Genomic DNA, 71,428 nt, shown 5'->3' with positions numbered 1-71,428 from the left:
AATTTTTTGATACACTATTTGTATTTTTAACATTCTGAATTGAATTAGTTTTATTTTTCTGATTTTTTTGATATATTATTTGTATTTTCAACATTTTGAATTGAATTAGTTTTACTTTTCTTAATTTTTTGATATACTATTTGTATTTTTAACATTTTGAATTGAATTAATTTTATTTTTCTGATTTTTTTGATATATTATTTGTATTTTAAACATTTTGAATTGAATTAGTTTTACTTTTCTTAATTTTTTGATATACTATTTGTACTTTTAACATTTTGAATTGAATTAGTTTTATTTTTCTGATTTTTTTGATATATTATTTGTATTTTAAACATTTTGAGTTGAATTAGTTTTACTTTTCTTAATTTTTTGATATACTATTTGTATTTTTAAGATTTTGAATTGAATTAGTTTTATTTTTCTGAATTTTTTGATATATTATTTGTATTTTAAGATTTTGAATTGAATTAGTTTTATTTTTCTAAATTTTTTGATATATTATATGTACTTTTCACATTTTGAAAAAGAAAAGAAATGCGAAAAATACCTTTAGTCGCGGTTGCCCTCGCCAACCGCGACTAAAGGGTATTTTCCGCGGGAAACTTAAACCCGGCGAAAAATACCCTTTAGTCGCGGTTGGGGAGGCCAACCGCGACTAAAATACTCCCTTTAGTCGCGGTTGGGGTCCCCAACCGCGACCAAAGGTCGCTTAGTATAAATTTGCGCGCCCGAACCGCCGCTGCCCCATTCTCTTCTTCTCCGCGCGCGAAGGAACCGTCAGGCTGCTCCATCGCCGACCGCCGCCCTCGCCGCCCTCGCCGAGTGTGCCGCCGCGCGCACCGCCCCTCGCCGCCGCGCTTCGCCGCGCCCGAACCACCGTACGCTCCCCCGCCGTGTTGCTCGACTTTTCGCCCCGTACCGCGTCGTCCTTCCCCGCGGCGCCGGTGCCGCCGGGCGCGCGCCACACAGACAGGGGGAGAGGGAGGCCGCCGGCAGTTACTGGCCCGCCTCGAGGCCGGCCGGCCCCGGAGAGACGTGCGCGTGGGAGAGGCCGGCCGCCGGAGAGAGAGAGAGAGAGAGAGAGAGAGAGAGAGAGAGAGAGAGAGAGAGAGAGAGGAGAAGGAGAGAGGGAGAGGGCCGGCCGGATTTTTTTTTTATTTTTTTGTGTTTTTTTGTTCTTTGTAATTTTAACTAGTTAATTAGTTTAACAAAAATCGTAAAATAACTTAAAACTTGATAATTAACAAAAAAACCGTAAAACTTGATAATTAACGCAAAACTTTGTCACTTGATAATTAACTTAAAACTTTGTCACTTGATAATTAACTTTGTCACTTGATAATTAACTTAAAACTTGTGTTTTTTGTGTTTTTTTATTCTTTGATAATTAACAAAAAAAACCGTAAAACTTGATAATTAACGAAAAACTTTGTCACTTGATAATTAACTTAAAACTTTGTCACTTGATAATTAACTTAAAACTTGTGTTTTTGTGTTTTTTTGTTCTTTGTAATTTTAACTAGTTAATTAGTTTAACAAAAACGTAAAATAACTTAAAACTTGATAATTAACAGAAAAACCGTAAAACTTGATAATTAACGCAAAACTTTGTCACTTTTAAAAGAACTCAAAATTTGACTTAAAAATTTGTCACTTTTAAAATAACTTAACAAAAGTTTGTCACTTTTAAAATAACAAAAATAACTTAACCACCACGCGCGTATACGGAGGGGGGAGCGAGCCCCTCGTCGCCCCCTCCGTATACGCGCGGTGTTTTTTTTGGGATCGAGAGGGGGCGGCGAGGGTTATGTGTGTTGTCCTCGCCTCCCTCTCCGTGACGCCGTCGTCTACCGCCCGTCTCGCGCTCTTCCGCGACACCCTCTCCCACCCCTTCCAGCTCGCCGGCCCCCTCATTTTGCCACCGCCCTTTCGCCACCGCCACCGCCCCCCTTCTTCACTTAATTAATTTGTTTTTACTACATGTTTTCAGGACTGACATATGGCGGACGATAGAGCTGACCCGATTATGGCCAGCTATGATCCGGACGCTGAAGACCATATGTTCGGCATCATAAACGGCGATATTCTATATGTGCCGACCGGACAAGAAGAAGATGATATCTCTTCTTATCTGAACCTTGACGGTCAAGATGAAGGCCGTCAGCAAGATGATGCCGAAGAAACGTCGATAAACGACGATCTTCAATTGGAAGTAGCAACCACCTCCGGCGCCGAGGTATATATATACATTAAGCCTCTGGTGATACAAACTAACTGATTTGAATAAATATATGTGTACTAACGCGCGCGACTCTCTTTCTTATTTTAGCCCTCGGCCGGATCGTCGAAACAATCGAGTACGTCGTCAAAGCGTGGCGCAACCAAGACGATGAAACAAGGAGAAACATGTACCATCGAGGTTGTCGACAGTGCAACCGGCAGGCCGCTGGAGCCCCGCAAGAACGCCACCAAGTTTATCAGCCAATGCGGAGCCGTTGTTAGAGACAACGTCTCGATCACCGTCCAGGAGTGGAATGAGCCAAAGAAGGCACGTCTTGGTTTCACTTTTGTCGATAAGAGAACAAAAAAAGATTGCTTCAAGAAGCTTATGGAACATTTCGTTCTACCTCCGGAATACAACAAATTTGATGAGGAGGGTAACAAGATTGAGGAAAACAAGGAGAGGAGGAGGCTAGTCAAACAGTTCGCTCTTCATAAGATGTCCGACGCATTCCGGAAATTCAAGCAAAATCTAGCCCATGACTTTGTCAAGCAGAACAAGACTCCGGATTTCAAAGGACAATATGAGAAACTGAAACATGATTGGCCAGAATTTGTGAAGCAAAAGAAATCGGAGCAGTTCATTCAAATATCGAAAAAATAAGGAAAATGCGGCTAAGAAGGAGTACAATCATATTATGGGGCCAGGAGGGTATCGCCTTTGGGAGCCTAGGTGGGAGAAGATGGAGAACGAGCTGAGGGCGCGAGGAATCCGTCCAGGTACGGAGGGATGGGACCCAAGGGCCAAAAGCTGGTGGTACGGGCATGGGGGAACGCTGAACCCGGAGACAGGGGAGTGTGTTTACCGGGGCAAAATAATTAAACCCACCCAAGCCCTTATTGACGCAATGAGGGATGCTCAAGAGGGGAAGATCAAGTTCAACAGAGAGAACGACGCGCTGACAAAAGCCCTCGGGAATCCTGAACACGGAGGACGTGTACGAGGCATGGGGCACATTCCGTGGAAAATAGGGTTCCCAGACGATGACCCGTACGGTTACAGAAGCCGTAAGAGAAAGATGGATCGGGAAGCAGATGTTGTGGCGCGGTTGGCATCGGAAATGGATGTGATGAAGAAAACCGTGAGTGTACTAGTAGCCGAAAGAGATGCAGCTCGGGCGCAGCATGAAGATCATCCAGCGGATCTCGGAAGCCAGCAACGGAGAAGCAGCGTGGCTTCCACGGAGGCCCCACCGGCTGGTGCACCGACGATCGAAATTACTGCACCGGAGCCTCTGGTGGTCGAAATTACTGCACCGGAGCCTCCTCGCTACCCCGTGGACGATATAAAGGAGATGAAAGAATGTCATCTGTATTATCCTATCGGGAACATGTCCATGAAGGTAGCCATCGGCAGTGCTTTACCATGTTTACCTGGAGCACTCCACCACAACAACCCCATTCCAGATGACTATGCTCGTGTCACGGTGGAGGACATAGTCCAAGGGTTTGAGGACCTGGACATTGACATTGCTACACCTGAAGGGGAGAGAAGACTTGGAGATGTCAAGCGCCATTTCATTCTATGGCAAAAGAAGTTTATCAAGTTTCCGTGCGAGGCGCCAAGGACAACAAGTCCACCCCTACGGTGGTGGTGGTGGCGGTGGCGGTGGTGGTGGTGGTGGTGCTTCACCTACACCTCCTTCACGTCGCCCGACGCCGCCCCCAATTCACCTCCGGCGGGTAGCAGCCGCCGCCCTAGTCCGCCCGGGCGGGTGCGCACGCCGCCCCCAATCCACCTCCGGCGAAGAAGCGAAGTCCCGGAGTATTAACCCGGACCCTTATGTACCTAAGATAACAAAGGTACCGGAGCCATCACCGAAGCCTCTCCCCACGAGGCCTTGGGAACGCATCGCCGAGGAAGTCGACGCGGCCGCGACTGCTGATTATGAGAAATGGAAGGCGGACTGCAAGAAGAAAAGAGAGCCCGAGCCCAAGCCAGTATTTTCTGATGAGCAAAAGAAGTGGGCTAAGTCATTTTTGAACGCACCGTCCCAAGCCGCGGAGAATCTGCCTGGCGACTATGCACGTGAACTTCGTAAGCAGGCACTCATGTTGAAGGAGAAGAGAGAGCGGGAGGAGGCCGAGAAAACGGAATTAGAAAGTAAAAAAAGCGGGAAACGAGTTGCCCAGCTCGGGGAATAAAGTAAACAATCGATTGCCCCGCTTATAGTGAAAGCCGCCGGTCCGGATGCCCCCGATATCATAGAAGCTGCGGCAGCACGGGGATTGACTGTAACGAGTGCCAGAGAACAAGCGGCCAACTTAGGTATTACTCTTCGTGAACTGTTAGGCCTTGATGAGGCGCCAGTGAAGGAGGTAGTAATTACATATGTGAAGAATGGGCCTCTCGTCGAGCCTGCGCAGGAAGAGGATCTACCTCCACAAATAAAAGGTCTGCTGAAATGGTACAAGGGTTACATAAAAAATAAAAACGCCAAAGAATATATTTATGCGGAAGTTAGATATGAGCATCACTTCAAACATTACTATGTACAAATTCATCTGAGTGAATTGTTCCAGCTTTTCAATCTGCGCGAGCTCGGCAAATCTACCATCAGTTGCTACGTTCTGTAAGTGATTTATTTCTACCCCATCTCGTTCATATTGCTTGCACTATATATATGTCCTAACTATATTGTTGTGTCCGCTATTATACATGCAGAATGAAGATCTCGGAATGCAGAGTAAGGAACATCCATGATGTTGGGTGATACGTCTCCGACGTATGTTCCATGCCACATTATTGATGTTATCTACATGTTTTATGCACACTTTATGTCATATTCGTGCATTTTCTGGAACTAACCTATTAACAAGATGCCGAAGTGCCGCTTGTCAAGTTTTCGCTGTTTTTGGTTTCAGAAATCCTAGTAACGAAATATTCTCGGAATTGGACGAAATCAACGCCCAGGGTCCTATTTTGCCACGAAGCTTCCAGAAGACCGAAGAGGAGACGAAGTGGGGCCACGAGGCGCCCAAACCCTAGGGCGGCGCGGCCTGCCCCTTGGCCGCGCCGACCTGTAGTGTGGGGCCCTCGTGTGGCCCCCTGACCTGCCCTTCCGCCTACTTAAAGCCTCCGTCGCGAAACCCCCAGTACCGAGAGCCACGATACGGAAAACCTTACTGAGACGCCGCCGCCGCCAATCCCATCTCGGGGGATTCAGGAGATCGCCTCCGGCACCCTGCCGGAGAGGGGAATCATCTCCCGGAGGACTCTACGCCGCCATGGTCGCCTCCGGAGTGATGTGTGAGTAGTCTACCCCTGGACTATGGGTCCACAGCAGTAGCTAGATGGTTGTCTTCTCCCCATTGTGCTTCATTGTCGGATCTTGTGAGCTGCCTAACATGATCAAGATCATCTATCTGTAATTCTATATGTTGCGTTTGTTGGGATCCGATGAATAGAGAATACTTGTTATGTTGAATATCAAAGTTATGTCTATGTGTTGTTTATGATCTTGCATGCTCTCCGTTACTAGTAGATGCTCTGGCCAAGTAGATGCTTGTAACTCCAAGAGGGAGTATTTATGCTCGATAGTGGGTTCATGTCTCCGTGAATCTGGGGAAGTGACAGAAATCTCTAAGATTATGGTTGTGTTGTTGCCACTAGGGATAAAACATTAGTGCTATGTTCGAGGACGTAGTTACTGATTACATTATGCGCAATACTTAATGCAATTGTCTGTTGTTAGCAACTTAATACTGGAGGGGGTTCGGATGATAACCTGAAGGTGGACTTTTTAGGCATAGATGCATGCTGGATAGCGGTCTATGTACTTTGTCGTAATGCCCAATTAAATCTCACAATACTCATCATAATATGTATGTGCATGGTCATGCCCTCTTTATTTGTCAATTGCCCAACTGTAATTTGTTCACCCAACATGCTGTTTATCTTATGGGAGAGACACCTCTAGTGAACTGTGGACCCCGGTCCAATTCTCTATACTGAAATACAATCTACTGCAATACTGTTCTACGTTTTTTCGCAAACAATCATCATCCACACTATACATCTAATCCTTTGTTACAGCAAGCCGGTGAGATTGACAACCTCGCTGTTTCGTTGGGGCAAAGTACTTTGGTTGTGTTGTGCAGGTTCCACGTTGGCGCCGGAATCTCTGGTGTTGCGCCGCACTACATCCCGCCGCCATCAACCTTCAACGTGCTTCTTGGCTCCTACTGGTTCGATAAACCTTGGTTTCATACTGAGGGAAAACTTGCCGCTGTACGCATCACACCTTCCTCTTGGGGTTCCCAACGGACGCGTGCTGTACGCGTATCAAGCTCTTTTTCTGGCGCCGTTGCCGGGGAACTGAAGAAAAGCTATACCACAGAGAATTGCCTCTCACGGCAACAACTCTTTTTCTGGCGCCGTTGCCGGGGAGATCAAGACACGCTGCAAGGGGAGTCTCCACTTCCCAATCTCTTTACTTTGTTTTTGTCTTGCTTAGTTTTATTTACTACTCTGTTTGCTGCACTAAATCAAAATACAAAAAAATTAGTTGCTAGTTTTACTTTATTTGCTATCTTGTTTGCTATATCAAAAACACAAAAAAAAAATTAGTTACTTGCATTTGCTTTATCTAGTTTGCTTTATTTATTACTGCTAAAATGAGTAATCCTGAAGTTGAAGTTCGTACGTTTAAGCAACGAGGGGGAGAATGTTTAAGAGATGCTTGGTATAGAATTAGTGATGCCCATAATAGGTGCACTAAGAAACACTCCACCACTATCTTACTCAGGAATTTTTATGTTGGTATCTCTAGCTGGAATAGGTATGTTCTTGCATTAGAAGCTAGCTGCATTATTGAGAGTCTATTTGGAATACCCCCTGTTGATGAAGTTAAAACTGAAATCTCTCTTGAAGATGTTATGAAAAAATTGGAAACCTTAGAGAAAAATTTTCCAAGTATTGAAGCTAAATTGGAAATGTTACTTGATAAAACTGATGAACTTGATAAATCCTTAGGAGGAATTGATGAAAGAATTAGTGTCCTAGGAACTTGTGTTGTCCATGACGATCAAAGCAATAGGATTGACGAACTTGAAAAAGCTATGGGAACCTTAGGTTCAACATTTTCTTCTCTTAAATATAAGGAGAAAGCTTATGTGGGTAAGGAGCAAAAGTTTATGTATGTCTCTAAAGTGCCTAAACCAAAGAAGTATTATTATAGGCCTAAAATTGACAAAGCCCTTAGTGCCACTACGGATGGGGGAGCTCATAATAACGATGCACCACCCTTTGATAATACTTGATACACACTTTCTGCGCCTAGCTGAAAGGCGTTAAAAGAAAAGCGCTTATGGGAGACAACCCATGGTTTTTACTACAGTACTTTGTTTTTATTTTGTGTCTTGGAAGTTGTTTACTACTGTAGAAACCTCTCCTTATCTTAGTTTAGTGTTTTGTTGTGCCAAGTAAAGTCGTTGACAGTAAAGTTCATACTAGATTTGGATTACTGCGCAGAAACAGATTTCTTTGCTGTCACGAATCTGGGCTGTTTTCTCTGTAGGTAACTCAGAAAATTATGTCAATTTACGTGGGTGATCCTCAGATATGTACGCAACTTTCATTCAATTTGAGAATTTTCATTTGAGCAAGTCTGGTGCCTCGATAAAATTCATCAATACGAACTGTTCTGTTTTGACAAATTCTGCCTTTTATTTCGCATTGCCTCTTTTGCTATGTTGGATGAATTTCTTTGATCCATTAATGTCCAGTAGCTTTATGCAATGTCCAGAAGTGTTAAGAATGATTATGTCACCTCTGAACATGTTAATTTTTATTGTCCACTAACCCTCTAATGAGTTGTTCTAAGTTTGGTGTGGAGGAAGTTTTCAAGGATCAAGAGAGGAGTATGATGCAATATGATCAAGGAGAGTGAAAGCTCTAAGCTTGGGGATGCCCCGGTGGTTCACCCTGCATATTCTAAGAAGACTCAAGCGTCTAAGCTTGGGGATGCCCAAGGCATCCCCTTCTTCATCGACAACATTATCAGGTTCCTCCCCTGAAACTATATTTTTATTCCATCACATCTTATGTGCTTTGCTTGGAGCGTCGGTTTGTTTTTGTTTTTGTTTTGTTTGAATAAAATGGATCCTAGCATTCATTGTATGGGAGAGAGACACGCTCCGCTGTAGCATATGGACAAGTATGTCCTTAGGCTCTACTCATAGTATTCATGGCGAAGTTTCTTCTTCGTTAAATTGTTATATGGTTGGAATTGGAAAATGATACATGTAGTAAATTGCTATAATGTCTTGGATAATGTGATACTTGGCAATTGTTGTGCTCATGTTTAAGCTCTTGCATCATATGCTTTGCACCCATTAATGAAGAAATACATAGAGCATGCTAAAATTTGGTTTGCATATTTGGTCTCTCTAAGGTCTAGATAATTTCTAGTATTGAGTTTGAACAACAAGGAAGACGGTGTAGAGTCTTATAATGTTTACAATATGTCTTTTATGTGAGTTTTGCTGCACCGGTTCATCCTTGTGTTTGTTTCAAATAGCCTTGCTAGCCTAAACCTTGTATCGAGAGGGAATACTTCTCATGCATCCAAAATCCTTGAGCCAACCACTATGCCATTTGTGTCCACCATACCTACCTACTACATGGTATTTCTCCGCCATTCCAAAGTAAATTGCTTGAGTGCTACCTTTAAAATTCCATCATTCACCTTTGCAATATATAGCTCATGGGACAAATAGCTTAAAAACTATTGTGGTATTGAATATGTACTTATGCACTTTATCTCTTATTAAGTTGCTTGTTGTGCGATAACCATGTTTCTGGGGACGCCATCAACTACTCTTTGTTGAATTTCATGTGAGTTACTATGCATGTTCGTCTTGTCTGAAGTAAGAGAGATCTACCACCTTATGGTTAAGCATGCATATTGTTAGAGAAGAACATTGGGCCGCTAACTAAAGCCATGATCCATGGTGGAAGTTTCAGTTTTGGACATATATCCTCAATCTCATATGAGAAAATTATTAATTGTTGCCACATGCTTATGCATAAAAGAGGAGTCCATTATCTGTTGTCTATGTTGTCCCGGTATGGATGTCTAAGTTGACAATAATCAATAGCGAGAAATCCAATGCGAGCTTTCTCCTTAGACCTTTGTACAGGCGGCATAGAGGTACCCCTTTGTGACACTTGGTTAAAATATGTGCATTGCGATGACCCGGTAGTCCAAGCTAATTAGGACAAGGTGCGGGCACTATTAGTATACTATGCATGAGGCTTGCAACTTGTAAGATATAATTTACATGATACATATGCTTTATTACTACCGTTGACAAAATTGTTTCATGTTTTCAAAATCAAAGCTCTAGCACAAATATAGCAATCGATGCTTTTCCTCTATGGAGGATCATTCTTTTACTCTTTTTGTTGAGTCAGTTCACCTATTTCTCTCCACCTCAAGAAGCAAACACTTGTGTGAACTGTGCATTGATTCCTACATACTTGCATACTGCACTTATTATATTACTCTATGATGACAATTATCCATGAGATATACATGTTACAAGTTGAAAGCAACCGCTGAAACTTAATCTTCCTTTGTGTTGCTTCAATGCCTTTACTTTGAATTATTGCTTTATGAGTTAACTCTTATGCAAGACTTATTGATGCTTGTCTTGAAGTACTATTCATGAAAAGTCTTTGCTATATGATTCACTTGTTTACTCATGTCATATACATTGTTTTGATCGCTGCATTCACTACATATGCTTTACAAATAGTATGATCAAGGTTATGATGGCATGTCACTCCAGAAATTATCTTTGTTATCGTTTTACCTGCTCGGGACGAGCAGAACTAAGCTTGGGGATGCTGATACGTCTCCGACGTATCGATAATTTCTTATGTTCCATGCCACATTATTGATGTTATCTACATGTTTTATGCACACTTTATGTCATATTCGTGCATTTTCTGGAACTAACCTATTAACAAGATGCCGAAGTGCCGATTCTTTGTTTTCTGTTGTTTTTGGTTTCAGAAATCCTAGTAACGAAATATTCTCGGAATTGGACGAAATCAACGCCCAGTGTCCTATTTTGCCACGAAGCTTCCAGAAGACCGAAGAGGAGACGAAGTGGGGCCACGAGGCGCCCAAACCCTAGGGCGGCGCGGCCTGCCCCTTGGCCGCGCCGACCTGTAGTGTGGGGCCCTCGTGTGGCCCCCTGACCTGCCCTTCCGCCTACTTAAAGCCTCCGTCGCGAAACCCCCAGTACCGAGAGCCATGATACGGAAAACCTTACTGAGACGCCGCCGCCGCCAATCCCATCTCGGGGGATTCAGGAGATCGCCTCCGGCACCCTGCCGGAGAGGGGAATCATCTCCCGGAGGACTCTACGCCGCCATGGTCGCCTCCGGAGTGATGTGTGAGTAGTCTACCCCTGGACTATGGGTCCATAGCAGTAGCTAGATGGTTGTCTTCTCCCCATTGTGCTTCATTGTCGGATCTTGTGAGCTGCCTAACATGATCAAGATCATCTATCTGTAATTCTATATGTTGCGTTTGTTGGGATCCGATGAATAGAGAATGCTTGTTATGTTGATTATCAAAGTTATGTCTATGTGTTGTTTATGATCTTGCATGCTCTCCGTTACTAGTAGATGCTCTGGCCAAGTAGATGCTTGTAACTCCAAGAGGGAGTATTTATGCTCGATAGTGGGTTCATGTCTCCATGAATCTGGGGAAGTGACAGAAATCTCTAAGATTATGGATGTGTTGTTGCCACTAGGGATAAAACATTAGTGCTATGTTCGAGGACGTAGTTACTGATTACATTATGCGCAATACTTAATGCAATTGTCTGTTGTTAGCAACTTAATACTGGAGGGGGTTCGGATGATAGCGGTCTATGTACTTTGTCGTAATGCCCAATTAAATCTCACAATACTCATCATAATATGTATGTGCATGGTCATGCCCTCTTTATTTGTCAATTGCCCAACTGTAATTTGTTCACCCAACATGCTGTTTATCTTATGGGAGAGACACCTCTAGTGAACTGTGGACCCCGGTCCAATTCTCTATACTGAAATACAATCTACTGCAATCTTGTTCTCAATTTTTCTGCAAACAATCATCATCCACACTATACATCTAATCCTTTGTTACAGCAAGCCGGTGAGATTGACAACCTCGCTGTTTCGTTGGGGCAAAGTATTTTGGTTGTGTTGTGCAGGTTCCACGTTGGTGCCGGAATCTCTGGTGTTGCGCCGCACTACATCCCGCCGCCATCAACCTTCAACGTGCTTCTTGGCTCCTACTGGTTCGATAAACCTTGGTTTCATACTGAGGGAAAACTTGCCGCTGTACGCATCACACCTTCCTCTTGGGGTTCCCAACGGACGCGTGCTGTACGCGTATCATTGGGTTCATTGACCCACACATCGTTAATGGATATGTGTTAGAGCATCACCCCGCCGACGTGGAGGCAGACCTGTGGCAGTTTCTTACAAAGCAGGAACTCAAAAGTGATATTCTATTTCCTTACCATTTTGGGTGAGTGTTTCTGTCTTGAGCACATTCTCTTTTGTTTACTCCATGCATGGTATGTGGCTGGCTAATCGATGAGTTATGCATGACGTACTATGCATGTATCGTGTCCGCAGGTTCCACTGGATTCTGCTAGTAATTAAAGTTGACTCCTCAGAATGTCTTGTCCACGACTCTCTGACTCTGGATTCAAATCTTTGGGGCGGCATGAGAAGAATGCTGCAGAAGTAATTATTTTCATTCATTTGCGCTCTATATCGATCGGCCTATTTCGTTCATTTCCTAAGCTTCAAGTAACTAATAACTCTCTTGTTCATTTAATTTTCTTTGCCTTGTAGGGTTTGGAGACGGTTCTCAGATCAAAAGGTCGGTGATTTCAAAAAAGAGCTAGAATTCAAAAGGTCAAAGGCTAAGAATGGTGGCGATATTCAGCCAGCGGGGACCAATCTATGTGGATACTATGTCTGTGAGATGATTCGGAGATACACCTCTGAGCGGGTTCCGAGTGATACCAATGCTCAGAGGAATAACCTCCGGATGATGCTTAGTCCAGAAGCTCGCTTCCGACCACTTCAAGAGGAACTAGCTGGATGGTTCAAGAGGGAAGTCCTCCATCCTAAAGGAGAACACCATTACGATGACGTAGAACTTCGTATGCATTAAATATGTATGGAAACTTGTTCAAAATTGTATATGGTCATCCGATGATATTGAATATATATTGTATATTCCTCTTGAATTCTTTTTGGTTCTAATTTCAAATTTGTTTGAAATTGTACATTCATATGCATGTATGTAGTACCGTAGAATATGTGAAACTCCTTCAAAATTAAAATAAAGCACAAAATAAATAAAACAATACAAATTAAACAGAAAACAGGTTTAGGGGGGGCTAAAACCCTAAACCTGCGGCGGCCTAAAGGTCCTCCACCCCGACGGCCGCCTGGCGCCCATGTGGACGGGCCTTTAGTCGCGGTTCTTAAGCAACCGCGACTAAAGGGGGGCCTTTAGTCGCGCTCATTTGGTCGCGGTTGCGCAACCGTGACTAATGGCAGTTGCGAACCGCGACCAAAGGCCCTTTTTCCACCAGTGTTAGCTGCTGCACGGTGTCAGGCTCTATGTCACGTCGCCTTTGGCGTTGTTGCTTGCATGCGGAGGATGATGCTGACCAAAGCGCTGATGCATTAAGAAAGTACTATTGCTAGTGTTACACACATAAGCTACACATAAAAACGAAGATATCTAAGCTTGTAGTGATGGCCCAAAAAGTAAATAAATAAATCAATCAAAATCAAAGGTAACTCTGCAATAAAAAAATCTTTAACCAGTTTATTTCTACAAATTGATTTACAATAAAAACAAAGAGTAGTTTTAACAAAAAGTTTAAATAATTACAACAAAAATCATATGTTTTCCACAATAAAAAGTAGTTAAAACAATTTAATTGATACAAATTTAATTACCACAAAAATTATGATCTATATGAACAAAAAATTACAATTGATTACAACAAGAAAAATCATGTATTCCACCATTTGAAAAAGAATGTAAACATCATCAAAAAATCTAAGAAAAACACACCTTGTAGCAAGCGCACCTAAGACATTGCAACATCTTGCTTCCTTTTTTACCACAAAATTCATACAACTTTGTTACATTTTGAAATCACTAATGCAATATCGAAAAACCGAGGAAAATAAAACTTGTAAGAAATAACATTACAACATCTTGTGTGTACTTTCACAACATAACGCATATGAGTTTGTTACAATCTTAACACAATTCAACACCAAAAAAAATTAAAACAAATTAAATGTAGACTTTACAACATCTGGCGGCTGCTTTTTTAACAAAATTCATACAAGTTGGTTACATTATTAAATAACTTATGCAACATCGAAAAACTTGAGGAATCAAATTTCTGTGACAAACACTTATATGAACATTGCACCATCTTCCTATACATTTTGCACAAAACTCGTGCGCCTATATTACAAAAATTGCTAATTAAAAGTAAGTATTTGTGGACATAGCACAAGGCTACACTAGTGCTACATGCATGCTAGCTAGGAGTATATTGGTTCTAGCCTAGTGCTACATGCAACATGCATGCTAGCGGCGGCAAAAAAAACTCAGCCAAAGACCTATCGGGTCCACCACGATGAAACGGGCAGTATTGCATGCGGGATCCCTCCAGCAAAAACGTAATTAGCAGCAGAGGTACATGGGGTCCACCACGTAAACAAGCAAATGGAAGGAAGCGGCTCTCCACGACCGATCTTTTTCGGCCGATCGGTCGACGGATGACAAGCATTTTCCTTTGGTTTCATCCCGCATGAATCATACTATTGGTACTACCATTGCTCCTGGCGTCTCCTATTCCTGCGTGTTCTTATATATTTCATGTTCAGCTTTCACCCTCACATTGATTTGTTTATGTGGCCACGAGATTTTTGTACAACATAAGCTACCAGCACATGGAAATGGAGTGCGAGAATGAAGCTATTATGTTCAAGATGAAGTGGTGTATATAACAAGAGTGCATGTTCATTTAAGTAAACATCCGCATGGTATAGATATGGAAGCATTATGTATACAAGTGGAGGTTGGTGGTTTAGTACTTTCTATAGTAATTCACTGACTTTTGCAACACACAACATATCAGCAAAAGTAGCCATCGAACAAAAAAAATTAATGAATGATACAAGGTTGACATAAATAGCAGCCTCAAAATCACACCTCCCTCATGATATTTGCTCCCGTTTGGTCACTAATTGGGTTGTGCAGGAGCTAGAGGGAGAAAAGAGTGATGTATGTTTTGAGTTTATTTTGTAAATCAAGAAAAAATAGGATATGGACCGCCGACCGCTTGGAGAAGAGGGGATGGCGAAATTGCGGCTTATGTACGTTTTGCAAGCAATGCACGGAGTCCGTGGATCACCTATTCATTCATTGTCGGTTCACTTTGAGGATTTGGGACAATGCAAAGGAATGGCTTCGCACCCCCGAGCTTCACTCTACCCCCATGGGTGGGCGGGGGGGGGGGGGGGCAATCTTTCCCGGAACGGTGGAAGTTCATGTCTTTTGGGTGAAACCGCAAAGGTGTGACATCCCTTGCCATGCTACTTCTTTGGAAAGTGTGGAAGGAGCGGAACAATAGGGTGTTCAACAACAAACGTGCGTCTTTGCAAGTCGTCTTCGATAGGGCTGAGACCGAGGCTAGACTATGGGTGTTAGCGGGTGCAAAGAATTTGGGCGATTTGATGCCGGGAGACTGATGGTGTAATAAGTCTAAGATCGTTTATTTTCTTGTAAAACTTCTCCTTAATTAATAGAATGGGTAAACCTTTTGCCCGCGTTTCAAAAAAAAAAATACAAAACTTACGGCGTATTTGGATATGTCCTAGCTTACTTAAATCCGTCGATTGAGCTTTCTAGTTCCAGTTGCAGACCATGTAACGTTGGGCTGAGCTCCACACTTCAGTTGGACTGGAAGCCCATGTTTCACTGAGCCAGCCTGCTGGGAGGGGCGATCTAGCCTTGAAGCCCCCACTTCGGGCCAGCCTTTGGATGCTCGAATTGGTGTGAATTGCAGGCCAGATGGACTAAATCCAGGATCTCGCCGGCGGCCACAAATTCCATAAATTGGACATATGCCAGCTCTACATGTGCTTTGTCCACGGGCGCGAGATTTTGCGTCAACTCCAGCTGCGCTAGCTCGCGGTATCTCCGATGGTGTATGTAGCATTCGAGGGATCGCCATGAGCCCATGATGGAGTCGTAGTGGCGGCGGTGATGGAGGCAGAGTAGAGACGGTGCTAGTGAATGGTGTCAGCTCGAGAGGAGTGCCAACTACCAAGAAGTAATAGGATAATGGCTAGGTGATGTATGGTTGGCGGCGCCGAACCATACTTTCAGTTCTACACGCGATTCAAAAAATATTTTTAAATGAATTTTAAGAGAAAACTTTGATCTTCTAGCCGAAACGAAAACCAAATTCACTAAAATTCAATGATTTAAAGTGGCTGAAATATTTCCAAACCAAAATTTAAAACCATGGGCATGCGGTCAAATTACACAACAATTGGACTTTAACAAATAGATAAATAGTTGAAATTTTAGCCAAGGTGTTCCTCCTGGCCAATAACAACGTGTCTTCTATCAAGCTTCTTACACTAACCAACGCAACAAAAAGTCTAAACTAAAGAAAAGGGCTAGACAATTCACTTATACATATCAGCACCACTCCTCACGTGTGACCGGGAGAAGAAAAGAGAAGGTCAACACGTGCAAATAAGAATAGCACACGTATGAACGATCGTATATGCAGCGGACATAGGGGTGGACAAATATTGCGGGACTTGAACTTGAGACCCTGGGTTCTGATATATGTCAAGCTTCTTGCAGTAACCAACGCAACCAAAAGCCGAAACTAATGGAAAGGGCTAGGCAATCCACTTATATATATCAACATCATCATCGCCTTGCACTGGTTCACGGATCCAATAAACCGGAACGGAAAGAGTATAATTTATGCTTAATACTGGTGTTTGCAATAAATGTAAATAATGTCCCAAAATATGTTATGTACTACCTCTGTCAATAATAGACGTAGGTTTGTTTAAATATCACACACACATTTGAATGTATCACTACTATAAAAAAGACTATAGGTGGAGGCAAGTGGTGCCGGCGCACCACCTTGAACATGCGCCGGTGGAAAGTGGTGCCGGCGCACCACTTTGTCGCCGCGCCAGCGATGCAGGCCTACTGCCGGCGCACCACAGGAATAGACGCGCCGGGGATAAATCCTGGCATGGGCTCGCCCGATTCGGGCCAGGTCCAAGAATCATTGCCGGCGCACCAGCCCAAGGGCGCGTCGGCGGAAATTTACTATTGCCGGCGCGCCCCTCGGCTGGTGCGCCGGTAATGATTCTTGGGCCTGGCCCGGAGCAGATATAGCCGAATGGGGTATGTGCTGCCGGCGCACCCATGCCCTGGTGCGCCGGCAGTAACCTGGCACTTATTTCTTCCACCAACCAGCACTCACACACCCAACACTACTCCACTCCTCCACACACACCCGAGCCTTCTCCCAACCCAGCTCATTTTTGCCCATTTCTACCACCAATTTAGCCAATTTGACCAAACAAAATCATATTTTTTGAGCAAATCTTCCCTTCCTACATGCATCTCCCACATCCCCCTATGTAGATCTAGATCTACTATCCCGCATTGACCGCTCAATCTAGTTCTAGATCTAGAAAGTCGGCTTCCATACGTCATTGTCGCGGCGCGTCGTCTCGATCTCATCGACGAATATATCAAACAAATAGGTGATTAATGAACAAATTGAGAAATGAAATCGACGTATGTTGGACATTTGAAGCAAAGCTCTCGTGTGTGGCATATATATATGTTGTGTTTGTGCTTGTGTGTGTTGGCGTTGAAAATGAGTTGCCAACGTTGCGCCGAAATGTTGATTTTTTAAGTTTCCGTTTCGGCACATTTCTGGCGCTCCTATGTCCTACCGTGTAGGAAGGTCATGCCGAAATTTTCCGTGAAAACTACCGACGGATGGATGGTTCTAATCAATTATATAATCTTACTGTGCAGGCGATAATGGTTATCGAGATGAGTGAAAACGTCGTGATGAGATATCTGAAACACGCGATCATCGACATGTATGAAAATAACCGCACGGAGGTATTGTGTCCGTGCCAAAGATGCAAACGAGTGAAATGGTTTGACCCCTATTCAGGCAAATTGCAGGGGCACCTGCTCACTAATGGTTTCATGCATGGACACACTCAATGGATGAGTGATGATGGCGCGGAGGTCAATGGGGCGACGACAGCAGGTGGTAATGGCCGGCAAGAAGGAGGGCATCATGATATTGATAACGATGAAGAGTTTTTCGCACAGGACGATAACCTTGACGACGACAGTAACCTTGACGATGACAGTAACCTTGACGACGACGAAGAGGTGCCGCTAGCTTCAGTCGTGCGGGACCCTCATCTTCAAGATCTGCTTCTCGAAAAGACGAAAGGCGCCAAGCGGAAATCAAAGCTTGAGCAACTGGAGATAGACTCGAATACTCCGTTGTACGACTCAGGTCGCGGGTTGGGGGAGTCCCGCTTGAGAGTAGCGCTCGATGTGCTGCAGATGAAGGCGAAAACGGATGGATGGACACAAGCGTCGACGACATTCTGGAATACGTGAAAGATCTCCTTCCTACCCGGAACACGTGTCCTGGTAGTCTAGCTGAGGCCAAGAGAATCGTGTGCCCTCTCGACTTACCCTATGAAAAGTATCACGCCTGCATCAACGACTGTATCATGTATCGCAAGGAGCACATGGACATCCTACCTAGCCTCACTGACTCCATCCCTGGATGTTAATATTTGTTTTGACCGACAAAGTATGAGGCACGCTATTTAATTCGTACTACTTGTTTTTTATTTGAGTTCGCACTTCTTAATTGCATTGGCCGATGATTAAAATGTTTGATCACTTGTACACTCCGGGGTGGGGCCAGTGAGGCTTGGTGTGATGGCCACAAATCTCAATCTATTGTGCATCCTACCTAGCCTCGCTGACCCCATCCCTGTATGTTATTATTTATTTCAACCAACAAAGTATGAGGCACATGCTATTTAGTTCATGCTACTTGTCTCTTATTTGAGTTGGCACTTGTTCATTGCATTGGTACTAACGTTTTACTTGTCTTGTGAATGGAGATGCCGATGACATATGTCGTGTACAAGGGGAGGGTTCCTGGAGTCTACGACGACTGGGAGGACTATCGGAGACAGGTGCACCGTTTCAGCGGCAACAGCTACAAGGATACCCCACTAGGGTGGAGGCGGAAGGAAGATACGCCCGTTATCTAGCGGGAGAGATGAGGGACATGAGGAGGAACCGGATGAAGACCATGGCCTTCGTGATGATGGTCATCATGACCATGTTGGTCATGTTCTATGTGATTGTAGTTTAGGTTAGGACCTACATTGTGAGGTGTATGGCGATACTTGTGACGACTATGTACCGAGACTTCTAACTTTGTGAAACTTCGTCGTTCGGTGTTGCATATGCACATGTGTTGTATGAATCAACATTCCAAAACGAGACTTGTGTATTTGTGTATTGATACCGATATGAAACTTGCTCTCTATGCGCTTCTCATATTGCATGTACTGCTGTATAAATATGAACTGCTATATAAATTTGCAAATATGTGTTGTAATACGCTGGAAAAAGGCTATAAAATTGTATTTTCGATTACTACTGCCGGCGCACCTACATGACCTACTACCGGCGCACAGAGCACGCGCCAGTGCTGGCATCTCTACTGTCGGCGCAGCTACACGTGCGCCAGTGGAATATGGTAGTTGCCGGCGAATCAGGGCCGGTGCGCCGGTAGTAGCTACCTTACCACCGGCGAACAGACAGGCGCGCCGGCAATGAGCAGTTATCACCGACCCGTCCGCACCGGCGGGCTTCGGTGCGCCGGCAATAAGCCAATTAGGTGCGCCGGCAGTAGGCCTTTCCCTTGTAGTGTATCTAGACACTAAATAGCATCAAGATACATCTAGATTTAGGCAAACCTCATACGGTTATTTATAGATGGAGGGAGTATATGTTTGGTCAAAGTTAAAATTTATAAAGTTTGACTATATAGAAAATTCTATTTTTATCTATCATATAAAATATGTATTATGATATAAAATTATATTTCACCATGACTCTAATAATATTAATGTAATAACATAAAAGTTGGTATTTTTTATATAATCGGTTAAACTTTACAAAGTTTGACTTTCACGCAAAATTATGCGTAACATAACTTGTGATGGAGAGAGTACAAGAATGAATGGATGTTCAATAATATTTTTTATATAAAATAGAAAAACTTGCCATAAGGGCACCAAAGGACATCATTCGTAGGAAAAGGGAGGAATTTCAGTTTCGTTGGCTATCTTTCTTAATGACATGATATGATCTTGAAGAAGAAGAAAAAAGCTCGCCCCTAACACTCGACGTCGCGCGATCTAGCTACCTCAGATTTGTTATTCTAGTTATGGGGTTAGCATGCTAGTATTAGTTAGGAAACCGCTTACCATATTTTTTGCCACCAAAAGAACTTATCATGTTGCCTCCTTAGTTTGGTTGTTGTCCACTACTAGCTTAGTGCCCGATTAGGCTAGGTTGACCAAATCGGCGTTCCACGTCATCTTCTAAACCTGGTCGCCGCCTCTGCCTCAACTTCTTCTATAAGTTGGTTCTCCATATTTCTCAAACAAAAAAAAGTTGGTTCTCCATCCTATGGCTGGACACACCATGGTCAGGAGGGATGGGAAACCTGATCTTTGAGTTGAGTTTTTAATAAAAGTATTCGTATTTTCAAGAGATTATGTTAGGGTTTGGTAGCCATATTCTTTGTCAACTCCGAGTCAATAGAGATGTTATCGTCTAAAGTAAGCGATCTTCGGTCCTTTGTTCTACAACAAGATCTTATTTCTGATGTCAATGGTGGTGTTGAAAGATTAAAGTTTATAGGTATGTTCTTTTAAATCTTGCTTTGCCAGATCTATTTTTAGAGTTTATATCAAGATTTTCAAGAAAAGGATGATGCTCATAATCTGTGGTCATGGTTGTTACTTTTTTTTACAATAAAGTGGTTTGTATATTCATCTTACCAACGACATTCATAAGGCAGTCTGGTTACCTGAAATATTTGTGTTGGTACTCCTGCCGATCCTTGTTAATCGCTTTAATGGATGCGTCGAGTGTGTTGTCTTTGCATTGCGGCTGATTTTTTTATTCAAGATCCCTCATTGGTATTCATGGGTCTAGTGGTCTCCATGTTGTTTTCCTAAATTCGTTAATCGAATCATGCACCCTCGAACATCGAATGAAAGTGGTCTTTCTACAACCCTATTTATATGATAGGCTCAGCCCCTTAATATTTCTCTTGCTTCATACAATTCCCAAGACTGTAAAAAGTGGGTTAATGTTTGGTCTATAGCTAACGCTAACTTCAGAAGAATACAATATTGTATTTGTGAAGAAAAAGAGTTTGAAACATTAATGTTTTGCTTGTTTCTATTAGAATTCATTTTATAATCGTTGGAGCCAGCTTTCGTATCTCTAATTCTCTATCATGTAATGCACATTACTTATATAATATTAAGTGGCGTTGATTATATTGTAGAAAAAATGTACCCCACCGCACGAGCACACCCTGATTCTCAACACCTCCACCACAATCCCCCATAAACACACTCCTAACACCCCAACTAATTTAATCACCCTATGGAGTAGCTGTCCATGTTTTCTCCACTCACACACATCCATTCTTACAGATAGAGATTGGCCAGTGGAAAGAATGTACAGTAGAGCATGGACGGAGATCACTCCCTTTGCAAGCCTTTGTGTTGTGTTGTCTCGTCCTGCCCGCTCCCGCGAGCGGCAGGGCGGAACCCTAAACTCCACTTCGTCCCCACCCCTCCCTCCGCCTCCTTCCTCCCTCGCCGTCGCCGGAGGGCTTCTCCGGGCAAAGCCCCGGGGCGCCGGCGGCGGCGGGCCCCCCCCCCTCTCCCCCTCGTCTGGCGGTGGCGGCGCTGGCCGGCGCGGTCGGCAGGGGCGGCGTCTCTGCGCTGGAGGCGTCGGCGCCCACCAGGTGTGAGGTCTGCGTGGCTCCGGCGGGATGGTGGCGCGGCTGGCTGCTGGCTGGCGCGTCCCGACGCCGGCGCGGCCGTGGCCAGGGGTGGCGGCGGCGGGCCTAGATCTGGGCCGGCGGGCCTAGGTCTGGGCCGGGCGTGGTCTGGCTCGGGCTGGAGTGTCCCGATGGGTCCCATCCAGGGGCAGCCGGGTGTTGCCCTGTGCCCCCGATGGCAGAGGAGGGTGCGGGTCGTGGCCGTCGCTGGGGTTTGGCCGGGCTGGCAGTGCTCATGCGTCCTCTGTTTTTCGATCTTGGTAGGGACCAAGATGTCATTTCTGGTTTGCTCCGGCCGGAGAATGGCGGGGTTTGGTGGTTGGGAGGGGGTGCTCCAATGGTGCGGTGGCGGTCGCCGTCACCGCCTTCCCGTTTCCCTCCGGCCACCCTTGACCACCGGGGGACGGTGTGTCTCGGTTTTGTTCCTGTAGGTCTGGTGTGGCACCATTGGACGCCTTGTCCTACAGGGACGCTTGCGAGCTCGAAGGGGTGTTTGCGAAAGCAATGCAAGGCGTTTGCCATTGCCGGCGACGACGACGTCCTTGGACGCCGTTAACCTTCTTGGAGGCGTGGCCATGACACTCATCTTGTCGCCGGTTGCCTGCCCCTGGGTTCTGTCTGCTACCCTAGTTACTAGCGATCCTCCGAGCTCCTCCACGAAGCCCCTTTCGTTGAGGCCATGCGTCAGGCAGTACCCAGCTTCATATAGACGGTGTGTCTCCCCTTTGCGCGACCATTCCCGAGCCTAGGGTGGCTGTCTGTGGGTGCGTCGTGGCAGGAGGCATCCCGGTGTTCCTCATCAGCTGGTGGTTTGTCGTGATGGCATGCGCTGAGACTTAGGAGTTTTCTTGGGGTGGGTGCCGAAGCTCCCGCGAAAGCACTGCACATCTGGTCTATGCCGACAACGATGACGCTCGCGAGCGCCATTTTCCTTCCTGGAGGCGCTGTCATGAAGTTTCCCCCTTCGAGCTCTGGAGGTTCGCCGGCTTCACTAGCGTAGTTAGCCAACTCTCGGGGAGCTGGTGGTCCTCTGTTTCGACATGTTGCTCAGTGTGCTAGTCCTGCATGGTTTCAGATCCACGGAGTGGCGTCTCGGGGAGCCGCCGGTGTTTTGCTGAAGTCTTGGGCGTTCTCGGCGAACCTGTAGTTTAGGGCCTGGCCCTGGTCTGCTTGTTCCTTTGTTGTAGGCTTTAGCTTTTCACCACCTGAGCTTGTATCTCTAGCTGGTGTCCCTAGTTTTTTCTTTTTTCTTCTTTTTCTTTGCTGCGTACTATCTTGTACTCCTGGCCGGTTGATGGCTTTGTTAATTCAAAGCTGGGCTCGTCGAGCCTTCCGTTTAAAAAACTCCCTTTGCAAGAGCACAATGCCACACCTTTTTCCAGCTCTCTTTGCTTACCACTTTGCACTCGTTTGCACTACTCATGGTCAGCACACCACACTAGGCTAAGATAGCTGATCATCACACACTTCACGGAGATGCAATACTGTGATTTACTATATTTGTATGTAAAATCCAGCAATTCAAAAATTTAAACTTGCAAACTGTAATCAACATCAGGAAAAGGGCCAGTGGTCAATTTCAATGAATGGATCAATATATTTCAGGCTTTTGTACAATCAATTTTACACCACCAATTTCCGATCATTACTTAGTACAAAAACAAAGAAAAGGAGAAGAGAAAAAAGAGTATGCACGAGTATTTGTATCTATGTATGTGTATTAAAATAATGAAAAACAGAGAAGCTAATTACCGATCCGTTGCTTGATTGCTAGTAATGGCAGTCCAGCAACGCCGGCGCCGGCGCCGGGAACAGAATCGTCCGCGACGTCGCCTCGGGGATCGTGCGTGGCCTCGTCGCAGGGCGCAGGCATGTTGAGATCCAGCAGCTCCAGGAGGCTTCTCTCGTTCCTGCTGATCACCGGCGCCGCCCCCATGTCGCTGTCCAACGAGGCTGGCACGAGCGGGCGGTGCCGGCGCATGTGCCCGCCGAGCGCCTGCCCGGACGCGAACTCCGCGCCGCAGACGCTGCACTCGTGCACCCTCCACTGCTGCTGCTGCCTCGACGCGCCGCTCATGGCCCTGATCGCCGGGATCGCCAGCACTGTCGGGTCGGCGTGTGCATGCGGTGACCGCGGTGACAGCAACGGGGATGGCGCCTTCTCCTCCCGCAGGGCCGGCGGCCGCCGCTTCTGATTGGAGGACGAGAGCGGCGTGGAGGCGGGTGTCAGAGGTCGAGTGGGAGGGAGGAGGAGGCGGGGCTTCTTGTGGCTGGTGCGGTGGCCGCCGAGCGCCTGGAAGGACGGGAAGCTTCTGCCGCACGTCCTGCACTCGAACACGAACTCCCCGGCGCAGTCGTCAGCCGGACGCCGGCTCCGGAACTTGCCTTCTTTCACCGTCGACTCAGCGGCGACCACCACCGGCGACGATGACGGCCCGGACTTGCCGCCGCGGGCGAGGAGCATGAGGCAGAGCGCCATGTCCTCATCCTCCTGCTGATCAGCGCCCGACCGCCGCCACGCTTTGACAGAGCTCGACGACTCGGCCTCGGCGATAACCGGAGGCACGGCGTGCACGCGCTGCCGCTTGCTGCGCTTGCCCTTGCGGACGACGACCGGCGGCCGCGCTTCGCCGTGGTCACCGGCATCGTCCTCCCCCATCGATCTCAGCACGATCGATTGGCTGACAGAGTGTGTAGGACTGTAGGTACGCGTGAGAAAAAAGAGGATGGAGGAGAACACGAGACGATGATACAAGGTTGGTGATGGATGCTGAGTTTGCTTGTAAGAGAGAGGAATGATGTGGTGTGATGTGTGTGTTGAGTGGTGGTGATGATAAATTAAGCGGCAAAATTGGGGAGATGTCAACGAGGCCAGGCTAGGTTTGATTGTGGCTAAGTATAAACTACTCCGGGCGTTGAGCAATCTGGCTTGGTCTGTTATTCTTCTGTGACATGTATGAATTTGATGTACATCGCATGGCTAAGAAAACTATGTAGTGTGTGCGCCAAGGTCGATCCCTTTGGAAGTCTTGTTCAAGTAGTGAAAATGAAGTGATTTTAAGATTCAAAAGATATCCTTCTTTTCGAACATGGGACCCCTGTTTCTACTCATTTTTTATGCTAACTCCTTGCTTAATTTTCAGTATCAAGTTAAAGAGCTGGAAATAGAAAATATTCAAAAATAAATAATTATTGGCCTTTACTTCATTTTTTACTTTCTCTGTTGCTTCACTTTGTGGTTTTCCTTTCCAGAGTTTTGCACCGTCAAAACACCAAGTGCACTTAGCTTTGGCAGCCGCTAAACAAACCTTGTCGATATATATAGCGATAGCAACTGATCTTACTCCAATCTATAATAGCTGTGGTATTTTACTTACTCCAATCTATAATAGCTGTGGTATTTTACTTACTCCAATCTATAATAGCTGTGGTATTGTTATATTGTGATCCAAATTCATATACTAAAGGGAGGCTAACTTCTGACGAGCGGAGCGAGGTACGGATCGTTGCCACCGTCTATATATATTCCCTGTAAGCCGCCGCTAGGGTTTTGTCGCATCATTGTACACCCACGACGTTTGTAAACACCACCGAAATAGTGAAGTTTTGCTGGCTGGCGCCCGTGGTTTTTCCCTTGTGTGTTGCAAGGGTTTTCCACGTTAAAATCTCGTGTCCCCTGCAGTGTTTTACTTTTCGTTCTTCGTTTATTGTGCATCTAGATTATAACAAGTATTTTACTTTATTCTATGCTAGGTTTGAATTAAAACCCCGATAGATTCTCATCATATGGTTTTGGGAGTTTTCTTGGTTACTTTAGTAGCTGGAGTGGCCTATGTATGCATGTATGTTGTAGACATGGCTCCCACATTCCATGTCATGTACAGCTTGGCAGCAGCATGATTTGTGCCCAAACAAATAGGACGAAAAGCAAGGAGCGAGCCAGGAGCTGCTTCCACGTAAAGCACATCTTTTTTAGTTCATCAGTGTCAAATACAATTCCAATGCCCAACTCGATCATTTGCTCTTGTTCTTGATTATTCATCTCGTCGCTTGTCTTTGCTTGCCATTCACTCCCAATTCCATCATCATGGTAATGGACAGTCCATAAAAATTAATGCAACAGTCTCTCTCATATTAGTACTGTTTATCATCAATCTGTCTAAATGCCAAATCGATGTACTATATATGTGGTTGTATATGTTTGAACTATACATAAATTATTTAATTTTTAAAGTTCAGAAACTTACTCGGCAAGGATGAAGCCATGTTGAGCCCCGTAGTACAACATGCATTAGTCGATCATGCTAAAAAAATAAATAGTTGATTTGAAACATTGACTCCATCAACTAAACTTGTATATCTTGCTGGAGCAGCAGTAGATGTGGGAGACATTATTAAAGAAAAACAAGAGAAAGTGATCAATTACCATTGGTTGACCCTAGCTATGCAGGGATTAGTACAAAGCATAATCAACTTGACAGGCAAGAACTTGTCTTAACGAAATCAAGACTTGCCGCAGTTGAGTCGTTAGGGCTGTACGTATTGACTTTGCAATCTGCCGTGCATTGGTTCACCTCTATGATTGGATCACAAACTTACAACGCGTGTCAGGTATCACAGGGCAGTTAGAGTTGGCAGAGCCAAAGATAGCCTAACGGCTCATTTGGAAATATATTTTTGGTTATGACATCTCATGCAAAATTGTAAACTTTGGCCAGTTTTTCTTTAAATCTATTCTTTAATTAAAATACATTAGATAACATGTTGAGCACACTTATTACAACCTATAGAACAACAGTGAACGGACAGGGAACTCCACTCAACACATTCCTCTGTAAAAATAATAATTAACCGGAATTATCAACTCAACATGGTCATTCTGATTACTTAAAAATGGAAGTCTTTGTATTGACATTTGGCAAGCAAGATATCCTAGTCCTAGACGACTCTAGCTATGACAACTGTTCTCGCCTATTGTAGATTGGACTGCCTCTTGTATTCAAACAGTTCAAAGGTATTAAAGCAAATGATATTTGAAATCACGACAACTTAAAATGACAATGTCCTCAACATATATTCAACACGACGACAACTCTCAAAATGACTTTCCAATGATGCCAAATGATAAACTAGCAAAAGACAGCGACTTGCACCCTAACTCAAAATCATCCCAACTCATCATAAAACTTATGAATTAACCTTTGGTTTGGAAAACCATCACATCGGTGCACAACCTTCTACACGTTTTGATCCTACTACAACATGTATATTATTTTTTCGAAAACACCCACAAACATGCAGCCAGGCTCCACGGCTCACAAGTGTTTCAACTTTTGAACAAAATGACCGAAGCTTAACTAACAGATAATGCGACACAAAAAAAAAACGAAATAGAAAACAGAACATCTGCAATTCTGTGACCATCAACTCCACAAGTCTGCCCATCCCAAAATGACACATCACTGTTGCCCAACTGTAATCCTGTAACCGTAAATGAGGACGACAGGAAATCAAAAAAATGTGACATGCTGCACCGCCACAAACATGACCGTCGATGGGCCCTGCTCGAATTGGACAACGTTTTCTACAAATCAAGTTTGCATGGGGCCAGCAGAGCTCTCGCTTTCCAAGTCATCGAGAAATTTGTTGCAGGTGTTCATGGTGCGGGCATCGAGCAGGCTGTGGTTCCAGAGCTTGATCATAACGAATCGCCAGCACCTGTTCATCCAAAGTATATATATGTATATAAATCGAGACATGGGCACATAGGGTTAGGTGTTCATAGCAGATCTCTGAAGCAGCTGTTTACCATCGTAGAGCAGGGTTGTGCACGAGTTCTTGTCCGTGCTGCTCGGAGAATGCCATGCAAGCCCAGGGTATATGGCCATCAGCTAATACCCTGCGGTTAATAATATTAAAAGTATGAATGAAAACTGGAATATGTTCCACTGCCTCTTTTCTACGAAACAAAATCTAGTAGCATGCTTTGATGTACCCTACCATCCAGGACAAATATCGAATACCACAGCTACATATGTGTTGCCAAATCAAGCAGAATGGAGCAACTACTATAAGTTCTAGTGGCTGTTTGCTGTCGAAAGAATTCAATGGATTTCATAGTCCAAATTTTCAAATAAACTTCTTTGTAAATTCCAAGAACAATTATCTAAATCCTCGTTGGTACAACAGGAAAAAGAATTTCCAGTGACAGATCCATAAGCAACAGCATTTTAATATCATATAACTCACTTCTCCCTTATAATAACACGGTACTACTTAAAAGTTAACGTTCTATGACTTCTATCCAATCATACAAGTAATACAGTTGTGGCTATGTATTGGCATTCAGTAAACCAAATTTACTTGGCAAAACTCAGCCAAAATTTGGTTACTCTCTTGATACCTTCAAGGAATTACCTAGTCCTTAGCTTTTTTCATCTACCAAAGAGTTGCTTTATAGGAATAAAAATGGCTTAAACATTACTTGGTAGTAAATACTATTACAATTGGTTCACCAAGGCCAAGCTGTGTACCACCGAAAATAATAAAATAATTAATAGTTGCAGCAGGTCAAATCTCTCCTGTGTACCGTAATAGCCAGAACTAAGAAGGAAATGTTATGGACAGGCCTGACCTTTGTTTCCGAACAAACGAATTCCACATATGCATAATACGCTTCTCGTCTTTAGTAACGTCAGAAAAACCATCGAGCATCTGCATTTACTCAGCAAAGTTAAGATAACCAGAATCAACTATTAATACATGTGAATGTAGAAGCCTGCAAATATTCCAGGTTTGAATGGAGCAAGAAGATTATAACATTGTACCGTCATATCTTCAAAGTCAGCGATGTCATCATCAATTTCGTCTTCACTATCATGATCTCCCAAAACATCTTCTAGTTCCATTCTCTAGAAAATGTTAAACAGCAGTCAGGCTAAATTTTAGTTGATGCTGTCACGTAGTCGCCATGCTAGGTGAAGTTTCTTGCAGGAATTTTTTGTTCAACTGAATTGTTTTGTCTTTTTACTTGATTCACCGAAATATAGCAGGAAAGGGAACAAGGACTACTACTTTCTACCAACCTCTGCTATTGACAGACCTCAATACTTTATACTTCTATACAAAAAAGTTACCAATGAAATAACAGAAACAAAGATTCAACTTTTCCCACAAGTAACTATACACCTGAAAAGCATCAGGCAGAATATCCTCCATGTATGCAGGCATTATGTTGCAGATATTTACATGTGTGTTTCAATAGGTACATGAGACCACAAAAGCGAAAGCCTAATTTGCGACAAGCATACACACACACCCTCAATTGCATACACAAAAGATAGTTGAGTGTTGCATGATTGTAATCACCTGCGCCTTCTGAGAATGGAAGAACTCACGTTTTTGCAGCAGTAGACGCCTGCCAGATGAAAGAACAAACAAAAACCATGTTAGTGGAACAACTTCTATCAGAAGAGCCTCAAGAAGCAATTAAATGGAAAGTAACAGGATATCAAAAACATAAACAGAATGACCTACTTTCTGGGGCCAAATCGATCAACGGAGAGCTTCCTTGACTTCCCAAACTCTAGAACTGCTGGTGTTGAATGATTGCTAACATGTAATGCGGGGTGAGAAACAATTGAAGCTTGGGGCACAGAAATCCCTGAGAATATAGGCACCATCAGATAAATCCCAAAAAAATTCAGGTTGTAACAACGGTAGAAAGTTCAGTACTTCAACATCAGGAGAATCCTGTCAGATCACGGACCCAAATGTTGTGTATAATGGACTTCATTAACAATTTATGCACTGCATGCTAGCAACTCACATTTGGGTCCCTAATCCAACAGGACTCTCGAGGGCAAGATAGGCATTTCAGCAAGAAAAATGAATATTTTGGGGAGTTGGTGACAACAAGGCTGATGGCAGCGGCAAATAAGGGTAAGGTTTTAGAAATGGGTGGGACATAAAGACAGATTTCATTGGCGACAAACTGAGGATGCTGTGAAAATACGATGGCATATTTATTTTCTCTGAGGAAATGTGAAACATTTCAACCCACTAAATACTTTTTTTCTCGAACACACACCAAAATCTGTGTCATTTGTACTAGAAGAAGGCACCAAGATGGCTGAGAGTACAAACCAAACGGAAAGGAAACAAAACGCTGCAAAGGAGCCAATAAGATGTGAAATGTACTATGGTGTTTTCATTTCAATGTAGTTTGTTTAATATGCCAAGACCCCATGAGATGTGAAATATACCATTTTCGTTTGGGACATAATCCACATCAAACCCTTTATGGGCATCTTTGGATGATCCTGGTTCTGCAGTATGTGCATGTACATGACCCATATTTCCTGGTGATCTTGATTCCACAATATCTCTGATATTTCCTGGTGATCTTGATTCCACAATATTTCTGATATTTTCTGGTGATCTTGATTCCACAATATCTCTGATATTTTCTGGTGATCTTGATTCCACAATATCTCTGATATTTTCTGGTGATCTTGATTCCACAATATCTCTGATATGTGGATGTACATGCTTGGTCTTCTCGATTGATGTTTCTAATCTTCTACACCTCTTCTTAAACCTAGGTCTGATGGAACACAGTTAGGCAAATTGAGCAGAGAGTTTAGCATTGTTAAAGGTAACGGAGTATGAGCGCACCGGTAGAAAAACATTTTCTTGCTTGGTTCATCTCCTTCTCCTGCAGGGCTTAGAAGCTGGAATTGAGCAGAGAATTAGCTTTCCCAATTTAAAGTAGTAGTTTGACGAAAATGCAGCCGAGATCATGTCAGGCAGGATTCCTCCTATCTAGGTGCAAGGATCAAAACACTGAGATTGCATCAGTGTAATATCCATAGACATGTTAGTATGTCACTTGAAACAGAGTACATTCGAAATCCTTCTTCCCAATTTACCTCTGCTCTCCTGGCATCAACCTTTAGACTAAGATTAACAACTTGGCGGTCTTCAAAGACCTGTGTCAACAAAAATAGAACTAATTATCAAATATTGTGATTGAATAAGAATTTGAAATGGAGATCTCAGAGGATAACAAACCCCAAAATCACAGTGGAGTAGCCAATGCGATGAGGTTAAATGATATGCCAGGCCCTAGTACCACAAAAGAGAATCACCATATGAGATGGCTTGAATAAACAAAAAAGTTTAGTGGAACAGTTGACAAAGGAAACAAAATCTGAGTTCCCTCACTAGAAAAGAGAAACATCAATGTTCGCGGGATCATCTTAAGAACCATCGTTTAGTAGCAACCAGAATCATATGATGACAGATAAAACTAAAGGCATTTTGCTTCGAAATTTACCTTGAAACTTCCACACTTTACCAAGCAAATGGAGCAAGAAAAATCTTCCGTAACTGGTAAGAAGGAATAAATATATAAATAAGAAATGGGAACCCATGATAGCGAAGAATAAAAGAAAACTATCTACGCTTAATTATATCTGTTATAGTGATACATAATTGAAGTAAAACAGGTATCTTCTCGCAAAACAAAGAAGCAAAACAGGAAACTAAACCCTGGATCTTGACCATGAACAGCACGCAAAGCAGCGACAATGCAGATCTAGCTTAATGTCACAAAGATGGACAATAAACTAGAGATGACTTGGGAAAATAATCTATGACTTTTTCTTTAGTTTTAAAAAACATACAGGCACAGGCACGCAGCAAAACCACTATAGTTGGTAATGAAATGTCAACTTTAACTCCAGGAATATGTGCAAAACAAAAAAAAATAGCATACAATTTCATAGTTTACTTTCGTGTGTATGCACACAAAGATGTACACAATGGAATATATCTTGTCTTGCAGTTCTTCAAAGATATTATCACATCACAAATAATTTGACAGCAATTAAAATACACTAGCATAAAACAAAAGGTTGCCTCAATGCTGGCGCTCCTTCAGGTTCTCGTGTGAATGTGGAGTTTGTGCTGGCAAAGGCGGTTTCTAAATATCCATGCAATTAGAGGGAAATTCATGGTATCGAACTCAGATTTGTTAAGTTGGGACTTAGGATATAGTGATAATCTCTTAGCATTTGGTTGAAGTGAGCTCTTTTTAAGCTAAAAAAGAAAATACAAATAGATTCTCTTTACTCATCTCTTCACATTCCTTGTTTTTTCTCCCTGCTATTATATCTTCCTAGTTTCTGCTATTTGCCTTCTGTCAATGCCTATTGTTCATCCAATCCATGCTTAACTTCTTTCCCAACCAAACCACAAGTCCACAACTAAATGTCCTTACATAAACAACATGGGTAGAAAAAGAAAAGTCACTAGGCGTTGTTCCCATAACAAGATAAATGGAATGGGAAAATCATCGGACCTAGAACAAATGGCAATACCAGATGCAAAACCAGTGCCAACGAAATTGGGAAGAGACCAAGGTGGGGAGAGAGAGAGAGAGAGAACAAACCTTCACTTTTTACGATATTTTTGCAGTGCCTGTAGTTAAAGAGCACATTGCCTGTTCTTACCCTGTAGAATCAATATTCGCAGTAAAATTGGTCAAATCAAATATGAAATGTATTTGACAAAAAAATAAAACTCGACTACTCAAGTAAGGTGCAAACATTTGATAACTAGGCCTCTTGTAACCAATGGTCAGGTTCAACCAGGTTCAGGATAGACCGGTTTCTGCCTGGCTGCATGCGCTCAATGCTATATAAGAGCCTCCTCTCCCCTGAGTACCAAATATTAATTTGGTGTTTCTAAGTCGCGTACTTCCTCTAGATAAGAATTCAGTTGACACACTTGCAAGCCGTCCAATCGACACATAAACAGCAAGCAATGATCTGATCAACACATGAGCACAACACATCCTAGGAGTGTCCATTGGTTTCCTTCCCCACCCCGTCTCCTCTCACTTTCCTCTTGCATTGCATGCCCCTTCTCACTTGTCACCCACTTTCCACGTCAAATCATATCTTCCCACCTCCACTTACCTCTGCACTACAGGCCACCTGATGGCGCGGTAGTCGGGGCCCTCCCAGGCTATCAAACGTTAGCCTTGTATAGTTCTTTGTAGCTTCTTCTTTTTCTATCTTGTTTTGCTTAACCTTTAGTTTTTTTCGCTTTTTCTATCTTTAACGTTTGTAGCTTCGCAACTTCGCAACGCTGGTGTACCACCCGCTTTCTCAGCGGTTTTCTTCTAATACACAAAGACACGCGCTTTGGCGTGTGTTCGAGAAAAAATAGTTGCTACAAAAGAGAGCCAAGGTGTTGCTAGAAGACATTTGCCCTCGGCGCCCCCTAAGGCATGAGATGTCGGAAGCCTTAAAACGGGAAGAAGCTTCAGCTGCAACATCCACCATGTTCTCTAAAGTAGCGGTGTCATGCTGAATATGTTTCTACATTAACACAAAAATAGCTGTGTGGTGAAAGTTTCTGCAGATGATTAACTCGGTTGAAAGTTGAACACACAATCTAGTATATGTTTTCCGGAGTCTCAACTGAAATGTTCTCAAAATAGTGTGGCGCATGTGAGTGGTGTGGTGCTGAATGGCAATTCATATATGTATTTATATTTCTGCTGTATATGATACTAGTTACTGATAATGCAGCACAAGCTAGAACAACATCTTGTAAAGGTGCCTCAGCGCGATTCTTGAGTGCAAGCACTTACAATCTACTCAACCTAGTTGATATGGATGCTTTTACGCTAAACCACGTAAGGACAGCATGTAATGATTTGTAGCTCCTTCTCATGATACTCCAAAGAGCAAAATAAAATCTCACATTCGAGGGATAAAGCGCATAAGCATGAAGGACTAGAACATATATTCCTCATAATGACAGGTAATAAATAGAATAAGGGAACAAAGTTTCATTAAGTTTCAGGAGTGAGCTATGTAGATCAGTTACTGTTACCTTATGATATCTGGTAATGACGAAAGTGGGACATCATCATATGAGTAACTACTATAAGAATATTTCTGCATGTCTCTTGCACCAGCCTCTTGGGCATCTATCCTCACTTGTAGTTCATATGAACCCTGTAACACAAAAAATGTTAAGGATCTAAGCAAAGCTGCTGTAAATAACTTGCAATTTTCAGCAAACTGAGGTGCTGCTATACTCAAAATAATATTTGCTGACAAATTTGGAAGCGGCAATAATTAGATTACACAAACAGGGAAGAACTTACTGTAGCATCTGCCTTTTGAGAGCAAAAAGTGAAGCAAGTGCCATTCTCAAGTAACATTGGCTGTGTACGTGCCGAAAGAACAAGCAGAGTCAGCAAACAATTTATAAAGAAAGCAAAGACGATAGAGAAATCTGAGGCACTTGGGAATGGAAACAAGGAGAAATGTTTAGAGATGTTAGATGTACACATTTCATAAATTGCAGATTGTTGTGCTGTTAATTTTGAGAATTTATCACATGCACCTACAAGTTAATGCAAAGTATACTTTTTTTCCAGAAAACGCAAAGGACCTTTGCATCTCATTTCATTGAAAAGATAGAGGTATTTACAAGTCTCCTACAAGGTGGGTTACAGTTTTCAAGCACAGGCAAAGTATACTGTTAACGGTGGGAAATTTGCCACTGTCATTGGGAGGCAGTTCATCACATGTGGTTAGGTCTTCCAATGTTCTACAAGCCTATCCCTCCACTTTAGTAAGCATTGCAATTTTTCAATGATGAATAGGTGTTAATTTTACCATTTATAAAGGTACAATTGGAATTTGCACCAGATGCTGAAGCTCGGACAGTTTTTGTGTTGAATATCAAAGTAAAGGCAGTCAAATACTCCCAATTATTGAACATACAGGTGGCAATATGCATAGCAAATCATCAGAACTCAAACAGGTGGCGAAGTGCAAATGAATGTGGTAAGGAGATTTCTTTTCCTGAAACAAGTGTCATACAACAATGGTAGCTCAACTGTCCCGTGATTGTCCGCTCGATTCTGAATCGAGCGGAGAATAAAATAATCAGAAAAAATGCAATAAAAAGTCAGAATATGCAACACATACTTTAATAACTTTGCAGCATACCTCTATGAAGCCTGGGCTCATACTTATTCCTGAAGTCAATTCCACAGTCTGCCCCAAACTTAAAGTTACGCAATCATCCAAAGATGAGGAAAGTAAATCCATAGGTATTTTACCCCAGGAACATTGGCCTCCAAGCTCTGAAAAATGTACAAGGATTAGTATATCAATATGACCACAAATGTATTGTTCGTTCCTGAGTTGTACAACCAGTGTTTATGTTCAATAATTTTCAAGCACAAGTTTGAGATTATATTTTGCTAAGTGTGGAAGCTACAACAAAGAGAATCCCTTGAACATGGTGAAAGACGAATTTATATTGCCCACGATGCAGAGGACCTATTGACATGTCATCTTGCCGAAAACTAACCACATATATTTTAGTATAGTTTATTGCTTTGATCATCTTAACTACTCTAAAAGGAAGGCAAACATAGCCAACTTTTGTACAATTAACATAATACATTTTTCAGTTACAAATGGATGAATGACATGTTTAGTGATTTTCAAGTTCAGAGTAAAAAGTATGAAGGTTTTTATCTTCCCCAAGAAGGCTTGGCAAGTTAGTGTTCACTGTGTGCCACAGGGATTTGTGGTTTAACGGATTTGATTTGATTGTTTGCCTTTAATACAGAGTGTGTGCTGGATTCAGAACATTGTTAGGCATAAGGCAAAAAAAAAAAGTATGGTTGTCCCCTTCAATCTTTTGGATGCAGAGGTTGACCAAAGGCTTGTAACATTCAGTCTGGTCAACAATTTGGTGTTAGTGACAAACAAATGGATCAACCCCAGTATGACGAACGACTATTGAATGACTGCCACACGATGCCAACCATAACTTACTTTGAGGAGAAGAATACTCCACATGGTTCCCTGAGAAGTTTTCATTAAGATTTTTTCCACGTTGGCCTTTTGAAATGAAGAGAAAACTGAAAATCAAATCAATGACAGCAAAGAAGTGCTATCCACAAATAATCACATAGGGTTCACACTATACCACAGCTAATAAGGATAATGTTAAGGTTGCAAACTTGTAAGGTTGCTAAACTCTTCAAATCGGGGATAGTGAATGTGGCGTTAGTGTGGTCACTGTTTCCAGATTCACTAAAAGAAGTCAGGAGAGAAGCCCAGCTGAACTGATACACTGGAGAATGCTGCAATATGAAACTACAAGTGAGAAAAACGACCATCTGATATACACATGCTACTATCTTCCATGAACTAAAATAAGTGCTTACCCCATTAAGTGAATCATTAGTAGTAGCTCTAGCAAACAGAACATGGAGAGGAAAGATACCATGAGCTGGCAACTCAGTATTTGCGCTTCCAGAAATTGATACCGATATCTGTATCCTACAGTAATTAGCAAAAACGCATGTCAGTAATTTCCCAAAGAACTAGCTTCAGCTTTCAATCATGCTACTGGTATATTACGAAGTTTATTCTTTAAAAAAGCTTAAGGGCTCCGTTGAATCGATCTACCATTTAGATCTAATACGAATTTAATTCATGAAAATTACTAAGAGCATCAGAATCCGTCTCAAGATGCTCAGCTAAAAATATGAAATAATGCATCCATAGAATAAGAAATACTTCAATTTTGAATTGTTTAATAGATTTACCTCTTTTTCCGTTTTGCTTCTATCTTATAACAAAGGCATCTTTGAAGTGAAGAGGGCTGCGAAATTCAACTGAGTCACTGGTATCTAAAATAAAGTTAACACAGTCCATGCAGAGTAAGGTATAAAACTTTACATTTTTAATGGCTCTTTGTTGAATAATATTGTACAGCGTAACTGGTTTGTCGTATAATGCCAAACATTCCTCATGGGTAAGTTCCTCGTCTGGAGATAACTGAGCTCTTGACTGCTGACCACACGTCTCGTCTGCATACCTGGGGACACTGAATCCACATCCATTGTTCCTACACAAAAAATACTTGCATCAAACAAAAAGCAGAATCCATGTCACATCAAAAACAAGAAACCCATCCAATACACATACAAACCAACATGACTAGTTCCCATTACAAACCAACACATATTTCCAGCATGTAATCATTAACTGCCAAACATAGCCATTTTTCGTCAAAACTCACATGGAACCATATATAAACCTCAAGATATCAGTCCCAACATACTTCCTAGTGCAATATACAGTTATTCAGACATTGTGTATAATCATCCAATGGTTTATTAATAGTGTACCTTTACAAAAGATCATGGGATTTGGATCCCAAACGTATCTACCAGACATTGACAGACCCTTGCAATTTGCCAAAAGCAATATAGAGATTCTCATAGCAGAAGAAACATATAAGACAAACATAACAGTACAAATAGCAAAGCGGGTAGCTGATTACACTGCATCGTTGTTATGTGAAGGTAGACCAGGCATCCTCGCCGTGAAGCACTCCGATTCCCTTGTGGTCACACGAAACCGCCGAAATCAGCACGCACAAGCACATAAAACAAGTGTCTGCACAAATAACCCTATGGGCAGATCAGTAGTAAAACGGCATAAAAGATTCCAACTAAGTAACCATGAGCTGGATTGGATCTGCGGGTAGATCTGACTGCTCGCGGCAGGAAATAAGATCAAGTTGCAACTAATCAAATCAAATATCTACCAAGAAAAGAAGTGTTACCCTGGGTAGATCTCTGGTAGAAAGGAGATAGATGGCTCTTTTGTGGGCTCCGATTGAAGAACGGCCGCGGCGAAGTGGTTGGGGTATGGAGGGAGGGGGGGAGGGGGGGCTTTGGGGCTCGACTCTCTTTACTTCTTTCCTGAACGCCGTCGGTTCCAAATGGAGCAACAGAGCCCCAGTGGGGAAAGGGGTGTGGATCCAGCAGGGCTGTGTGTATTTTTCGGCCATCCAATTGAGGAAACAACAATCAAAATAAAGGTTCCAGTATGAAAACAAGGATGTGCTCAATTTGGAGTGCTGCCAGCTGTACTGGATGTGAATGTACTGCTGCCGCGTATGCGCGTTCGCACAGATACATGTCAACCCAGGAGGCAGGGAGTGGGAGGGATTGCCATATGGATAGTTTTAAATCGATCAAAAGTTCCTTTTACTGTTTACAATATATTGCTTGCCATTTCCTGTTTTATAATTCAGATTCTTTGTTAGCACACAATACATATGTTCAACTGCCAGCCAATACTTTAGCAACACAATATGGCCTTGTTTGGGCCAAGATGGCCTGGGTCCTGGCACACATTGTACCGTGGATGGGCCATGATCCGGGGCACTACCGGACCATTGAAACCAGGCCAAAGCGAGCCTGAACTGGTCATCCAGCTTCCTAACAGACTCGAGCTTAGCTCAACAAAGCTCGAGACACACGAAAGCGATGTTGACTCCTACGAAAACAGAATGAGCCGATAAAGCAGGAGTAGAGGCTTGAACTCAGCTCAACAAAGTGAGTGCAAACTGTCAAAATGATAGGGGTACGGATCCAACCGATTCTTTTCGACCTATTTGATCCCGAGCTCGTCATCCGCAAGCTTGGCTCCATAATCGAGCTCAAATATCCTACAACAACTAGACTATTAAAAGCACCACGACAGTTAATACATAGTGGTTGCTGGCCCTTGTTAGGATGCGAGGGAGATCACAACATACAACCTTGAATCTCCAGAAGGAGCACATCAAGGTTCTTATTAACGTTCTGTAGATGCTATATACTAGGCAAATCAATAAGTTGCATGGCTTTCGTGTATGGGGAAAGTGTGGCCTGTGCAATTAAGGATGTTCATTTGGTTCACCGCTTACTACATAAGTACATGCCTGCCCTTTATAATTCTTCCGACGATGCTGAAACCTGCGCGACAACTATGGCAGTATTGGGGGAACAAATCATTACCAGCGACGGCTAGGCTACTAACCGTCGACGACCAGATTTCCGAACAGGACCAAAACAAAAGGTGTGGATGTTGCCTAACTGAGCAAGTCATGTCCATGAACCATGCAAGATCATCTGCCTTGCAAAGCTGCAATCTTCTTGTGCTAACGGAGGCCCTACTTGCTAGATACATCTACTGGTTTAGAAACTAGGAGCGGTAAAAGGAAAGCAAGATCATGACCCAGTGATTACCGGTGAGCCCGTACAGCAAGCTCGGAAATAGCATCTCCGCGTCTGACAACACTCGTGGTAGGGATTAATTAGCAGCGAGCATTGCGAGTCTGCAGTCCTAGAACTCGGAAATCTGAAGAGGGGACTGGCATTTACCGTCCTAGGCCTCACAGGACCGCCAACGAGCTCTCCCCCTCATGGTCGCCGGCCGCGGGCGGCGGCAGCTCGAACGCGGCAAGTAAGGCGGTGAGCTGGCGCATGATGCGGGAGGCGGGGTGGGCGGGTGAAAGGGCGACGCCGGAGGTAGGCCCGAGGGAGCCGGCGGCGCTGGCATCCCGGGGAGCGGGGCGGAGGACGCGTCCCCTGCGCGACGCGTGTAGTGGGGCCTATGTGCTGTGGACTGCGGTCTTGGCCCATCCACGGTTCAACAGATCCACAAACATGCCCAATGGAAGCAAACCGTGTATTTTTTTTCCATTTCCGTGATTTTTTTTCGTTTTTCCTTTCGTCGTATATTTGTTTGCAGATCCATGAATTTGAATGGAAGCGAACAGGTCTAATAAGTTGCAAATGGTGATTTTCTGGTAGAAATCCAAGTTAGACCATGCTAAATCGATTGATTCAATCTGAATTGGATGTCTGGCACACGAGCCCACGGTGGCGTGGCCGGCTTGGTAATTTTGTGCCAAAAAACAGAGACAGCCTTGAGTCATTATTTTTGTAATTGGTTGCCGAGTGAGCTGAGCGATGCGAAATCCTTCTCTGTTTTTCCCTATTCCATATTTTCTCTTGCATCTTCTGTCTTTTTTGGAAATCGAACTACTAATCCTCGCCCTCTGTCGGAGAAATCACGTCTCACTAGTGTTCCTGATGTGTCGCATTCTTATGTGTTTTCATACATCTTATCATCCTCTCTTTCATTTGTTATGTTACTAACACCTATTTGATGCATCTTATCATCCTCTCTTTCATTTGTTATGTTACTAACACCTATTTGATGCAACAAGCTAGTCGACCAACACCTTACAGTAGAGGGGACGCTAGAGCTATGTGTTAAAGATGAACTGGGGGTATGGTACATATGGGAAGAGAAGGTTGTTCATGCAACTATGTAAGTGAAGGTTGGCACAATATATGTAGAGATATAATTACGTGCATAACTAGAGGTTGGTGGTATAGTCGTTTCTACTTTATAGCTATTTTACACGTGTGTTGCATGTTTTCACAACAGACATTATATCATATAATTAGCGACCAACAAAATGATTCAAATAATGATGCAAGATTTTTATCAAAGAAAAAAAGGCTACCAAAACCATCCTCACTGGTGCATTTTTCTTAGAAATTGGCACTATAATGTGGCCTATACAATAGAAAAAGGAACAACACGATTTTAGTGTTGATAAAGCCACACAAACAGAAAATGTCTAGTAGCCATATACGGAAATTCTAGAAAGCAGTTCGTTCATAAAGTTGGGCCTGGCTCAGATGCAGCTACTGAAAGGACAAGCTCGATAAACGGTAATGAATAACCCATCAAACTAAAGGAAGATCGGATCTAGCTCTCATTTAGATCATACAACTAATTCTTCTACTCTGCCAAAGAGAAGACGCGTTTCAACATTGATTCTGATGTCTCCTATTCTCATATTTTCTTATATCGTTTATGTTCTTCTCTCACCCCGTCTTTTATATGCTTATGTGACTACCACCAATTTGATGCAATAAGTTATTACGACCAACACGTCCGAAATAGAGGGGACGGTCCGACGGTGGAGCTATGATGTTGAAGATGAAGTAGTACCTAGTGTGTTACATATCATAAGAAAATCTTACTCATACAAGCGAAGGCTAATATATATGGTATGGTGAGAGTGGATTTAATTTAGTAAACACATGGATACGTGCGCACGCATCAGCCATCGTTAGATTGCCTTTGAGATTCTGCCATCTCAATTTCTGAACTAACGGCAACACACGGTGTTAAAGGGAATCTGCTTTTTGTCTGTTGTCCTGGACCCGGTGCCCTCTCTCTCCTTCCTCTCTCTCTTAGTACTTCCCGAACAGCGGACGAGATCCCAACAATTCACGGGAGAGAAATTTCTCTACTTTTAGTCATAGCACAACAGGATCTCATATGAAAAATATTGACCCAAAATTGAATACTGAATTAACCCCAACGCAGGTGCGGCGGACGAGATCTCGTGAGCCATGCCTTCCGCCGGAGAACGAGGCACGGCCGTCGAGGACGGACGGTGCCGCGCGTGTCGAGGACGGACAGCAACGCGCGGTGGTGGAGGGGGGTGGACAGAGACACACGGATGTACATGAGGATGGTGGCCGATCGAGGATGGACGGCGCCGCCCCTCGACTTCCTATGCGTGTCCGCCATGACTCTTGGTCGGGGAGGCGCCATCCGCGGTGGGGGAACCAGCAAATCGTGGAGGTCGGCCGTCCTCGACTGGACTTGCTTATGCAAGAATCGAATCGGCACCGCGTCTAGACTGCCGCCCCTCCAACAACTCGGTAATGCGTGTGATGCTTCGTCCTTCTTTGGTAGAAGATCCGCTCACGGCTCACCAGCGTAGTAGCAGCTCATCATCCCTACCAACTGCGTTGCCGTCGATTCCAAGTAATGCCTACACCAAAGTGTCGTTATTAAAGGGACGTGTAGTGTGTGCTACAGCAGCAAGGAGGACGGGTCAACGCAGGGAGGAGCGTGTTCGTACGGTGGATAAGTGGAGAGCGTTGCATACGGTTATCATCTCACGGCCAACTAACACCGTTGGACACGTGTCAATCTGTCACCGCGTGCTCACCTATACATGTGATCACCATGGTTCTTTTGATGGTATATGTATAACATTGTGTGTACAAGTAGATCCGGTTGGTGGGGTAGTACATAGTGTTACATATGTGAAGAGGACGTTATCCACGCAAATGAAAGTTGGTATGGTATATATGTAAACAGGGGAGGACTTTTCTCCCATACTAATCTAGTAACCCTATTCCAAACTTATATCTTCATAATCCCAAACGGGGCCTGGCCATTTCGATGAAGCAAATAAAAAACGAAGAGATGGAATGTGGCGTCAAACAACTGAGGATGTGGTTCAGTATCTCTTGAGCAAAACTTGATCTAGTGCCATGATCTTGAGGAAGGCGCTCATCGGATTCCTAAATATGAAGGGCAACCGGTGCCACAGACTGTCACTGTCACGAGAAACACACTTTCCCTCCTGAACATGAAGGCTAGAATGAATTGCTATTTAAAATAGACAAGAATCAATCAATTAGGATATTATGATGTGTGTCATGTGCATCCTATGATGTAGAAGTTGGGGAAAAATCTATTTTATCAAAATACTTTAGGAGACGAAGCTTGTGAGTTGAATTCGTCATTTTGATTTCTTTGGGATGATGAGTCATAGCTCAAGGTTTGGAAGGTTCTCGTGAGGGGGTGAATGGATGCGACATTTGATTATGTGGGAATTTGAATCATGTGACAGAATGTATGGGCTTCATGGTTTTAGGTTGCTTCCTTGAAAATTAAGGGAAACTAAATGACTGAATGGAAACCAAAGGCACCAACTTATGAATGGACTTAAAGACCACTAAGGATGCCACAATCTCTGATGTGGTAGACTTTTGCTTGTGATGGGTCTGATAAGGTGGCATAGTTGTATGTTAAGAGAAATAAGTTAGTGGAGATGGTCTTCTTAGTTATATAGGATAACCTAGTAAAGCATAATTAACATGGGAATGTGAAGTCCAGATATTTTCATCATGAAGAGATAACAAAGCGGCTATTTTTCAATGCAAATTCGCACGCTAAATATGGTCAATCATTTAAGTGACTTCTAAATTGTACCTACCACATAGCGCTGCAAATATTTTTGGTAATTGGTTATGAGGCATAGAGAATTATATAATTCTTATTAGAGGTCTATGCATGGTTGGAGCAGGCGTTGAGGGATATTTTTGTCCCACGCGTAGATTCTGGATCACCATATACCTGTTTGAGGCGATGTTTTATTTATCTTGGTTTCTTTGGTTGTGCGAATCTTACGTGTGCTACACATGCCGGGTGTGAGCACTTATAAATTATATTAGTATGATGATAACTTATGGAACAGAGATTTGGTGCACATGGGTACCAGTGATCTCGATTTAAAAACATAAAAATTATATTTTTGAGTTTCAATTTCTGAAAAAATCCTCATATAGTCAATGATACATCCCACAAACGTGTAAAATATTAACTTCAAATACTTTATATTCTAAGCTACGCAAAAATGACAAACGTGTAGATCTGACTAGTTATTTTTAAATCTCCAAAACATATTAGATTTGCAATTTTTTCTAGCCCAAAATATAAAGAATTTCGGGTTGAGATTTTGCATGATTATGAGATGTATCACTGACAATCCTCAAAATTATTTTCAAATTTTGTACTAACTTGTAAAAATATTTTTCAACTTCTTTTAATGACGAGAGCACTGGAGCTCAGGAGCCGAAAACTTTTTTCGTAACTTATGAGATTAATAAAGCGTCTTCCATGGAAAAAAATTGCAGAAGATTGCTAGACCCACCATGATCACCGACACCCCAGAACGATCAGCAACAAACCACAAGGACCGAAACTAGATAAACTCCAGCACCCCTGCAAAAGAAACATAAGAACTCCAACACGTCAACCCACCACCACAGAAGTGACCGGACATTGGCGGAGGCAGGATTTTACGATTTGGGTGTACATCGTTTTAACATTATGCACTATACTAATTAATTACTACCAAAAATAATGGATGTATCTGTACATCTGTGTCCTTCCGCCCATGTCCACACAATTGTGTATGTGAAAAAACTGGACAAAATTACTGTCGTCCGATCTGTACATTGCCATGTGATAGATAAGTGCAATTTTTTAGGATACATTTCATTCGTTTTTTTATAGCGAGGAGAGGTTGGATGATAGGAGCCTGTGTCGCTTGCTTTCTTTGTACGTTGTAAATATCTGGAAATGGAGATGGTCAACACAAGCCTTTGCAGTGATTCTTATCTCTGACTACTGTTTTGCAACTCTGATTGACTTCAGTCTTCAGTGTGTTAGGTGAGTGTGTGTGTGACAGGGTCGGCCTGATAGGCTGGGTCCATCAATTCTCTAGGTCATCCATGGTATTACCTGAAATAATTTTGATGAACATGACGTGATCAGATTCATAGTGTACGATTTGGTGGGCTTAAACAGTGCGATCTGTACTAGTGCTCCAACCACCCGCGCTAGCAAAGATCAAGATGCCTAGTCTCGTTCTGTGTAAGGCGAAACGCTAGTGCCCCGAATGCTCCCGGTGTCTCCTATTTCCATGTGCTCTCTTGTCTTTACCATTTTCCCCTCACCCTCTGATTGATATGGGTTTCTGTTGCTACCATCTATTTGTCACAATATTCTAGTGCCAGTGCCACCAACACGTCAAAGTAGTGTGAGATGACAAATCTATTCTATTGAATATGCATGCAAGAACCTGAAAAAAAAATGCATGTAAGAGGAGATTCATGTAAAACATAATTAACAATTGCTAGAATGAATGATTGTCTCGCTTGCCTTGCCATTGAGCTAGAGCTCAGTTCCCTAAACACAAGTAAAACGTAATTAACAATTGCTAGAATGAATGATTTCGAAAATATGTTTTATATTATGTACTCCCTCCGACCGGTTAAAAGTGTGGTGATTTTACTAAGGGGGTAGTGACAAAGCGCTAAGGGTAGTCGTAGGATAATATACTGCTCCTAGAAAAAGCATACACCCTGGGAAAGCAAATACAAGACAAAATGAAAGGAATTTCTATGGTAGATAAACAATAGGTATATAGAATACATTTATCTACTTCAACCAAGATGACCTGACAGAGTTGCATCAATTTGATATTACAGTCAAATGTAGCAATAACAATTTCAAGAGTAAAGGATAACAGCATCACTGACCCACAAACTTAACAACCAAGTTCAAAGACTGATAGTTGTTTGCCGATAATTATCAGTTTTTGAGAGTTATACTAGGATATATTTGAGTATACTTTTAAACTAGGCTGGAACGTCTTTTGGTGTCCATAGCGCGATTGGCTCTGTTGGGTCATCATCTAGAACATCATCTGACTAGAATTAAGCACGGTTCACGGTTCAGATCGAGCAGCTAATTCTCACCCAGGGCCGCCAAGAAAGTTGGTTCTACCAGTGTTTCTGATGTCTCACGTTCCAATGTGCTCTCATATCTACCAGTATGTTCTTCTCTAAGCATCTCTTTGATCTGGTTATGTTACTAACACCTATTTGATGCAATTAGCTAATAAGACCAGCAAGTCATAACAGAGGAGACGGTAGAGCTATTGTGAAGGTTGCCACTATGTGTAGAGAAAGCATTGTGCCTATTCTAGTCTGTACTTATAGTTGGTCTGCGTTTTCGCAACAAACTGCATATCATTTAGGCAGCGACCAACCGATATTGGAAGAGTTATGCACGAAAAAAAGAAAACTGACAATCCTTGAATCATGGTTGTTTGTGATTTCTTTTTCAAATTTTGGCTCTGAAGTGTAACACATAGGAGACAAGGATTCTGATTTGATAAAATATAAGCATATTTTTATTTGTGTTGCTATAATTGTATGGCCAACGAGGGTTTACTGCCTTACACCCAGTTGCTATAATTGTCTTTTTACCTCTCCTTACTGCCTTACATCCAGTTGTGGGTCCAACACATGTAACAAAGAAATGGTCAAATTATCAGACCCTGAATCTCATGACCTCACAACCCAACAAAAATCTATACTATTATATTGGAGTTGGTCATTTGACACTCAACGTGTTTGATGCTCGTCATTAAAAGCATCCAGACCGTCTAATCTATTCTTCCTATCTCCGCTCAATATCGGACCATTGATTGATTTTCCCGTGAGCCACTATTCCCTTATTATTGGCAACCCAATGAAGGCACCAGAAATAGAGTACTTGCCAAAATTTCCATCGTTAACATATTAAAGTATTGCCAATCGTCGGACTCTATATATAGCGCTAATAAGCAGGGCCATCAAGGCATATCTTTATTGCCAAAAATATTATCCACTTTACAATCAAATTAAATCAAATCAAATCAAATCAAATCAAATCTCAGTGACTCAGTCTATGCAAATCTCAGTTGTCCCAATGTCATCCGACTGCTTGTCCTCCTACCCTGCTGTTTCATATACCCTGGATTGCAGTGCCGATCTTGATTCAATGTGTCACGCTGCCGCCACTCGCACGATCCATTTATCTTTTGCTCCCACGCTATGTCTTCATAGGAAAACCCATCAAGGAGGCCGAGCGCGGCACCAACAACGTCGAGAAGGAGCAACGCGACATCTTGAGGATCGACGTCCCGCAGATCGGCTTGTCGGCCTCGACCACGCCGACCTCGTTGTCCATGTGCTCATCAAGAATCCAACTCGGTTCGTATCCTGCTCATCAACGTCGACTACCTCATCGAAAGACAGCCCGAAGCTCGTCTTTGGGATCTGCTCACACACCACAACCCCACCAGACCGGAAGATCAACACACATATCCTACATATCTAATCGTTCACGATCGAACAATCAAGAGGTTGGGCAACATATAGATTGATCCGAGGGATTTTCAGCATAACAAGCGGCCGGCTGGATATAACCTCGCCCTTTGCCTTGCTATGTTTCTTTACGTACAACAGCTAACGCTTTTGTAACTGTAATTGACAGACTGAGTTATTCATGATTAGTAGCTTCGAGAAAGATCAATTGTTCACAATGAGCATTTAGTAGGTCGTTTTCTTTTCTCTTTTTTTTCTCTCGTTATTGATTGGACTGTGTTTAAACTTTTACCCAATTATTATATCCAATAGTTGATAAACGAGGAGCACAGTTGAATAGCTTACCAAGGCACTCCTACAATTTTTACCTCTGTTATATTCTGTAGTACGTCCTCACTTTGTGTAGCAAATTTGGAGCACGATTTAAAGGACATGCTAATATGAACATTTTTTTTTGTATCTCATCGGTAGCTACTTGAGAAATATTTTGTGGCTGCACACGAATCAGCAAATGGAGTTGGGTAAACAACATGCAGGGACAGAAACAACTTCTCTAGGCAGATCACAGGTCTGCTGGCTTGAATTTTGGATTCCTTGCTTTTGATCGCGGTATGTCGCATGTATCTAAATTCCATTCTTATTTTTGAGATGTGTGTCCAAGGATAGCTTTAACAAAATTGGGCATGGGATTATCTCATTTGAGGAACCGTGCAATGATAGTTTGTTCTGTTAAATTTTAGCTGTACCATACAAGGAAAGCATGAGCTTGTTACTTTGTTTGCTGAGTGGCTTCACGGTTTCAGGGAAAAACATACGCTACTGACCAGCAACTCTAAAGAGGAGGACATGACGAGAAGAGTAGGAGGATTCCTGGAGTGGAAACCTCCCCGATTTGAGAATTTCCATCCCTGTGGGTAAGTCGTATGTATTGCCTCCATCCTAAAATAATTATCTAAGTTTTACCGAGATAGATATTTATTTTACAACGGAGGGAGTATAACTGAAACATTTTGAGTGATAGTAATAGATGATTAGTGAAATACATATACATTGTACCTCAGTTGATTTGTCTGGTCATCTATTTTGCAGGTTCATGCAGTTCAGCAGAGCGTGCTAGGCAGGTGCACGTCTGTCGCACACTAAGGAGGCAGGCCGTGTAGTCCGCTTCCACGGTTACATGTGTTAGATGATGCTCTGAATTTGGTAGATCGATGTCCGAGATGATGGTGGAATGCCTCATCGGTCATGTCCGCTCCTTCCAGGCACAACAACAGATGACCTCGAGATTTGAAGGACATGACCTCCGAAGAAATGGAAGTGGCGGGCCCAGCCAGAGCAAACTGTCCGCCGCGGCCAAAAAGGTGAGGATTGAGGAGCTCGTCGTGATGACACAACTCCTTAAACTTCCTCCCGACGCTAGCTCCACACATAATTCCTTCGTCTACTAAGAAATTTCTCCAGTCCTCCACTCCCTTGATCACAGACGATGGTGGTGGTACGCTGTGTTCGCATATGGCTCTGTGGAGGCAGCGGGCAAGCTCCCGGAGTGACAGCAGCGGCACACCGTTCTTTTGATCGCCGGGGCCAAGGTAGGTCTCGTGCGGATCTTATTCTTTGGCCACTTTTTCCCGGGGTGATGCTCTGAACTGTGATTTGTATTTCCTACCTTGGCTTACTACATAAGATCTGGTATGGTCTATGCCCACACCACATGAAGGATAAATAGTTCTAGAGAATATACCCCGTGCTCGCCAGGAGACACGTCTTAGCGTAAGCTCTTATTTTCTTATTATATATTTCTTTCACCATGGAGACTTGTCATTGCCTTAATTCACCAACTTTTACTGCCTGAAAGAAGGCATGGAGTGGGTGTATTCAGAACCTGCAAGAGTAATTGACCATCCTTACCTCGCCATGAAGATGTATTCATTAAGTTATTCACATTTTAAAATGAAGCATTGAAGCATACTTTGCAGTTCTCTCTTACATGTAGCCATTATACCGATAGACTTCCATAACTCAGGCTAACATAATTGGCAATCATGCACCAAAATATATGCAGTTAGTTAATTTTTAACCTTGTGAAATAATGTTGTGACAGCCATTGAGAATTAAGAACTAAGATATAATAATGATCTTTAATTTATTGTGCAGGTGTCAAATAGACTTTAGCTTCAGCTGCTATATGATACAATGAGCTATTGAAGACACCAAAATTTTCAAAATTTGTTGTGTTCTTGCATGTAAAATGAATAAGAACAACGGAGGCAGAATCCATATGATGACTTTAAGAAAAATGACTTTCTTTTTTAATTCAGAGTACTACTCAATCTGTTTCTAGATATAAGCCATATAGTTTTTGAGAAAAAAAAACTGAATATTAGGTGTATTCGTTGCACCACTTGTATGGAGAATTTTTTAGGGATTTGATTACGTGTTCTTATCTTATGCAAAGTTTTTTATTAGGTCATGTTAATTGTCTAGGGTTAATCCCACCCAACTATGGTTTAATTTTTTCTCAATATGTGTTCTTTAATTTTCGTGCCAGATACTATATGGCTTATATCTAAGAATCGGAGGGAGTATATTTTGAAAGGAAAATTAGCAATTGCATCTAATCAACTGTTGTTGAAAATAGTACATGTATATAAAGAACAACGGATGAAGCCTGGTGACCGGGTGTATACGTGAGCATGCGGTGGCTATTCAACACGTGTCTAATGCCGTCCAGAAAAACGTTAAGCTGGGGGAACCGCGTGTGGTCGCGTGTGAAAGCAATCCCGCTTGTCTTCCAGCTATACTTTCCCCAACTTGAACAGAGCCAACGCGTTGTGCAGCTGCTCACCTCTCTCTCTCCCAATCATCGGCGCGGCGACAGCCTAGGCGGCCTCTTCGGCGGCGAACTGGTGTCGCGGGCGCGGCCCTTGGAGGCGCGCGGGAGGCGGAGGTCAGTTCAGCCAGCAACACCTCGACAGGGGGATCACCTGGACCTAGCCGAGACGGCGGGGCTCGAGCGAGGCCGGACGGAGACTCACAGATGTAGATGAGGATGGTGGCTGGTCGAGGACGGACGGCGGCCTCTTCGGCGGCGGCGGCAGTGATGTCGCTCGACCGCGCCGCCGCCGCCCCGGCTTCCTCCGCCTTCTCGCGCCGCCTCCGGATGCCGGCGCGCCCGATTTTTCCCAAATCAAGGAGCACGGGCGAGCCCGTCGGTGATGCGGGGGTCGCCGCGACCTACCGCCGGCGAGCGGAGGTACAAGGAGGCAAGGGTGGCCGCCCCGAGCTCTGACCCCGCGTGGTTGTGAGGGTCGTGGGGCGATTGGGAGTTGCGAGTGGCGGCGCTAGGGAGGAGGTCCTGGCGCACGAGCACAGTTGCTCCCGATTAACGCTAAGTATTTGCTTAATTCTCTAAGTCCGCTCCTGCCAGATCCGCTGGATGGCGTCGATGTGCCGCTTCGATTTCGTGCAGTAGTAGAATTGTGTAGAAGTAGAACCATGTCTTTAAAGACCAACATTTTGCAGGAGGTATTGATGACCACTACAAGTAGGAATACCATTGTAGCTATTTTCTTTTGTGGAAGAGCTATATTCTTTTTTATACACATGAATTTTTAAATACATCATATCTGCATATGCTGAATTCTTTTTAAACCGTAGCAACGCACGGGCACTCAACTAGTGAGTCGTATATTAGAGTTTTACCGGCATATATGGATTTGTGGTGTGCCAAAAAAAACTTATGTTATCCATATTTTTTTGACAATCAATACCACACATATTCATAGTAACAAACAGTACATGGTAGAGATACATGAACAGACTCCAACGAATACAAAATAAAGTCTAAAAGATAGTAACAAATGTTCGAGGTCTTCAAATTCTTTCTTCTTCGAGAACACAATCTTGTAAATACCGATGAAAGTTCTCCTGGAGTATAATTTTTTGAGCCGCAATGCCAAGGTTGCGTGCACGCACGCAACTATTAAAGCAGTCATTCAACATCAGCAAGAGTACCAACACCAGCATGTCAGGGAATAACAACCGACTAACTTTGTCGTCATCGATGGAGAGTCGAGAGTACGAATCACCATTGTCGAGGACGTAGCAGCCGGGACAAAACTTGCGAGGATAATCCTCCTCGCGGCAACAACGACAAAAGATCCAAAATCGATCTGGCAAAGCAAGATCCGAAGGCCCATACCTAGAAAATTGTAATCGTTCAACATCACCATTGATATCGGGAAGAAGATCTCGTCGCCGACCTAAAGGTCGAAGATCACTTATTACAGACGATGGCATCTCCATTGAGGAGAAACCAACAAGAAGGCAGCTACCAGAATCCTAACATAATCTAATGAGAATAATATTTTTATTGAAAACTTCATAGATCGGGAAGTGGGAAACCCGATCTATGGAGAAGGATGAACTCGAAGCGGCTAGGGTTAAAGCGGCTGCTGCGCTTGCGTGGGAGAAAGAAAAGTGCTTCCTTTTCTCTTTGGACTTAATTCTAACTCTTGTTGTCCATATTAACAACTCTGATGGATCAAAAAATGAAAGCCGAAACCTATCGTCTAATAAGTGCAACTGCGCCGAAAAGTGTATTTGGCACATGAGCACCAGTGCTCCTGATTTCTAAAAATCATATTTTTGGATTTGAAAAAATATGAAATTAAATTCCCACATACATATAAACATTCTGAAGGTACGGTAAAAAATTTGGAGAAAAATATGTTATATTTTAAGCTATACAAAAAAGACAAATTTCTGACAAATATATACCTCTATACGTAGCCACAAATTTGTTTTGCATGAATATTCAGAACATGTGTATGTATTCATGAAATAAATGTGATAATTTTTTGAAACGCAGAAATACAGTTTTTAAATATTTTAAAAACTGAGAGCACTGCTGCTCATGTGCACCAAATTTGCTTCCCAACTGCGCTTCATACCTCCGGACCAACTCAGCAACTCAGCAAGAGTTAAAAATCAGCGGGAATATTGCGAATGCAAAGCCAAATGTGCAGGAATACTGCTATGGCAGATTTTAATGTAGACTGAACACAGATTTATTTCAAATATGGTGGCGCACTGACACAGTTGCGTCTACCAGCACGTTCAAGTACTATCACAACTTCGGTTCAGAATAATAAAGGATAGCTGCAGCCATAGGCCACAGCAACACTAACCCACAGACTGGTTCAAGACTCACATAAGTACGAATGACAGCTTAGCTCGCACAAGTACTATAAGAGGCTCCTTTATAGGATATAGCTATGATTATTACTAGTAATGACGGTACTAAATAGGATAGTCTTCTGACAGAGATCAGAAATGCAGCCTCTCTCCCAATCACCGAGAAGAATTAACTTATGCCGCAGCTTGCTTCATCAACATGATGATCATGGTGATCACCCCCCGTCCTCAAGTCTTCTCTTCATCCCCCTAAAGTCAGAAAATAGAATTGAACATCAGAAAAGGAACATTGATATATATTTGTTTACAAGAGCTGGCACAAATTGCTACAAACCAATCTTCAAAAAAGAAATGCTACAAACCTTAAGTAGTTTTCCTCGATGAGCTTGTGGATGCCTCGGCGTCATGCCGCGGCGCGTTCCGGTTCCAGGCCAGCACAGGCTCCTCCCGGACCGGATTCACTGGGGTTTCAATTGATTGCTAAAAGTCTTCATCATACTCCTCATCAGACGCGTCCTCGTAAGCATTCACCTCAACCTGGTAGCGAAGGATTCCTCCTATCCCACCAAAGCCCCTGCAGAACTGAGATCCCTCCTGTGACTTGTTCGTAATAAACTCCAGCGTGCAGCCAAACTGCCGGTAGTTTTCAGCAAACCACTCCAGGAGCAAGGTCTTGTCAACCACCTCCAGCTCTGCAGATGTTGCCTTGTCTTTGAAGTTGCCCTGATCTGCCTCCTGTGCCTTGTTGAAGTGCTTCACAATTGTTTCCCCTGTGGCAGAATTCTTCAAGCTATATCGATTGATATCCAGATTTTCCCACACAATCAGTGTCTCGACTGCACCCATTTCAAGGGCAGCCATTGTGTCATCCACACCAAAAACATACTTCCCGGTGTCTTGGCTTATCTCCTCAAAGTACTTCCCGATCAACTTCTTTTCTTGGATGAACTTGACATTGGAAAGCACTTCAGCAGACAACTCAATGGCCTGGTTGAAGCCATTCTCTCCACCATAAGAGACATCAACCACATTGAGTATCTTGGTTGCCAAGCGCTGATCAAACATGTCAGATTGACCCAATTCAGTCTTGAAGTCAGCAGAACCAGCTAGAATGAGCCCAGAAACATTTGGCTGGCTAGTGGAAGGATTGATGAAGAATTGTGTAGCGAGCTCAGCTGTCTTTCGCACGTAGTTGTGGCGTTTCTCCATGCGCAGGCGGGCAAAGCGAAGTGCTGATTGCCCTCCTCGTCCATGCTTCTTTGGGAGATCAACAGTGAACTTGTGAAGAACCTCCCTGGTATTGCCACTCAGTGTTCCAAAAAGTGTTCCATTACCATCCATGACAATGAAGCCAAACTTATCATCAGACTCAAGCAGCTCATTCAATGCCTCAGTGTGGAACTTGTTGTCACAGAGATACAAGGAGGCATTAATTGGCCTGAATGGCTCAAAGTCAAAGGTGACTTTCTTTTCTTTGCCCTCGTCGGTCACAATGGTTCCAGTGTAGAGCACTAATCCATTGGGGGGAACTCGATTGTATAGCTTCAACCTTTGCTGAGCAGAGGTAATCGCAGCCAAGACAGACTGCCTGTTGACCCTGCTCTTGATGTTTGAGGCAGTTCCATACTCATCACCCAACATCTTAGTGACCCGAGAGACTTGATCACGGGGCGGCATGATCAGTGATATCATACTTGTCCCATTCCCACGGGCAGCATCAAGTGCTTTGATGAGCTTCTTGACTTTCCAGATCTCAATGTTCTTGTCGTTCTCTTGACCGTCAGCCATCTTGGTTGTGTTCCCACCTCTGCCTTCACCTACAAGTTAGAACATTCAGAGTTAGTCATAAATAAAAATGCTAATAGGAGCTGCCTAGAAGAAAACATGTTATTCCAGGAGCAGAAATGGGATTAAATCATAAAGAGGAACTGCAACTTTTATTCTAGAAAAGAAGGATTATAGACATGCAGTCATTGACAGGAAAGAGAACTCCAAATGCTGAACTAGTTAATGTATACAGGGTGGCAGATAAAAAAACAACATTTATCATGATGAGTACATACATAGCCTGCATAATCACAGATAATTGTGGCAAATTTGATAAAGATTAAGAAGCACCAGGCCAGAGACAACAGTTACAAAGGCACTCAATACAAAATCTATTTCAACAAACAGAGCACAGAGCAAACAGAGTTTACAAACACTAATTATCACCATATACAAGATCAAAGGCCAATAATACTAGAAAAAAAGATGCATCCAGTCTTCCTTTTGAAGGTAAAATGATATTTTATTAAGAGCAGATCCTAATATATTATAGGACAAACAACCACAGCCTAAAAAAAGACTTATGTGAACTTGGATTATCGCATGTATGTACAGACGCACGAACACTTGAACAGTGCAGCAGAGGAGATGATCCTAAGATCATTGGGACCCAACACTCAACTGCAAACTATTAACTGTAACCTCTAAAACAAATAAAAGAACGAATCCAGTTTCACTGTTGAAGGTAAAATAATCTTTTTAAGAGCAGACCCTGAATTATTTTAGGACAAACGAAAACTAGCTAAAAGAAGGTAAATTCTGGCATGTACACTTGGTTGATGATACTAAGATCCGTGGGACCCAGACTTCGGATACAAAACTATTAGCAGTAACCTCTAAATACCAGAGGCACGACAACATGAAGAAATAAATTTGCACATCCAAGCACAGAAAAATAACATGAGCTGTTTAGAAGAATGTGTATATTATTCCACGAGCATAGTGGGGTTAAATCGAAACATCGTAAAAATAGGATATTTGTAAAAGAAGTATTATAGACTGTCCTTATCAGGAAATGGAAGTGTAAATGCTGATCTATTTAATGGACACATGATGGCAGATATGATTTGTCACAATGTCAAAACAATAGTTATCATGGAGTATACATATACATAGTAATAAAAGAGAAGTGTGAAAAAATTGATAAACATTTAACAAGCTTCAGACCAATGAAACAATTACAAAGAATCTTAATACAAGATCTTTTCAACAAATAGAACAGACCAACAGTGTTTATATGGTAATTGGTAAGTACTCATCACCATGTAAGTTCAGAGGGAAAGAGTATTAAAATCAAATGCTTCCTATTTCACTGTTGCAAGGTAAAATTATATATTTTTTGAAGAGCAGACCCTGACATACTTGAGGACAAACAACCACAGCCAAAAAGAAGACCCTAAATGCTTGCCTGTCAACTTTGATTTACGAGTATATGCACAAGGTCCAGTTATTAATATACAAATGCAGGACCAGTTAAACAGTGCAGCAGAGTTGAGGATGCTAAGATCCTTGGGACCCAGCCCTCAAATACAAAACTAGTCACAGTATCTCTAACTATAGCAGACAAACGAAATAACATTATCACTAATTATCCATACAAGATCAGTGGCCAAGAATACTAGAAAGAAACGATGCATGCAGTTTTTACTGTTGAAGGCAACAGTTTTACTGTTCAGTAGCAGATCCTGGCATATTATACGGCAAAAAAACAGAGCCTACCAGAAGTCCGAAAATTCTGACATGTAAAATTCTCCAATTCAACACATGCAAGGACAAATGCAGGACCGCCAAATGTAAAAGTATAAGCAGCAACCGATAAAAACTACAGAGGCGCCACAGAATTAGGACATAATTTTCACCGAACTAACTCCAGGGGTGCGTCAGAGGGGTTACACCATAATTAAGGCCAAAGCTTCAAACAAGAGTCTTGCGAAACAAATTGCACACCATATCCATCACCTTTCATGCCTCTAATCGACAAATTACTACTGACAAGCCGAGACCTCCCAGCGAAATCGACCTCGATCAGAGCAACGCATGCGCCTATTCCTACACGCGCGAGATCGATTCCCAATTTTTTTTTTTAAAGAACAAATGCCCCTGGGGTTTCGCCCGACGGAACCGGCGCCGCGCTCCCCTGCACCGGCGGCGGATCGGCCCAGACGCACCGCTATCCTCTCCACAAAAACCCGATCAGACATCCACTAAAAAAAAATTCCTAAAAAGGCAATACGAACACCGAGCAACGACAGGAACGCTTGCCGCAATCGATCGAGGGGGCATTCAGATCATAATCGAGCTAGAACGGAACAGGAAACAAGCAACAATCGCGGGGACGGGGCGGCGGCGTTACCTTCGCAGGCCGGCGGCAGGAGGCGGCGGCGCTAGGGTTTGGCTGTCTCCGGCGCAGAGAGAGAGAAATCTCGGGTGGGGCGGTGGCAGGTTCGAATCAATCCGGGGAGGAAAAAATCTGGGGCCGGCGGCTTTATATGGACTCGGCGGTGGAGAACACCCGGTGGCTCCGAACTCTGCGCCGATGCCACCACAACACTCCTTGAAGGCGCCGGCCGGGCCGCCGCAGCCGCACGATCGGGATCGGACGGTGGGGCGGAGCGGTGCTTTCCTTGGAACAGCCTGGCTTCACCAATGTTTCGAAAAATAATTCCTTTACTTTTTGTGTTGGAAACGGACGACTGCGTGCGTCTGACGCGTGGAAGGCCCGCCAGCTGGATTGACCCGCAAGGAGAAATCCTTTTCTTTCCTTGACATGGTAATAAAAGCAAACATTATTGTGGTGCCGTGGTTGCCAAGTTGACACGCATATTTGTGTGTTGTCTAAATCAGGTAGTACATAAACAACATTCTACCAAATACTTCTCTTTTTGAAGTGTGTGAATCGTGGGTTTTTATGAGTTGGATGTTGACGGTCCGGTGCGGCACGTTCAAGCTTTGCTCCGCCGAAAGGCATTGAATCGGCCCTCGTTTGTCCTTCCTTCCATGAAATATGATATGCATAACTCTTGTATATTCTACAAAAATGGTATCCATCATCTTCATCACATTACAAAAAATTCTATCTACAATTACACATGTACCAGTTAGTTCACAACCAACCGACTCACGTTACCAATCTCCTAGCGCAATGATCATAAACACAAGTTTAGTGTGATGTGAAAGCAAGTATCATAACAGGCAAACTCTACACAAAATTAAGTACAAGGAACAACAACAAAATTTGACAACCATGTTTTATTTTTTTCAACATAACATAAATTTACTTCTTTTTAAGCGGAAAATACATGCCACGTACCCGCATTTGCACATACCCATGGATAAAATTGTCATCCCAAAAATGTTAACTTAGTCTATGAAATAATATATCCTTTTGGTGATTTTGTTGGTTGACCGATCCACTAATATTTCTATGACTATACCGCTTCTTTAGGCTATGGACCTATCCGAACAAAAGCATGATCGGTATAATATCAAGTCCTTTTACGCTAGTGTTTAGCTATGCCAGGTCAAATCTCCTCATGTGTGAATTCTTAATCTAAGTTCATTGGCTATCTTTCTCGCTACAACAGTTCGATCACATCATCAATATAATACTTGGTGTTGGCCCAGTAGTGGCGCTAATGGTGGCATCTGTTTGTTTTTTGAAAACACACTCTAGAACTAGGGTCATGAGTTCGATGAATCACAATTTCCAAGCTGCCAGAAAAGGTTACTTGGATCCTTTAAATGAGGATTTCTACATCTTCTCCTATGAGGGTCCGTGGCTTCATCCCAAGACGATTTATCTGATTCTAGAACGACAAGGGATACTATTTATTACGTTTGTGTTGTTGCGCATGTAAATTCTTCTGTACTTGTCGGTGTTTTCTCGCATGACCTACGGTTATCGATGACGTCACATAGTCAACTTAGTGGGATATGGTACAATCATTTTAGGACTTCTACTTTAGTTTTTCTTCACTGTTTGGGCTAAGGAATTGGTGATATGGAGTTTTATTATCGGGGTGTATGTTATTGAGGAAAAGAAATGACAAAAGCGACTACCTCAATCGTTAGTTATGTGGTCACCGATGTTGATGAACATTTAATGGATGCGGTGGTTATGAAATCTTGCATGCATCAGTTATGAAATCTTTGTATGCAATTTGGATGGTTTCGTCTACATTTTAATTCTAGCTACTCAAATTGTTGGCACGGATGACAGTTGGTAGGTGTACGTACCCAAGTGCACCGGTAGTATGTAGGTCCTCAACACTTGCTCATGTGCTATCTTTTAGTCTATATAAGTGTAGGCCGGAAATTGCTAAGGAGAAAATAAGAGATGTCAATTCTTTGTGTGAGTGTGTGTTATGTCTTATCGAACTTTTGTGGGCTTGTGAGGCATTGGGATTATGGAGCTCTTTTTCGTTGTGATGGTGTGCCAAGAGCACCCCTACACTCTGGTACTAGTATCGTGAGACAGTTCACCCCTTTTACACAAAAGCACGGGCCGTGGTACAGCTTGTCGCTCCAATGTCACTTTCTGATGAAATGACATTTCTATTTTTTGAGTCCACTCCACAATAGTCAGACCAATCTGGAAAGGTTGTAGAACGTGAACGAATTGTCCGAGTTAGAATCCCTAGGCCGAAGCACTTAGGGTGTAAAAACAGTGTCTCTCCCGATATTTGTCATGTAAGTGTATGCATAAGCATCGTACCGAAACAATATAAGGCATGCAAAGGCGCATAGTATCTGCCGGTATAGCAATTCTTTGATCTTTCCGCTATGAACAACTCTTAGAGCACTCTTTCTCATGCTCGTTCTCTTGTCTCCGATGACATGATCCCTGCTTGCACTCCCCCCCCCCCCACACACTCCTGGATCTACTCCTACTACATGCACCGCTTCTGCTCCCATCGTTGGCGTTACCTTTCCAACTCACTAAGTACCCCCTCTCACCATCATCGCCACAACCAATATTGTCATTCTTGCCATCTCCATCCATGTTGTTGGTTGTTCTTATCGCGACATCCATGCAAGCGCCATGTGATCATCACACACCGCATCAACTTCAAGCTCGGCATGACGCCGAACAACACACTCCAAATGACGACACATCTTGCACTTTGTCGTATGCAAGTCTGATGTGCGGGACAACAACCACAAAGCATATGGACTATTTTGTGCCTAGATAGGACGGCCTTTCCACCCTAATAGTTGTGCACCCCATGGGTGCCACACAGTGTCGTGGTGTTTGATACGTCTCCGACGTATCGATAATTTCTTATGTTCCATGCCACATTATTGATGATATCTACATGTTTTATGCACACTTTATATCGTTTTTATGCGTTTTCCGGAACTAACTTATTGACGAGATGCCGAAGGGCCAGTTGCTGTTTTCTGCTGTTTTTGGTTTCAGAAATCCTAGTAAGGAAATATTCTCGGAATCAGACGAAATCAACGCCGAAGATCTTAGAATTCCCGGAAGCTTCCAGAGCACCGAAGAAGGGCCAGAGGGGAGCCATGGGGGCCCCCCTAGTGTGTGGGCCCCCTGTGGCCCCTCCGACTCCGCCCCTTCGCCTATTTAGTCGTCCCTGACCTAAATCCTCGACCCAGTTCGACGAAACCAGAGAAAACCATCCAGAGCCGCCGCCATCGCGAAACTCCAATTCGGGGGACAGAAGTCTCTGTTCCGGCACGCCGCCGAGACGGGGAATTGCCCCCGGAGTCATCTCCACCGCCGTCTCCACCGCCATCTTCACCGCCATCGCTGTCTCCATGATGAGGAGGGAGTAATTCACCCCCGGGGCTGAGGGCTCCGCTGTAGCTATGTGGTTCATCTCTCTCTCTTTGTGATCTAGTTGAATATCATCTATGTGCTACTCTAGTGATGTTATTAAAGTAGTCTATTCCTCCTCCATGATGTAATGTTGACAGTGTGTGCATCATGAAGTACTTGGCGTATGCTATGATTGTGATCTCTTGTAGATTATGAAGTTAACTATTACTATGATGGTATTGATGTGATCTATTCCTCCTTTCATAGTGTGATGGTAACAGTGTGCATGCTATGTTAGTACTTGGTTTGGTTGTGTTGATCTATCTTGCACTCTAAGGTTATTTAAATATGAATATCGAATATTGTGGAGCTTGTTAACTCCGGCATTGAGGGTTCGTGTAATCCTACACAATTAGTGGTGTTCATCATCCAACAAGAGGGTGTAGAGTAGTCCTATTATGTGATCATTGTTGAGAGTGTCCACTAGTGAAAGCAGGATCCCTGGGCCTTGCTTCCAAGCATCGAATCTCCGTTTGTTTACTGTTTTGTTGCATGTTTACTCGCTGCCATATTTTATTCAGATTGCTGATACGCGTACAGCACGCGACTGTTGGGAACCCCAAGAGGAAGGTGTGATGCGTACAGCGGCAAGTTTTCCCTCAGTATGAAACCAAGGTTTAATCGAACCAGTAGGAGCCAAGAAGCACGTTGAAGGTTGATGGTGGCGAGATGTAGTGCGGCGCAACACCAGGGATTCCGGCGCCAACGTGGAACCTGCACAACACAAACCAAGTACTTTGCCCCAACGAAATAGTGAGGTTGTCAATCTCACCGGCTTGCTGTAACAAAGGATTAAATGTATAGTGTGGATGATGATTGTTTGCAGAGAACAGTAGAACAATTGCAGTAGATTGTATTTCAGTATAAAGAATGGACCGGGGTCCATAGTTCACTAGTGGTGTCTCTCCCATAAGATAAATTGCATGCTGGGTGAACAAATTACAGTTGGGCAATTGACAAATAGAGAGGGCATGACCATGCACATACATATTATGATGAGTATAGTGAGATTTAATTGGGCATTACGACAAAGTACATAGACCGCTATCCAGCATGCATCTATGCCTAAAAAGTCCACCTTCAGGTTATCATCCGAACCCCCTCCAGTATTAAGTTGCTAACAACAGACAATTGCATTAAGTATTGCGTGTAATGTAATCGATAACTACATCCTCGGACATAGCATCAATGTTTTATCCCTAGTGGCAACAGCACATCCATAACCTTAGAGGTTTCTGTCACTCCCCCAGATTCACGGAGACATGAACCCACTATCGAGCATAAATACTCCCTCTTCGAGTTACAAGCATCAACTTGGCCAGAGCATCTACTAGTAACGGAGAGCATGCAAGATCATAAACAACACATAGATATAAATTGATAATCAACATAACATGGTATTCTCTATTCATCGGATCCCAACAAACACAACATATAGCATTACAGATAGATGATCTTGATCATGTTTGACAGCTCACAAGATTCGACAATTAAGCGCAATGAGGAGAAGACAACCATCTAGCTACGGCTATGGACCCATAGTCCAGGGGTGAACTACTCACTCATCACTCCGGAGGCGACCATGGCGGTGTAGTCCTCCGGGAGATGAATCCCCTCTCCGGCAGGGTGCCGGAGGCGATCTCCTGAATCCCCCGAGATGGGATTGGCGGCGGCGGCGTCTCTAGAAGGTTTTCCGTATCGTGGCTCTCGGTACTGGGGGTTTCGCGACGAAGGCTATTTGTAGGCGGAAGGGCAGGTCAGGGGGCCACACGAGGGGCCCAGGAGACAGGGTGGCGCGGCCAGGGCTTGGGCCGCGCCGCCCTATCACCTGGCCACCTCGTGGCCCCACTTCGTTGACTCTCCGGTCTTCTGGAAGCTTCGTGTGAAAATAGGCCCCTGGGCGTTGATTTCGTCCAATTCCGAGAATATTTCCTTACTAGGATTTCTGAAACCAAAAAAAAGAAGAAAACAGCAACTGGCTCTTCGGCATCTTGTTAATAGGTTAGTTCCAGAAAATGCATAAATATGATGTAAAGTATGCATAAAACATGTAGATATCATCAATAATGTGGCATGGAACATAAGAAATTATCGATACGTCGGAGACGTATCAGGATCCCCAAGCTTAGTTTCTGCTCGTCCCGAGCAGGTAAACGATAACAAAGATAATTTCTGGAGTGACATGCCATCATAACCTTGATCATACTATTGTAAACATATGTAGTGAATGCAGCGATCAAAACAATGTAAATGACATGAGTAAACAATTGAATCATATAGCAAAGACTTTTCATGAATAGTACTTCAAGACAAGCATCAATAAGTCTTGCATAAGAGTTAACTCATAAAGCAATAATTCATAGTAGAGGTATTGAAGCAACACAAAAGAAGATTAAGTTTCAGCGGTTGCTTTCAACTTATAACATGTATATCTCATGGATATTTGTCAACATAGAGTAATATAACAAGTGAATATGCAAGTATGTAGGAATCAATGCACAGTTCACACAAGTGTTTGCTTCTTGAGGTGGAGAGAGATAGGTGAACTGACTCAACAATAAAAGTAAAAGAGAGGTCCTTCAAAGAGGAAAGCATCGATTGCTTTATTTGTGCTAGAGCTTTGATTTTGAAAACATATAGAGATCATAAAAGTAAAATTTTTGAGAGGTGTTTGTTGTTGTCAACGAATGGTAGTGGGCACTCTAACCCCCTTGCCAGACAAACCTTCAAAGAGCGGCTCCCATTTTATTTTTATTTTTGTGTGGCACTCCTTCCAACCTTTCTTTCACAAACCATGGCTAACCGAATCCTTCGGGTGCCTGCCAACAATCTCATACCATGAAGGAGTGCCTTTTTATTTTAGTTTTATTATGATGACACTCCTCCCCACCTTTGCTTTCTCAAGCCATGGCTAACCGAATCCTTCGGGTGCCGTCCAACAATCACATACCATGGAGGAGTGTCTATTTTTATTAATTAATTTGGGACTGGGAATCCCATTGCCAGCTCTTTTTGCAAAATTATTGGATAAGTGGATGAAGCCACTAGTCCATTGGTGAAAGTTGCCCAACAAGATTGAAAGATAAACACCACATACTTCCTCATGAGCTATAAAACATTGACACAAATCAGAGGTGATAAATTTTGAATTGTTTAAAGGTAGCACTCAAGCAATTTACTTTGGAATGGCGGAGAAATACCATGTAGTAGGTAGGTATGGTGGACACAAATGGCATAGTGGTTGGCTCAAGTATTTGGATGCATGAGAAGTATTCCCTCTCGATACAAGGTTTAGGCTAGCAAGGTTTATTTGAAACAAACACAAGGATGAACTGGTGCAGCAAAACTCACATAAAAGACATATTGTAAACATTATAAGACTCTACACCGTCTTCCTTGTTGTTCAAACTCAATACTAGAAATTATCTAGACCTTAGAGAGACCAAATATGCAAACCAAATTTTAGCAAGCTCTATGTATTTCTTCATTAATAAGTGCAAAGCATATGATGCAAGAGCTTAAACATGAGCACAACAATTGCCAAGTATCACATTATCCAAGACATTTTAGCAATTTACTACATGTATCATTTTCCAATTCCAACCATATAACAATTTAACGAAGAAGAAACTTCGCCATGAATATTATGAGTAAAGCCTAAGGACATATTTGTCCATATGCAACAGCGGAGCGTGTCTCTCTCCCACACAAAGAATGCTAGGATCCATTTTATTCAAACAAAACAAAAACAAAAACAAACCGACGCTCCAAGCAAAGCACATAAGATGTGACGGAATAAAAATATAGTTTCAGGGGAGGAACCTGATAATGTTGTCGATGAAGAAGGGGATGCCTTGGGCATCCCCAAGCTTAGACGCTTGAGTCTTCTTGATATATGCAGGGGTGAACCACCGGGGCATCCCCAAGCTTAGAGCTTTCACTCTCCTTGATCATGTTGTATCATCTCCCTCTCTTGATCCTTGAAAACTTCCTCCACACCAAACTCAAAACAACTCATTAGAGAGTTAGTGCACAATCAAAATATACATGTTCAGAGGTGACATAATCATTCTTAACACTTCTGGACATTGCACAAAGCTACTGAAAGTCAATGGAATCGAAAAATCCATCGAACATATCAAAACAGGCAATGCGAAATAAAAGGCAGAATCTGTCAAAACAGAACAGTTCGTAAAGACGAATTTTATTGAGGCACCAGACTTGCTCAAATGAAAATGCTCAAATTGAATGAAAGTTGCGTACATATCTGAGGATCACTCACGTAAATTTCCATAATTTTCTGAGTTACCTACAGAGAATTTTGCCCAGATTCGTGACAGCAAAGAAATCTGTTTCTACGCAGTAATCCAAATCTAGTATGAACCTTACTATCAACGACTTTACTTGGCACAACAAAACACAAAACTAAGATAAGGAGAGGTTGCTACAGTAGTAAACAACTTCCAAGACACAAAATAAAATAAAAGTACTGTAGTAAAAACATGGGTTGTCTCCCATAAGCGCTTTTCTTTAACGCCTTTCAGCTAGGCGCAGAAAGTGTGTATCAAGTATTATCAAGAGACGAAGTGTCAACATTATAATTTGTTCTAATAATAGAATCAAAAGGTAACTTCATTCTCTTTCTAGGGAAGTGTTACATACCTTTCTTGAGAGGAAATTGATCTTTAATATTACCTTCCTTCATATCAATGATAGCACCAACAGTTCGAAGAAAAGGTCTTCCCAATATAATGGGACAAGATGCATTGCATTCAATATCCAAGACAATAAAATCAACGGGGACAAGGTTATTGTTAACGGTAATGCGAACATTATCAACTTTCCCCAAAGGTTTCTTTGTAGAATGATCAGCAAGATTAACATCCAAATAACAATTTTTCAATGGTGGCAAGTTAAGCATATTATAAATTTTCTTAGGCATAACAGAAATACTTGCACCAAGATCACATAAAGCATTACAATCAAAGTCATCGACCTTCATCTTAATGATGGGCTCCCAACCATCCTCGAGCTTCCTAGGAATAGAAGCTTCGCGTTCTAGTTTCTCTTCTCTAGCTTTTATGAGAGCATTTGTAATATGTTTCGTGAAAGCTAAATTTATAGCACTAGCATTAGGACTTTTAGCAAGTTTTTGTAAGAACTTTATAACTTCAGAGATGTGGAAATCATCAAAATTTAAACCATTATAATATAACGCAATGGGATCATCATCCCCAATATGTTGGAAAAAATTTCAGCAGTTTTATCACAGGCAGTTTCAGCAGTTTTAGCAGTTTCAGGCAATTTTTCGCGCTTTGCATTTGAAGTGGAAACATTGCCAACACCAATTCTTTTATTATTAATAGTAGGAGGTGCAGCAACATGTGTAGCATTAGCATTACTAGTGGTGGTAATAGTCCAAACTTTAGCTATATTATCTTCTTTTTCATTTTCTTCTCTTTCCCACCTAGCACGCAATTCGGCCATCAATCTTATATTCTCATTAATTCTAACTTGGATGGCATTTGCTGTAGTAACAATTTTATTATCAATATCCTCAGGTTTAGCAGCCATTTTATTAATTAAAGAAGATTGTGACGCAGACATGTATGAGATTCGGTTTTCAGCATTTGTAAGTTTAGTTTGCAACCCAGAGATCTCCATATTCAAATTTTCAAGTTGATTTCCTATATTCTTCAACAAGGTAGATTGTTCATTCATAGTTTTAGTAAACAATTTATTTTGCTCATATTGGGATTGCATAAAGCTCTTAGTGGATCTTTCAATTTCTAACATCTTTTCTTCATTAGGTGAAACATATCTACCATAAGAGTTACCATTAGCAGGATATGGCATAGAGTTACTGTAATTGTTATTCTTAATGAAATTCACATCAACATATTCTTTTTGAGCAGCCAACGAAGCTAACGGAACATTATTAGGATCAACATTAGTCCTACCATTCACAAGCATAGACATAATAGCATCAATCTTATCACTCAAGGAAGAGGTTTCTTCGACAGAATTTACCTTCTTACCTTGTGGAGCTCTTTCCGTGTGCCATTCAGAGTAATTAATCATCATATTATCAAGAAGCTTTGTTGCCTCGCCAAGAGTGATGGACATAAAGGTACCTCCAGCAGCTGAATCCAATAGGTTCCGCGAAGAAAAATTCAGTCCTGCATAAAAGGTTTGGATGATCATCCAAGTAGTCAGTCCATGGGTTGGACAATTTTTAACCAAAGATTTCATTCTTTCCCATGCTTGTGCAACATGCTCAGTATCCAATTGTTTAAAATTCATTATGCTACTCCTCAAAGATATAATTTTAGCAGGGGGATAATATCTACCAATAAAAGCATCCTTGCATTTAGTCCATGAATCAATACTATTCTTAGGCAGAGATGGCAACCAATCTTTAGCTCTTCCTCTTAATGAGAAAGGGAACAATTTTAATTTTATAATGTCACCATCTACATCTTTATACTTTTGCATTTCACAAAGTTCAACAAAATTATTGAGATGGGCAACAGCATCATCAGAACTAACACCAGAAAATTGCTCTCGCATAACAAGATTTAGTAAAGCAGGTTTAATTTCAAAGAATTCTACTGTAGTAGCAGGTGGAGCAATAGGTGTGCATAAGAAATCATTATTATTTGTGGTTGTGAAGTCACACAACTTAGTATTTTAAGGAGTACCCATTTTAGCAATAGTAAATAAAGCAAACTAGATAAAGTAAATGCAAGTAACTAATTTTTTTGTGTTTTTGATATAGCAAACAAGATAGCAAATAAAGGAAAACTAGCAACTAATTTTTTTTTGTGTTTTAATTTAGTGCAGCAAACAAAGTAGTAAATAAAATAAAGCAAGACAAAAACAAAGTAAAGAGATTGCGATGTGGAGACTCCCCTTGCAGCGTGTCTTGATCTCCCCGGCAACGGCGCCAGAAAACAGTCTTGATACGCGTACAGCACGCGACCGTTGGGAACCCCAAGAGGAAGGTGTGATGCGTACAGCGGCAAGTTTTCCCTCAGTATAAAACCAAGGTTTAATCGAACCAGTAGGAGCCAAGAAGCACGTTGAAGGTTGATGGCGGCGAGATGTAGTGCGGCGCAACACCAGGGATTCCGGCGCCAACGTGGAACCTGCACAACACAAACCAAGTACTTTGCCCCAACGAAACAGTGAGGTTGTCAATCTCACCGGCTTGCTGTAACAAAGGATTAAATGTATAGTGTGGATGATGATTGTTTGCAGAGAACAGTAGAACAATTGCAGTAGATTGTATTTCAGTATAAGGAATGGACCGGGGTCCACAGTTCACTAGTGGTGTCTCTCCCATAAGATAAATTGCATGTTGGGTGAACAAATTACAGTTGGGCAATTGACAAATAGAGAGGGCATGACCATGCACATACATATTATGATGAGTATAGTGAGATTTAATTGGGCATTACGACAAAGTACATAGACCGCTATCCAGCATGCATCTATGCCTAAAAAGTCCACCTTCAGGTTATCATCCGAACCCCCTCCAGTATTAAGTTGCTAACAACAGACAATTGCATTAAGTATTGCGCGTAATGTAATCAATAACTACATCCTCGGACATAGCATCAATGTTTTATCCCTAGTGGCAACAGCACATCAATAACCTTAGAGGTTTCTATCACTCCCCCAGATTCACGGAGACATGAACCCACTATCGAGCATAAATACTCCCTCTTGGAGTTACAAGCATCAACTTGGCCAGAGCATCTACTAGTAACGGAGAGCATGCAAGATCATAAACAACACATAGATATAAATTGATAATCAACATAACATGGTATTCTCTATTCATCGGATCCCAACAAACACAACATATAGCATTACAGATAGATGATCTTGATCATGTTCGGCAGCTCACAAGATCCGACAATTAAGCCCAATGAGGAGAAGACAACCATCTAGCTACTGCTATGGACCCATAGTCCAGGGGTGAACTACTCACTCATCACTCTGGAGGCGACCATGGCGGTGTAGAGTCCTCCGGGAGATGAATCCCCTCTCCGGCAGGGTGCCGGAGGCGATCTCCTGAATCCCCCGAGATGGGATTGGCGGCGGCGGCGTCTCTGGAAGGTTTTCCGTATCGTGGCTCTCGGTATTGGGGGTTTCGCGACGAAGGCTATTTGTTGGCGGAAGGGCAGGTCAGGGGGCCACACGAGGGGCCTAGGAGACAGGGTGGCGCGGCCAGGGCTTGGGCCGCGCCGCCCTATCACCTGGCCACCTCGTGGCCCCACTTCGTGGACTCTCCGGTCTTCTGGAAGCTTCGTGTGAAAATAGGCCCCTGGGCGTTGATTTCGTCCAATTCCGAGAATATTTCCTTACTAGAATTTCTGAAACCAAAAATAGCAAAAACAAGAATCGGCTCTTCGGCATCTTGTTAATAGGTTAGTTCCAGAAAATGCATAAATATGATGTAAAGTATGCATAAAACATGTAGATATCATCAATAATGTGGCATGGAACATAAGAAATTATCGATACGTCGGAGACGTATCAATTGCTATTACCACTCATACTCATCCATATTACTTGCATCTCACTATCTCTTCGCCGAACTAGTGCACCTATACATCTGACAAGTGTATTAGGTGTGTTGGGGACACAAGGGACTTCTTGCTTTGTGGTTGCAGGGTTGCTTGAGAGGGATATCTTTGACCTCTTCCTCCCTGAGATCGATAAACCTTGGGTGATCCACTTAAGGGAAACTTGCTGCTGTTCTACAACCCTCTGCTCTTGGAGGCCCAACACTGTCTACAATAATTGAAGCTCCCATAGACATCAAGCACTTTTCTGGCGCCGTTGCCGGGGAGGAAAGGTAAAAGGTACTCACACTCCGGATCTCGGCTACCAAGCTATTTTCCGCCGTTGTAAGTACTCGAAGCTATTTCCTTTAGATCCTGCAATTGCATCTTTTTGTTTCTTGTTTTACACTAGTTAGGCATAATGGAATACAACTATGAGCTTTTTAATTTGTTTCCTAAGTTAAGACATGAATGGTGTGATGCGAAAATTAAAGAACCTATGGAGCCTCAATTGCATGCTAGTAGCAATGTTATTAGTATGAACGCAATCACTGCTAATGCTATGGATAAGTCTAAGCTTGGGGAAGCTAGTTTTTGTGATCTTTTTAGTTTCCCATCTTTAGGGGAGAAAATTTGTTCTGATAATGCTTTATCTCCCATATGCGATAACTCTAATGATGCTTGTGATATTTTAAATCCACCAACTGCAAGTACTGCTTTCAAGATACCCATGAAAATTATTGAACGTGTTATAGATAACCGCTATGAAGGGGATGGAACTGTCCATCCTGGAGATCATTTACTGTTTTTGCATGAATTATGCGGGTTATTCAAGTGTGCAGGTATCTCTATGGATGAAGTAAGGAAGAAGCTATTCTCTGTTTCGCTGTCTGGTAAAGCGGCGCATTGGTATAAATTCTTGAAGAATAGTCATTCTCTTGGTTGGGAGGAAATTGTATCTCTCTTTTACTCTAAATTTTATCCTCCTTATGAAGTGCATATTGATAGGAATTATATTTATAACTTTTATCCTCGTGATGGAGAGAGTATTTCTCAAGCGTGGGGGAGATTGAAGTCACTAATGCTCAAATGTCCCATTCATGAGCTCCCTCGTAATGTTATTGTTAACAATTTTTATGCGAGGCTTTCAGGACAACACAAGGACTATCTGGATGCCTGTTCGGAGGGATCTTTCACAAGCAAGGAGGTTGAAGCTAAGCGGGATCTTCTTGATCGGATTGAGGAGAACGCTGAAGGATGGGAGAACAACAAAAGTGAAGAGTCAGGTATAAATTATGATTATGAATGCATTGAAGCTTTTATGGATACTGATGAATTTCGAGATATGAGTGCTACTTATGGTCTTGACTCTCAAGTTGTTGCAAATCTTTATAAAGCCTCTGCTTCTCATTTTGAATTGCCTAAGAAGAATTTTGATAAGTATCATGAACCTTTTAAAGAGGCTTGCATGAAGAATGAAATTGTTGTTAATGATTGCAATAAGCATGCTCAAACTCCTAAGAATGCTATTTCCTATAAGCATGTTAATTTTTGTGGAATGCATAGACCTTGTGGAATTAATCAAATCAAAGATGAATATTGTATCCATCATATTAACGAAAAAACTAGAAAGTGGTTTAGGGCTCTAGATGATCTTGGTAAAAAAGTGTGTGCCCTCTATCCTTTTATTTGTGAACTTTGCCATGGAGTGGGTCATTTTAATTTTCAATGCTCCTCCAATGATAATTTGAACCCCATGAATGCTACAAATTGGTATTGTGATGATGAAATTACTCCTAATCAGCATGATGAACTTACTTTATTTTTGTGGTGTGAAGAGCTCTCAAGAAAAATCTCTTTGTTACATATGAGTGATCTTGATATTGATGACATCCTGCATGGGTGTTTTTCTTATTGCATTGAGAATAGCCATAAAAATACTTACATACAAAATATTTTAGAAGATGACACCTTGCCAAAATATGATAGGACCGCTGTGTGTTTTGAACTAATCAACGAAAAGGAGGAATCCTCCCAAGTTTCTTCTATTGTTTCTGAAAGTAAATCAGGTTATGCGGACAAGCCACCCTTCAAGCCTCTACCTCCTAAAGAAGGGAACGAGGAGAAGGAAGAGAAGAAGAAGAAGAAGAAGAAGAAGAAGAAGAAGAAGAAGGAGAATAAAGAGAAAGAGGTAACGGCATATCCCCGCGTGAATGAGATAACTCTAGGTAACCGTAAGTATGTTGCTCCTAATGATTATTATGATAATGAATCTGAATACAATGATCTTCCTATGCCCTTTACATACATTAGTGATCATGATTTGAATGAGCACACTACTTTTGATATTGCAAATCTCTGGGAAACTAATTCTGAAAATGATGATGATAATAATTGCCATAGTATCAGTGCTATCCATGCTTCCTCCCATAATGATATAGAAAGCTCTAAGCTTGGGGAAGAGGTGTTTGAAAATCCTTTTGCTACTGATCATTATGTGTTTGATACATCTCCTTCTAATAACAATGATGGTATGGTCACAGATAAACCGACTGTGAAAGATAACTATTCTATTTCTTATGATGACACTGTGCCTCCGACCTTTGATGATTATTATAAAGAATGCTATGATATAGGTTATAACTATCCTTATGAAACTTGTCATAGTCATGATTGGATTACCAAAAACAATTCCCTTAATATGCAACTTGTTTACCATGTTCAAATTTTTGATAATAATCTTGCTCCAATTACTATTAATGAGAAGAACTCTTCTTATGCCAAAATTAATGATACTTCTATGCATATGAACCATGATAAGAATGTTTTAAGTGATGGGTATATTGTGGATTTCATCAATGATGCTACTGAAAGTTATTATGAGAGAGGGAAATATGGTTATATGCATCTTAATAATATTAAGTTTCCCCTCTTTATGTTGAGAATCTTGAAGTTACTCGTGTTTTATCTTCCTATGCTTGTCACCTTGTTCTTCATGAATTCATTTGTGTACAAGATTCCTTTGCATAGGAAGTGGGTTAGACTTAAATGTGTTTTGAATTTGCTTCTTGATGCTCTCTTTTGCTTCAAATTCTATTTCTTGCGAGTGCATCATTAAAACTGCTGAGCCCATCTTAATGGCTATAAAGAAAGAACTTCTTGGGAGATAACCCATGTGTTTATTTTACTACAGTAATTTTGTTTTATATTTGTGTTTTGGAAGTTGTTACTACTGTAGCAACCTCTCCTTATCTTATTTTATTGCATTGTTGTGCCAAGTAAAGTATTTGATAGTAGGGTTCATACTAGATTTGGATTACTGCGCAGAAACAGATTTCTTGCTGTCACGAATCTGGGTCTAATTCTCTGTAGGAAACTCAGAAAATTATGCTAATTTACGTGAGTGATCCTCAGATATGTACGCAACTTTCATTCAATTTGAGCATTTTCATTTGAGCAATTCTAGTGCCTCTTTAAAATTCGTCTTTACGGACTGTTCTGTTTTGACAGATTCTGCCTTTTATTTCGCATTGCCTCTTTTGCTATGTGGGATGGATTTCTTTGTTCCATTAACTTCCAGTAGCTTTGGGCAATGTCCAGAAGTGTTAAGAATGATTGTGTCACCTCTGAACATGTGAGTTTTTGATTATGCACTAACCCTCTAATGAGTTATTTTGAGTTTGGTGTGGAGGAAGTTTTCAAGGGTCAAGAGAGGAGGATGATATACTACGATCAAGAAGGGTGAAA

The 71,428-nt window shown here is 42.5% G+C and overlaps 3 protein-coding genes across 6 annotated transcripts; all 3 read right to left on the bottom strand.

The window, feature by feature from the left end:
- Positions 1–23,117: 23,117 nt before the first annotated feature.
- Positions 23,118–24,193, bottom strand: LOC127345660 (zinc finger protein ZAT5-like). Its single transcript, XM_051372151.2, has one exon. It carries the CDS (start codon positions 24,191–24,193, stop codon positions 23,279–23,281), a length of 915 nt encoding a protein of 304 aa, XP_051228111.1. The 3' UTR covers positions 23,118–23,278.
- A 2,496-nt stretch (positions 24,194–26,689) lies between these two features.
- On the bottom strand, positions 26,690–39,017 carry LOC127345658 (polycomb group protein EMF2B). Of its 4 annotated transcripts, none has more exons than XM_051372147.2 (22): positions 38,804–39,017; positions 36,931–37,060; positions 36,324–36,492; positions 36,191–36,246; positions 35,807–35,921; positions 35,566–35,722; positions 35,412–35,477; positions 34,572–34,708; positions 33,719–33,778; positions 33,442–33,566; positions 31,988–32,049; positions 30,872–30,924; positions 30,607–30,660; positions 30,465–30,524; positions 30,211–30,266; positions 29,799–30,139; positions 29,071–29,197; positions 28,903–28,951; positions 28,362–28,445; positions 28,169–28,248; positions 27,344–27,433; positions 26,690–27,252 (listed from the first exon to the last, which is right to left on the bottom strand). In XM_051372147.2, exons 2-22 carry the CDS (start codon positions 36,963–36,965, stop codon positions 27,126–27,128), a joined length of 2,103 nt encoding a protein of 700 aa, XP_051228107.1. In that variant the 5' UTR covers positions 36,966–37,060; positions 38,804–39,017; the 3' UTR covers positions 26,690–27,125. The 4 variants fall into 4 exon arrangements, with proteins under 4 accessions (XP_051228107.1, XP_051228108.1, XP_051228106.1 ...); XM_051372148.2 differs by having other exon boundaries at positions 36,931–37,046; XM_051372146.2 differs by lacking the exon at positions 38,804–39,017 and adding an exon at positions 37,216–38,653.
- A 12,274-nt stretch (positions 39,018–51,291) lies between these two features.
- Positions 51,292–55,758, bottom strand: LOC127345657 (eukaryotic peptide chain release factor subunit 1-2). The gene is made up of 3 exons (XM_051372145.2): positions 55,623–55,758; positions 51,805–53,259; positions 51,292–51,691 (listed from the first exon to the last, which is right to left on the bottom strand). Exon 2 carries the CDS (start codon positions 53,228–53,230, stop codon positions 51,923–51,925), a length of 1,308 nt encoding a protein of 435 aa, XP_051228105.1. The 5' UTR covers positions 53,231–53,259; positions 55,623–55,758; the 3' UTR covers positions 51,292–51,691; positions 51,805–51,922.
- Positions 55,759–71,428: the final 15,670 nt, after the last annotated feature.

Source organism: Lolium perenne, chromosome 3 (genome assembly GCF_019359855.2).
Source record: "Lolium perenne isolate Kyuss_39 chromosome 3, Kyuss_2.0, whole genome shotgun sequence".
In the NCBI taxonomy this organism is placed as follows: domain Eukaryota; kingdom Viridiplantae; phylum Streptophyta; class Magnoliopsida; order Poales; family Poaceae; genus Lolium; species Lolium perenne.
The sequence above is the reverse complement of the archived record's forward strand: the minus strand, read 5'-3'. Positions and strand labels throughout refer to the sequence as shown.

Bases quoted from the DNA above. Each gene is read 5' to 3' on its own strand.
- LOC127345660 (XM_051372151.2), bottom strand. From the start codon at position 24,193: ATGGGGGAGGACGATGCCGGTGACCACGGCGAAGCGCGGCCGCCGGTC.
- LOC127345658 (XM_051372147.2), bottom strand. From the start codon at position 36,965: ATGCCTGGTCTACCTTCACATAACAACGATGCAGT. The intron at 35,478-35,565 runs GTATAGTGTGAA...TCATTTCAAAAG, and splicing joins CATTATCCTTATTAGCTGTG to GCCAACGTGGAAAAAATCTT. The intron at 30,661-30,871 runs GTAAATTTCGAA...TTGTGGTACTAG, and splicing joins TAAAGTGTGGAAGTTTCAAG to GGCCTGGCATATCATTTAAC.
- LOC127345657 (XM_051372145.2), bottom strand. From the start codon at position 53,230: ATGGCTGACGGTCAAGAGAACGACAAGAACATTGAGATCTGGAAAGTC.